This window comes from Orbicella faveolata, unplaced genomic scaffold (assembly GCF_042242905.1).
Source record: "Orbicella faveolata isolate gen_17 unplaced genomic scaffold, um_ofav_v1 contig_24, whole genome shotgun sequence".
NCBI classification, from domain to species: domain Eukaryota; kingdom Metazoa; phylum Cnidaria; class Anthozoa; order Scleractinia; family Merulinidae; genus Orbicella; species Orbicella faveolata.
Genome location: NW_028301552.1, coordinates 28,849,551 through 28,920,653, shown reverse-complemented (window position 1 = coordinate 28,920,653; position 71,103 = coordinate 28,849,551). Strand labels below are relative to the sequence as shown.

At 39.4% G+C, this 71,103-nt stretch overlaps 4 protein-coding genes and 1 long non-coding RNA gene across 5 annotated transcripts; 4 read left to right on the top strand and 1 right to left on the bottom strand.

Moving 5' to 3' along the window:
• Positions 1-10,251: 10,251 nt before the first annotated feature.
• On the bottom strand, positions 10,252-10,737 carry LOC149111216 (uncharacterized). The gene is made up of 2 exons (XR_016207955.1): positions 10,490-10,737; positions 10,252-10,449 (listed from the first exon to the last, which is right to left on the bottom strand). It is a non-coding gene; the product is annotated as an uncharacterized LOC149111216 (long non-coding RNA).
• A 1,043-nt stretch (positions 10,738-11,780) lies between these two features.
• Positions 11,781-18,742, top strand: LOC149111215 (carbonic anhydrase 2-like). Its single transcript, XM_089292409.1, has 8 exons — positions 11,781-11,838; positions 12,244-12,282; positions 13,479-13,564; positions 13,831-14,067; positions 14,414-14,470; positions 15,640-15,706; positions 17,293-17,486; positions 17,832-18,742. Exons 1-8 carry the CDS (start codon positions 11,781-11,783, stop codon positions 17,952-17,954), a joined length of 861 nt encoding a protein of 286 aa, XP_089148535.1. The 3' UTR covers positions 17,955-18,742.
• A 10,357-nt stretch (positions 18,743-29,099) lies between these two features.
• On the top strand, positions 29,100-32,401 carry LOC149111214 (carbonic anhydrase 2-like). Its single transcript, XM_089291931.1, has 5 exons — positions 29,100-29,559; positions 29,919-29,978; positions 30,384-30,422; positions 31,607-31,950; positions 32,297-32,401. The coding sequence occupies exons 1-5, from the start codon at positions 29,550-29,552 to the stop codon at positions 32,360-32,362; spliced, it is 519 nt and encodes a 172-aa protein (XP_089148057.1). The 5' UTR covers positions 29,100-29,549; the 3' UTR covers positions 32,363-32,401.
• A 1,943-nt stretch (positions 32,402-34,344) lies between these two features.
• On the top strand, positions 34,345-41,210 carry LOC149111213 (putative carbonic anhydrase). Its single transcript, XM_089291937.1, has 3 exons — positions 34,345-34,498; positions 39,972-40,165; positions 40,510-41,210. The coding sequence occupies exons 2-3, from the start codon at positions 40,013-40,015 to the stop codon at positions 40,630-40,632; spliced, it is 276 nt and encodes a 91-aa protein (XP_089148063.1). The 5' UTR covers positions 34,345-34,498; positions 39,972-40,012; the 3' UTR covers positions 40,633-41,210.
• A 3,629-nt stretch (positions 41,211-44,839) lies between these two features.
• On the top strand, positions 44,840-56,392 carry LOC110045655 (uncharacterized). Its single transcript, XM_020751248.2, has 3 exons — positions 44,840-45,167; positions 54,176-54,316; positions 55,269-56,392. The coding sequence occupies exons 1-3, from the start codon at positions 44,846-44,848 to the stop codon at positions 55,301-55,303; spliced, it is 498 nt and encodes a 165-aa protein (XP_020606907.1). The 5' UTR covers positions 44,840-44,845; the 3' UTR covers positions 55,304-56,392.
• Positions 56,393-71,103: the final 14,711 nt, after the last annotated feature.

Genomic DNA, 71,103 nt, shown 5'->3' with positions numbered 1-71,103 from the left:
TGCGAGTAGTTCCTTCTGGTTTTGCCAGTAGTTAGAGTTATTGTGTTGCTACTCTTTGGCTACCGCTGCATCATAGAACTGTTTTCTGTCGATTCCAGATAATACAAGTTAAATTTCCCATCGCGTTTTTAAGCTTTCTTATAAGCATCTTGTTATTATCTAAACCATGTCAACCATGACAGGACCACAACGTCAAGACCACTGTTGCAACCTTTTAGATTAACAAGTCAGTTTAGTAGAACAGCAAGAGTTTTTTTGTGTATATTTTTTAGCACTAATTATAATATGAATTAAAAGCAATATCATTACAGAAGTGTGAGAATTTTACAATGGCTAGTCTTACATACGTATCTTTCGTCCCTACCAAGAGACTCATCAGAGGCCTTTCAGCTAACTCCTCTAACATCGCGTCTGAAGTCCCGCTAGCATAAAAAATTAATGAAGGAGGCAATCTGACCTTATATCATATAAGTATTTCCAATTGCGTAATATGCCATTCAACAACTTAAAAAGGGTAATTGTAATAAAAACCTTCCCAGCATCCTTTACCTTCCTTAACTTCAGTTTTGAAGTCCAGGATGTTGTATTCGGAAAGTCCGGGCGTTGACATTAGTAATGTTGACAAAAATTTTAATACACTGCTTGCGATCAAGCTCTCTTGGAGAAAGGCTTTCCTCGTTGATTTGGAAACAAAAAAAATCAAATCCAAAATAAGACTGCTTCAATTTAAGTGTGGTATGTGTAGTAGCCTTATAGTTAGCCCACTAGACTCCGGATCGACTGGTCTTGGTTCAAGCCTTGGCCGTGGACATGATGTTGCGTTCTTCGGGCAAGACACTTTTGAACGCCCATTGTGCCTCATTTAACTGAAGAGTATAAATGAGTACAAGCGACTTGTTGGGGCAACCTGACAGAATGCTCGTGAGTAACCTGTGATGGAATAACATCCCATCCTGGGGAAGTAGATATACTCCTAGCCGCTTCAGATCAGTACGGAAACTTGTTTAAACTTACTTCAACTGCGTTTGAGAGGCTTTACCTTATATCAAATTATTACTTCAACATTTAAGTAACAATTCAATCCCTCATCCACACGTAAATGAAGAAAACAAGACCAGGTTTACCGTTAGTGTTTATTCTTCTGTCCAGTGTAGACGTGTTCACTTCTTTGGCAGCAGTTGCTGAAAACACTGTTCCCAGGCCTCTACTGCTGGTTCTCTTAGTATGCGCTTTCCGTCATCAACAGCAGCTACTGTGTTCTCACCAGGTCCGTTGAATGTAAACGTTTTGTTATCGAGAGTTATGAAATGTGGATCTCCCCGTATTAAAGCTGAAAACAAGTCAAAAATACGAGGGTTTTTTTAGCTCCTGTGTTTCGATAGATTTGTCGAAGAGCAAGACACCTTAATTATTTGTTCATCGTTTGTTAGAAATTTCGTTTCGAAAATCTCATGCAGTTGTCTGCATACTTTAATTTCGAAAACGCTGTGAAATATTTATCAGAGTTGGCATGTCCATGGCGAAAAAAACTGTTTCTCCGAAATTATACCGCACCGTTTGGATCAAGAGAGGCCTCTTTGGAAAGCACTTTCAAATTAAAGCGCTGGGAAGGACAATACTTCGAATATAAGTCATTTCTCTGCATAACTGATTAATTCACATGGGATGCCATGGCTGCTAACAAGAACTGCATTCTAACACGCTCGAAAGTCGTTTCTAGAAAATAACTGAACAGATTAAAGCGAGGAATATCTTTTTGGAAAGCTCTTTCAAAGCGCCAAATAGTTAATTCTCCTTTTCGTACGAATTGCTCTAAGAAAATCCAGGTGCAGTTTTCTTTTCTTTTTTTTTTTTAGGCATATTTAATTAACAAAACCAAGCAGTGCCTTTTACTACGTCAATTAAACTGACCCATTGGGTGACTTGCATGCCTAAAATAACCTCTCATTTATGGGGGATGTGTTCTCACCCTCTCTTGCTTGTTCCTAAAGGTTAAATATCTTATAGCAATCTGTCAAGTTAAGATCTCGAAATTGTGCATTTATCACTGTTTGCATTGTGCATTAATGAAAAAACCCATTTGTGGAACGGAAACTCTTGCTCGATCTGCAGTATTTTGTCAGCTGTACATTACTTTTAAGAGTTCCTTTTTTGAATGAATAATTGTGCATTTGCCACTGTTTGCATTGTGCATTAGTAAAAAATGCCATGCCTTGGACTAAAACGTCATCTATGTTGCCTTCCACGCCATCTAAACCCTGGAGGATCTGACTCAGAACCAGAATTTCTCAGAACCGAACTGATTCCGAAGGGCAACACATTGAAACAGAAACGGCCCCAGGGAGTGATGAATGTTGTCAGTGGTCTTGATTCCCACGCTAGCTTTATCTGCCAGAATCCTGAGTTCGCGTCAAGTTTAGAGAACACTCTGGAACCTGCCAATCTTCCGAGAGTTGTGTCTACTGCTGGAAGTGGATGGTTCTCCTTCTTGACGTACTCATTCAGCTTGCTCAGGTCGACACAGACCCTGACCTTGCCATAGTTCTTCGGGGTCACCACCATAGGAGCGCACCAATCGGTGGGTTGGTCAATTCTGGATATGACTCCTGTCTCCAACATCCTATCTAACTCTTCTTTAGTTTTCTGATACAAGGGGAGGAGTACTTTCCTTGGAACTGACACTTGGAAAGGTTTAGCATCTTCTTTGAGTGTGATACGGTAACTGTCCTCCATGACACCTAGTCCTACGAACAACTTGGGGTACTTGTCTGCTACTTTACTCTTGTAGTCATCACTGCTCAGGCTGTCAAAACTGCTTATCAGCTTTAGAAGTTCAGCTGGCTTTCTTCCTAGCAAAGGTCGCTGCAAATCTTCTATTACATACACTTGCTCCTTAGCAGTCTTATCTTGAACTCGCAACTCTGCTATGAAAGTTCCTAGACAGCTCAGTTTCTGTTTACATGGACCCATGAGTAGCCTGGTGGTCCTGCTAAGTGATGGAACTGGTTGCAAACTGTGATACAGACTAGGTGGAATTACTGTTACATCCGCACCGGTATCCAATTTAAATTCTGCTTGCAGTCCATTCAATGAAACTTTAGCTTTCCATGAATCTTCGCTACTTCTTTGGGCAGCAGATACTTCAGTGAGTTCGCCTAGGAAGAACTCTCCTTCTTCTTGTCTCCCAGGAAAATTCACTTCACCCACTCTCTTGTCTGATTGAGATCTGCAGGTCTTCGCACAATGTCCTACTTTGGAGTCCTTGTTACATTTCGATTCTCTGGCTGGACATAGTCTCTTTGGGTGTAGTTGACCCATGCACCTTGAAGATTGTGCTTCAGGAGTCTTTCCATTTTTAGACTTGGATGGTTTCTTTTTCTTCTTCATATCTTCTTTAGAATCGTTTCCCTTTCCTTTGGACAAACGGTCAACATGAGCCGGTGGTGGGTCAGATTTGGTTTCCTGTAGGAACGTTTGCTGCTTTTAACTGTTTCCGACTACCTGGTTTTTCTAATTGCTTTCTTTCAAGTCAGCTTGGAATCCAGTTGCAGTTGTTCAGAGAGCTTCTTATCTTTTATCCCTACCACGATTCTATCTCGGATGAGATCGTCTCTTAGTGTTCCAAATTCGCAGTATTCAGCAAGACAATACAAATCTGTCATGAAATTATCCACTGACCCACCATCTTGTTGACTTCTCAGGTTGAACTTGGCTCTTTCAAATATTACGTTTCTCTTTATCACAAAATGAGCTTCAAACGTGCCTTTCACCACGTTGTACTGCTTTGCTTCTTCAGTTGTCAGTCCGAATGACACTACGATGTCGTCAGCTTCTTCGCCCATCGAATAAATCAAAGTATTCACTTGGCTCTCGCCGTCCTTTTGGTCGAGTCCAGTCGCTTTTCGAAATCGTTCGAAACGCTTGATCCAACGGGACCATTCTTCGGGTTTGAAGTTGAACTTTTCAGGTGGTGGAACTTGGTAACTCGCCATGGGTATCTGTTGAACCATGGGCTGCTGTACAGCTGCGGCGACTTGTGGTTGTGCGGCTGGTTGTGCGGCGTGAGCGCCAGCTTCGTTCGGCTCTTCAACTACTTGAGGTTATCAGCTTGAATTCTGGCCTCGTGTGCACCTTGGTCTCCCATATTTCCGTTTTGTCTGTTTTTTCTTCAGTTTAAAGGCTATTGGGAACTTCCCGCTGCCACCAGTCTCTTCGGAGGCGAGTTATTTGGGCTTACGATAGTCTTCAGTGAACAACACTTCTTTACTTCAAGACGCCATCAAGAACTCTGCTGTGCCCTCAAGAACTCTGTGTGCTTGGAACATATTGAATCCCTGTCGACTAAATATGAGTGCCTTTATCATGAAACGTACACCAAATTGCTCCTTAACATTGATGCAATACATCCACTGTTGTATTTCTCACTTAACTTTCTCCCTATTTTTCTGCTCTCACAAAGGGTAAACTGAGTGGCTCAAATATAAACGTTTCTAAAAGCAGATAATTTAAGGAGTTATCGGGTTTATTGAAGGTCTTCCTGTTCCTAAACGAGTACCAGAACCCCCCTTTTTTATTTCAAAATTTGTTTTCTCTTGATATAAGCAGCCAACAGGCAAAATCTACTTGAATGAAAATCTACTGTGCCTTCTTTTTCGGGGGAATTGTTGTGAAGACTAGAGAAGTTCGAAATACCGCTCGATCGACCAAGATGGCCGACAAAATATATGGTAACTTAAGCATCATAACATAACGCTTGCGCTAGTCCTATCTAATCCCTAGTGGGCCATGATGAACAAAATCTCTTTATATAATAACCCAAGTTATTCTCCCATTTTGATTGGTTCTCGCCTATGATCTATTAGAGGACAGACGCACGATTGACGTCATCATTACAAAGTTTTTCTATCTGTGTTTTCAAATGGCGGAAAGTTTTGAGAATTAAGATAATATTTTACGTGACTGGGTATAAGATAAGGTACAAAAAAATCTTGCCGAGGCATTGAACAGGTAGAGAAGCAGGAGGGAGAAAGATAAAGCCTTTTTTTTTAAGAAATGACTCAGAAAAAATACTTGAGCAGTCCTAATGGCAGTCGAGCGCGACTAAACCAAGCACAAAATTGGTCTTGGTAAGCCGAAAACCATTGCCGCTTATCTCGAATTTAACAAACCCAATAAACAAAATGTTTTTGAGATTAATTTATTTAAAAAATTAACTTTTCTCAGTCTCCCAATAATTGTTCAAACATTGATTGATGTCAGGAATGACACATCAAAACATCACTTCTTAAAATCAGTTAAAATAAACACATAACCTTACTTTCCGAAGCGAATGTTCTAGTCCGCTTCATGGCACAGCAGTGTGCAAAGTAAAGCTCACTACAGCTCACGGCCAACTGTATCGCAGTTAAAAGGTATTTCCGACACTATTTCAAACTGATTTGAGAATCACCAACCACAGAGGACACAAATTTCCACCGTCACTGACGCTCCTTTCATTCAAAACTCGAATCGAATGGCCTCCAGGTTGACCGCAACCGCAAGTTTTCCGAGCGTATAGTTCAAATCCTGCAATATTCAAGGCAACGTCCAAGCTTTTCGGCTCTCAGAGCTGCTCTGATGACAAAACCTGACTCGACTTTTCCAGCATTTTCTTTAAGATTTGTAGATTTCGCAGTTCATTTCTGCTTTCACTGTAAGCTTTCATTCTACGAGAAGCGACCCTCGAATCAAGTTTGACAGTGGCGTGATTTTCCTGGACCAATCATAATTCTTTGCTAAGCATAGCAACCAATGAGATTGCTTCATTTTGTATCGACAATAGATTACGTCAAATGGCTTTTTTCGTGTTCGCCAAAGTGGGCAAAGGCCCGCTTTCGAGTTGAAAGATTTTGAAATGAAAAAGCTTTATCCGTAGTAGTTTGTTTCGTTATTATATAAAACAAATAGATTCAATATTGCCGTGCGTCTGTTCAGTAATAGATCACAGAAGACGTCAAAAGTGTGGTAAGAAACATCGGTGACACACTCGGCTATCGCCTCGTGTGCCACTTATTTGTTCTTACCACATTTTGACGTCATCTGTGATCTATTACTGAGCAGACGCACGGCAACAAGGAAACTATTTGTTAAATATATGCACGGCCGTGCGTATATAAGATGACGTGTGCAGTTTCAATTTAGCTGCAAAATTTCCGTCGAGTTTAGTTCAAGCTCCTTTTGTTTAAGTTTCGGCAATGTGAAGATTATTCTGAACAATCCAAACTCTACTTCGAGCCTTTGACTTTTGCCAAGCTAAGACATTTACTTAAACGTGAGTATTTTTGACTTTGTCTGCCTACATTTTAATTATAATTAAATCGATCGAAGAAGCGAATTTTTCATCGACAATTTTGGAAACCAGGTTAAGCGTTTTCGCTCAACCGTTGCTCAACTAATTGTGGTGTGTTAGGATCCTAGTGACCTCTGTTTTTCTTCACCGTGCATTGTGAGAACTTTGCAGTCAATCACAAATAAAACATGTTTTAGCGCCCAAGTTGTTGTCGCCATGTTATAAAAGAATTGGTTCATGCTTTTAGCTGTGCGTATATCGAGTTACGGACGCACTTGGAAAGTTTGGAGAGCACTCAAGAAGCTAGAGTTGCTCGAGGCGACAACTCTTACGCTTCTTTCGTGCTCTCCAAACTTCACGCGTGCATCCATAGCTCGATATACGCACGCTAAGCATGAACCAGTTCTTAATTTTCAAACAGGCCAGTACAGAAAGATTTTATATCTACGCAGCTTGTAATTTACGCTTTGACCATTTCCCTATCACGATTTCATTTACATACCAAATTTCAACTGATTTATTGGGGTAATAGTATGCGAATATCTCGACAAATAAAGGTTCCTGAAAAGTGCTATGCTACGGTTATACCATATCGGAATAGTTAGTTTGGCCCGTGAAAATTAAGTGCACTAGACGAAAAACTATGAAGCTGGGCGTTTCGACCCGACGAAAACAACAATTCGAGGAGCGTTTAATTTGAGTCAATATCTCTTAGAATTGTCTGATTTGTCCATAAATTATATTGTTCCGAGTGCCCAAGATTTTCTACCTATCAAGGCTTTTTTTCAAGTACATATGTTTCGCGGAAGATTCATGTGTAAAAGATTCATTTTTCTTTATCGTTTTAGAACGTAAAGGAGTGATCTTAATATTGCTCTAAATTATCATTACTTTTATTATCATATTTTTCTTTCTTTTCTTTTTAATATAGACTCTTGCCCCGCTTAAATTAGTTCTGGAACTAGCTATAGTTGCGGGGGCAAGTAATTCTTGTAACTATATATAAAAAAAAATAGAATAAAATTTAAGTTAAAAGTAAAATGGAATGACTCAAAGTACGTGATCGAATTGATTATTTATAGGAAAAAGAGCATGAATATATTCATAGAGTTAAAGTACAAGAATTCAATCGTCAAAATTGTCAATTGTTATTGTTTGTTTACTTGACAATTCTGACAACTGAATATTTGGCCCGGCCCCATGAATAGTAAAGGAAATATCAGACCAGTTTTGAATACCCACTGAAACTTCCTTTGTTAAAAATATATGTATTCCTTATTTTGGCATAAACTCCTTAGTATTTATACTTTCCTTCGGTGAAATTTTTTCATACTTTGCCACATCATGGATATGATATTGCCTGACATTTTGAATTGGCAAAAAGTCAAGGTTGTTCGGACGGTTTTTCCAATATTCTGTAATTTTTCATTCTTCGAAATATATTAGATTAGTTCTGACAGATGTTAACAAAAATAGGGTATTTCATAGGAATTATATGTGGTTACAACTGAGCCAAATTTAAAAAAAAAATTCACCGAAGAAAACGCAAGGGAATTCACTGTCAGTTTTGCGTTTTGTGCTCATGTTGACGTCATAAAAATCGAAAAACACTGAGGTTTTCCTTTGAGCGCACGCAGATTACTTGAGCTTTCGTCCTCAGCGCGCGTGCGATCGTAAAAACATGGGGAGCCACCTTAACTCCACTTCGAAGGGGCACAAATTACATTAGCCATGGCCTATATGTGTAGGCGGCTTACCGTTCAGAGCAACAGTAGGTAAAGAGACCCTTGAACTAGTACTTGCTTTAATCTTTAGTCGTCTTCCACTACTTCGTTTTTCTCTTCTTAATACAACTTTAAAATATATCTGCTTTTATGCCGACTCTAGCTACACCTGGGACTCAAACCAAGGGTAAATCAGGTGGTCCAAAACAAAGTACCCAAGTGTAGATCCTAAACGAACGCTGCTGACTTGATAAGGCAATTCAAGCAGATATTAACCAATTGAAAGTTAGAAATATAGAATAATCTTTAGCAACAATTAACTTGAGATCTATCCGAGAAGGGAGGTAGAAGCCAAGGCTGCACGAACGACACAATCATGTGCGAATACAAAGTTCTAGATTGAACGAATGTTTCTAAGTGAAACGGAAGAGGCGTTCAAGGATTGAGTGTTCCACATATATGAAATAATCTTGGCTTGCCAAAACTAAATTTTCCCAAAAACATATTTTCTCAATAGTTGGCTCCAAAACACATAAGTCCTAAAAAGCTCAGTTACCACAGATATATAATAGTTTTAATTACTTTAAGTTGTTTCATAGGTAACAAATATTGCTTTTCTCATGAAGTAACTTTGAGACCGTGATCACGTGCATTAGGAGTTTTCTTGTCCAATCAGAAATCTCTATATTTTAAGGAACTTTTATAGTAACATTCCATACATGGGAGAGTCTTTGGCAGTATACTCTAAGGACTGTTTTGGAGTTCAAATGTTTCTAAACTTGACTTAGTTCTCGTCGCGTTTTAGTTTTAACTCGGCTGAAAATCAAACTTAAAAAAATATCGATGATTGCTAATCACTGATGAAATATCGAAAGTCATTTTCCTCTCAAGACCGGAATCCTTTCCCCACATAAAATGTATATTTAGATTTGTCTGTAGAAACCGATAATAGGGAAAGTAAGGAAATCGAATATCTAAGCCGGGGCCATTCAAGCAATATTCGTTTGACATCAATGAAAATTAATGACAGTTTGACGTATTTTCCAATTTTGACAACTAAAATTCCTTAAATGTCGCTGACTGCAAAATTAAAATCACTTTCATTGAAATTAGTCAAGGAAAACAGATCCGACATTGGAGATTAGTCTTAAGAAACTTCAAGTAAGTAACCATATTTATACTATTTGTTGAGTTGAAACCCAGTGCAAGATAGTGTAGATAACTTCGTTGCCTTTTTTCATTCTCTAAAAAAAGTACCACTTTCTTTAATTTTTTTTTAACGCTAGCACTGTTTCTTATATTTATTTACCAAAAATTTGTCAGTTTGTGACCTGTTTCTCGTTTTTTTAAGTGAAGAGGAGCAGTAAAATGAAAAAAAAGATTTGTTTTGTTCGACACAATTTGACAAACGTAATAAACAAAATGAAAAACCCCAATCACTTTTCGTGAATACCAGTTTTTTTTTTTTTTTTTTTTTTAGTTTGGACGGTTAAATATTCTTTAATTACTTACGAGTAGTGGGGACATGAAACTAACTCTGTCTGAGTAATACAATCAGGGTTGGTATTCAACTCACGTCGAAATTAGTAGCTGATTACAAACACATGCAGTTATCCTTCCTGACTGTATTTTAAATGAAACTGAATTGCAAATCTGACAGGAAGTATGCAATTTTTGAAGTTTTTGTTTTCTGCCTGTTTCTCTGCCAGCGGGGAGACCTTTAATTAGATCGCACCTGCATAGTCAATAGAGGGAAATGGTTAGGAAGGCCGGATAAGGACGTTCGCGCGAAAATTTCCCAACGTTGATTTTTTTCTGAAACTTTTACCACTGTGAGATGATGAGTTAGTTATGTCAGAAATGTAAAAAAAATGGGAGGTCACCGACTTCGTTTTTGAGAGAACAAGCCCGGAAGAACACCCTAAATCTGAAAAATTGAGCTTCGTTAGCGAATAAGGCCACAGTGTCTGTAAGCCCAAAACATTGCAATTACATCTTTGAAGAGAAATGTTCTCTGCCAAATATTAAGTAGACCTATTATGTGAATTTAGTCAATTGGTGAGGTTCTTTAAAAGAACAAGTTAGCATTTAGCGACCATAGTTTCAGGCGCCTTGCAGTCGCAAGATGGCAGGACTCGATGTCCCTTGGACAGAAATATTGGATTTTTTTTTTAACTTTGCACAATTATTTTTTGTTCATTTTTGGACAATGTGGAGATAATTGTAAATAAATTCTGTTTCTGGAAAGAAAAGTAGGGGTCACCGAACGTCCAAGATCGTTAAATCCAAGAAAAGCTATAGCAATGGCCATCTGCCCTGTCATTGTTCATTTTAGTTCTTAGCGCGCGCCCTCGATGCATGACGTGGCGTGTGAATTTGCGTGCGTAGTAAGGATGCCTAGAAATGGCGTGTGAATTTGCGTGCGTAGTAAGGATGCCTAGAAACAATCTACCGTAGGAATAAAGATGGCGGCTGTACATTTTACCACAATGCCTCGCGAACCTAACACAGCCCAAAAGGCACGAAGAAAGCCTTATAATTGCAATATTTTGTCCCTGTACTAAGGATATTAACTAGCCTAGGTGTGAAGATTTTATAACGTTTCTCTACGTTTTTATGAACGTTTAGGTTTTCGTGCGCTAAGAACTATAGGTAAATGTACCAGTCGCCATCTTTTTTCCTACGGAGGATTAGCGCGAGGATTTGTATTGCGCATCCTTACTGCGCATAATTTATGGCGTCACTAGCGCGCGTTCGTGCACGCGCGCGTTGAAAACATGACGGATTTGCCTTGATTTTGAGTGCTGTCAGTTGAAAAATGGCTATAGCTCACTAACGAGCTCGGGCACTTCAATTTTTTTTCCAGTCCTTTTAATCAACTAATCATTAGCTTTGGGTGAGAGAAGACTGATCTGATTTCTATTGCCGAAAATTGAAGAAATAAGCAAAATAGCAGCTGCACTGTAGTCTTTTTTATTTTGTAGTTTGATAGCCGTGGCGAGCAATTTGGTTCCAATATTTTAACAAAGATTCAGCTGTCTGTCAAAATCAAATTGAAAAGTTTATTTGTGTCCGACACAAGAATTGACTGTAGTTTGAGGCGTGTTTTCATGACTCTGGACTCACAGAGATTTTACAATAACTTGTAATGCGTTCTTGTTAAATAATGCCATAATGGGATATTTTCAATGCCTGACTGCTCCTTTACGAGCATGGGCACCCCCATTTTTATTTTATAATTAAAGTTCTCATATGATAAATGTTCAGTGAACAAAGTTTGAACAAAAATCTATTGACAGTTTTATTTCAGGGGATTTACATTAAAATCAAAGAAGCAATCAAGCAGACTAAGATTTATGCTGGAAGGCAGGCACTGCGCATCTTTTGTTTTTGTTTTTGTTTTTTGTATTTTTTTTTCTGTCATTGCCAGGTTTTGTGAAGGGTCAAACCCCAAAATAACAAACAAATACATACAACAAAGAGCTTTGCCAAGTTTTCTAACCATTTTCCTCAATTAACTATGGTATGTGCGAGGAAAAATTGTGTCAAACGAACATTTAAAGAAAATTTACACTTTCTGTTTTTTCTTGTTTGAACAATATCATTCTTTGGAAGTTCCGAGACTGATTTGATCGGTCGACAGTCGACTCTACAATTTTCTTACACTAGTATTATATAATTACACTTTTATCACTGTTGTAATATTGTGACTTTATTTGTACACAGGGATGTCATGGTCACTGTTCCTGTATTATCTAATGCTTGGTATAATCAAGCGTCGACACAGTAAGACATCAACTTTCGGACTTAAAGTTCTGTTTCATTTAAATCTCTGTAGGTTACAAACGTGATCAGTTTCATGATATTTAGCATCGCTAAGCTAATTCGGGACACTATAAATAAAACAGCAAATATTGTAAATATGACCGAACACTTTTTTTAAAATCCCAACTGGTTGAAGGTTCACAAGTTGGCTATTTTGTTTTCAGTGTGGACCATCAAACACAAATCTATCCAGCGTCGGAGAGAAGGATTTAAACCAGGGACCCCCGGTTTACAAATCCAGCACCCTAACCACTGGGTCGAGCCTTCTCCAACAGTCATCTAATTAGGATAACCAGTTTGAAGTAATTTGTGTTAATGCCTGTTTCATGCCCTGAATATTGTTTCATTATCATTGTTTTGCTGTAGCTTATCCTCAGTTTGGTTACGGGGAGACAACACAAGAAGGTAATCAACAAGTACGCTCATATTTTATCATGCGTAGCGAATTATTGTCACGGAAATCTGTCAATGTTATACGATGCAACGGTCCTTTAGATTTTTAGCACCACGTTGGCACAGTTTAATGAGTTTGTTTTGATCTACGAAAATAAACTTAGCTTGATAGTAAGGCTTAGAGAACACAAATCAACGAAATCAGTTTCCTTTGTTTTTGTCATCTAGCCCCCAGTACCAAGCCGAATTTTTTTCAAGATTTCGAAGTTAGCCTACATTGAATTTTCAACCTGTTTCTCGGTCTCTGGTCAGTTTTCTTTCAGTGTGGAAAAAGGTGTTAGTATGTTAGTATTCTCATTCTCAAACGCCTGAATAATTCATCAAGTTCAAACAAGGAAAATCATGACCGTGACGGTGTTTGGATATCTGATCTTTATTAGCACAGATTTTGATGATTTTATTTATCTGTTTTCTCCTAAGTTTTAGTTTCGATTTAGAATATATATTAAACACCCAAGACAGTGTTTGACCACATTTCCAAACTCCTCGCAGTTCGTCGTATTTTTAACTACCTTCTCTGTGTGGTCAAACACAGTCTTTCGTTTTCTGATATATTACTTCATCTCATCAGTTGGCAGCTGGTATTCTTATTCTGTAATTACCAATTAAGGTAGGCTTTTAGCCTGACAGTCAAAGACGTGCGAGAACAAAATATTAAATGTTCTTTTTTTACGATTAGGTAGGGATACGTGCAATTTCCGAAAAAAAATTCTTCGCAAGGGAAGTTCAGTTAACAATTAACCTTCCTGGCATTGCCAACATTCTTTTCTTTCTCATTCGTTGTCTTTCTCTTGCAAAAACATGACTGTAAGTCATTTTCTTTTATAATATCAATTTATGACTGACATTTCGTTGAATTTTTATATCGTCAACTTTCGGAAAAAAGAGCTTCAGCAGGGCAAGATTTTCTTCAACACTGTTTTCCTGAATCCAGACCTTTTTTCTATAGTATATATAAACAATAACCTCCTTTTTGCGCGAAAATATTCTCGGATATTTCTCCGCGGACATTATCTGTTCCGAGAAGCGAACAGTTTTCCGAGAGCGAAGCGAAGACTGTTTTCGAGGAACTGGTTAGACCAATCGCGTGCGAGCGAAAATATTTGATGGATTATAATTTCATATATTCTCTATAGTGAATGGCATAGTGTATGGCCCACCGGACTGGCACAAGGGATGGGAGGACTGCGGCCTTAACAACCAATCCCCAATTAACATCGATACAAGTAAAGTGGTAAACAAGGGGCACTTACCATTTACATGGGAAAACCGGAAATTCCAGTTGGAAAATCAAATGGTTCGCGCCATTCCGTTTGGGAAGCTTCAGAAAATATGGGCTGTGATTTGAGGTGATGCTATTTTTCTGCTCTTTTAAGTCTCTCTAGCTGATGTGGCTATACTTTATAGCGATTCCTTCTCCCGCAACGTGGCATTCAATTGTTTAATGTTTATGCCTGAAATTTCCAACCGGATGGTTTTTGTAAATGGTAAGCACCCAAGAACTATCGTGATCTGAAAATAACGTTCGACAACCCGGGGGGCCTGGTCTCTGGGAAGCTGGAAAATACTGGTCACTCTCCTACTTTAACCATTGACAAGTCACAGGGAACAGCTGAAATCACAGGGGGTCCCCTGGGGGATACCACTTACACACTAAACCAATTCCATTTTCACTTTGGCTGTGAAAACGACCGCGGATCTGAACACACTCTAAACAAGAAGCCGTTTGCTGGCGAGGTAACGACACTAGGCCAATTTTAGTTTTAGGCCATAAATGATTTTCAATTTGTTTCTATTATATCATATATATAGTACATCAGTTCAGTTCCTCATCAGTTCACTTCACTACTGTAGTAAGGCATCTACAGTCAATAATTCTAAAGTAACGCTACCTCTTAGTTTTCCTTTTATTTTTTGTTAAACGACAGCGTCTTCTCTGTGGTTTTCTTCAGTTATTATAACCGTAGCAAGATAAACGTTATTCGCTAATTTTAAAAACTTGTTCTTCTTGAAAACCCCGGTGAATTTTATATCGACCTTATACAATAACAGCTTTGTCTTTTTACTTCTCTTTTCCTCCAAGCTCCATATGGTGTTTGAAAATTCAGGCAGATATGCAGTCATAGCCCTCTGGCTTAAGGTAACATAAACATAACCTTTCTATTCTCTTCATCTACTGTAATCCGTATTTACCGTACTCAAATTTGCAATTCGCCAATCAGAAGCTGTGTTTAACTGTCCTGTTGTCCTGCGATATTAACTCACTGACCTAATATGGTCGCTTCCAAGTATAGTAATTTTCGCTCGAGTAAAATCGCAAAGAGATTTTAAAAGTAGAATATTGAGCGTCTGGGACGCGCGGTGGCCTCATGTTTAGTACGCTCGTCTCCCGTTCGAGCAGTCTGGGTCCGAACCCTCGCCTGGGACATTGTGTTGTGTTCTTGGGCAAGACACCTTACTCTCACAGTGCCACTCTCCATCCAAGTTTATAAATGAGTACCGGCGAACTTAATGCTGGGTGGTAACCCTGCGATGAACTAGCATCCATTTTAGGGGGAAATAGAAATACACCTAGTCGCTTCATGCAACAGAAACTGAGATAAGCTCCGGCCTGATGGGCCACTTAGCTCGTACGCAGACTTTTTACCTTTACCTCACTATCCTAATATCTTGCGATGTCAAGTCAATGAACTGATACTGGCGGAAATTGGGAACATTAAGAGCCTAATCGCACATTTTTGGTACGGTTCCGGAGGAATATTAGGCACTTTTGATTCATGGCTATTTTGGCTGGGCTGCTTGTCACCAAAGTAGGAACCATGGCTCGATCACACTCGCCTGATAAGTCACTGTAAGGTACAAAAAGGTACGATTAGTTATACCAAAAAGATTCATTTATATGATGAATTACTTATCATAAACATTGATAATCTTTGGCAGATCCGGGACTCCTTTTAAAGCGGGAGCCCCAAAATTTTTCCAACCATTGCGCAGTAGTGTTGTAGTGCCATTTTTTAAATTGTTTCCCTTTTTTTTTCCGATTGCGGGTGGCGAAGTTTTGTCTGTGCCATTTTTGAAATTGTTTCTCTTTTTTTTCGATTGCGGGTGGTGAAGGTTTCTCTGTTTAGTCACCCTTTTAAATAAATAGCATTTTACTTTTATTTGAAAATCCACAAACGGTTGTCTTTTTCTAAACGAAAATGCAAATTGTAATGAATTCAAAGAAATTAACCGTTCACCATCAGAAAGCTAGAACGAGTTTAGTCTTAAAGTAATGCTTTATTCAGTTTGTATTGTTTGTTATTTTAGGTTTCTTCTAAAGGAAACCCGACTTTGGGAAGGTTTGCACAACTGCTTCCTAACATGATTTATGTTGGTAAGTTGTGAGTAAATTTTACGTTTTCCTATATAACGAGTCGTACTTCGAGTCTTAGAATATAACTGCTATATGCCCTAAATTTGAGCTGACCGTGCAATACTTTTACTCCACATTCCGTATAGCACGAAATGTTTGCGGGAGTTTAATTTTGCAGATCGGCGAGTTTTGGTATTATGCAGAAATGATTTAGTTTTGCGATTATAAAGAAAAGATTCTCTCGCTGGGCATCAACTTTTGCGATTTTCAGGAAGACATTTTCGTTTTTTTATTTGACTACATACAATCGTCAAGCAAAAGAACATGCAGAGATCTAAAATAAGGTACAGTTACATCTTTCCCTAGTGTGACTGATTGCTCATGCAGTGGATTGGATCATTTTATTTCTCAACGTTTTGTTTCTAATTTCATATTTTTGTTTCTGATCGAAAGAGGCGTTTTCAATAATAGGCACCAGCAAGATTCTGCATTGAATTTCTGCATATATGATTTCGGTTCGCGGGAACTTTCCTTTGAGGATCGGGAAAAAACCGCGAAAATTGCAAAAATTAGAACCGTCGTAATCTGTAATAATTGTTAATCATTGATCCATTTTGATTGGTTCTTATTCGATCAGGTGGAGAATACATAGACTTTGTCATAGACGTTGTTTTTGTTTTTGTTTCTTAATTATATAAATCACATAGATTCCATGTTGCCATGAGTCTGTTCAGTAACAGATCACAAAAGACATCACTGTGGTAAGAACATGAATGATACATTTTTGTTCCTACCACATTTTCACGTCATCTGTGATCAGTTACTAAACAGACGCACAGTAGCGTTGAATCTATTTGCTTTGTCCCGGATGTTTTGTTGCCAGCGCAATTAACCCCCCCCCCCCCCCCCTTCTCAGATGCAAATATTTTTGCTTTTTCATACTCTAATCTTAACCAAATAGAAGATGGTATTTCCAAGTTTTTGAGAAAATATGCACACTCCATCCTCTATTGTTAAATATACCTTTTTACCTGTTTTTGCGTTGCTTTGACCTGCGAGATGCTGCTTGTAAAAAGATCTGGCTTTGCCTCTCCGTGTCTGGGAGAATATTGACTGCTAACTACAAGTTACCAAGCTTTTGACTACCAACATTTACTGACAAATAGCAAACATTTTCGTTCAAAATCTAAACACGGAAAAAAAGACGAATTATTAATGCCCATAGATTTTGTTGTATAATTTGTTAGGTCTGATATATCTATCTGTAAAACCTCGGTTGTCGACGAAAAATGTTCATTTTAGCAATAGACAAAGGTTGAAAGTCAGCTAGTGAAATCATAAGGTAAATATATTAAACTGACAGCGTCGAACGTACTCATAATCTTTGATTACTATTAGTATAATTTGTTAGGTTTGTTAGCAAGCCAACAAATATCATAATTCTTGATGTTCAAAATCTCTCTGACTATTATCACAAAAAATAAGTCGAAAAAATACTCTCCCTCCTTTAATCGTTGCTCAATGCTTAGCTCATTATGTATTAATTATGTGAGGAGAAATTAGCTAACGGTCACAACTTGCCGCTAAACAGAAGATTATATACACAGGGACGAGCACGGAAGTGTATAAGTCTGACGGTATCCGTTTGATGGGGTTCCTTTCCAACAAATGGAACAACAACAAGAAGGTGGTGATACTACCAGACTACTACCACTACAAGGGGTCCTTTACAACCCCTCCCTGTACTGAAGGAGTGAAGTGGTTGGTTCTGAAACCCAAACTTGACACCTCGAAGTATCAGGTGAGTACATGTTATCTTGCTCATTTCAGTTGTTGATAATCTTAGTTACAGACCTGAAACACTACTGAACAATATTTGATAGGCGCCTGAGTAAAGGAAAACCAAGCATTATTACGAACATAAATCCATATCCACTATAAAGGATTATTGATACAGTGTCGTGTCTGACAAAACTGGCACCAGCGTTCTTGATTAGCGTTAAGTTTGTCTGTTCTGTAAGCTAAGATGTTGTCAAGCATTTCTAAACAAGATCGTTATGCTCAATAGAAGAATTTGTGCTTCACATGTACAACTGCTAAAGATTTGAAAACAGGTTGTAATATATTAAATGTGATCTTTTTTTAGTTGAGACGGTTTAGGAAGTTGCGATCATGCCATGGTCGTTTTCCTGGTCTTATGTGCGACAATTACAGACCTCTTCAGCCGCTGAACAGTCGTAAAGTTTACTCGGTTGGAGACAACAAGTAGAAGAAACAAGACGTCGTATCCAATAACTTCACAATACAACACTTGAAACTAGCTAAGCTTTTAATTAACCGCGCGACCAAAGTGATGCAAATTAGCTGTAGTTATGGTCTATTTATTGCTCGGCTGACACTTTTTTCAGTAGATAGACAGTTACTGGGTTGCAGTTTTCTGGTTAGGCTGGAATTGTTTTCTATCGATCTCAGACATTTTGATTAATTAAATGGAAAAGCTAATAAAATTAAACAGTTAATTCCCACGCTTAACATTTCACAAAGGAAAAACGCGAGTAGTTGCTTCTTCTGGTTTTGCCAGTAGATAGAGTTATGATGTTGCTACTATTTTGCTACCGCTGCATCATAGAACTGTTTTCTGTCGATTCCAGATAATACAAGTTAAATTTCCCATCGCGTTTTTAAGCTTTCTTATAAGCATCTTGTTATTATCTAAACCATGTCAACCATGACAGGGCCACAACGTCAAGACCACTGTTGCAACCTTTTAGATTAACAAGTTTAGTAGAACAGCAAGAGTTTTTTTGTGTATATTTTTTAGCACTAATTATAATAATAATTAAAAGCAATATCATAATTGAAAAAAGTGTGAGAATTTTACAATGGCTAGTCTTACATACGTATCTTTCGTCCCTACCAAGAGACTCATCAGAGGCCTTTCAGCTAACTCGTCAAACATTGCGTCTGAAGTCCCGCTAGCATCAAAAATTAATGAAGGAGGCAATCTGGCCTTATATCACATAAGTATTTCCAATTGCGTAATATGCCACTCAACAACTTAAAAAAGGTAATTGTAATAAAAACCTTCCCAGCATCCTTTGCCTTCCTTAACTTCAGTTTTGAAGTTCAGGATGTTGTATTCGGAAAGTCCGGCCGCTGACATTAGTAATGTTGACAAAAATTTTAATACACTGCTTGCGATCAAGCTCTCTTGGAGAAAGGCTTTCCTCGTTGATTTGGAAACGAAAAAATCGAATCCAAAATAAGACTGCTTCAATTCAAGTGTGGTATGTGTGGTAGCCTTATAGTTAGCCCACTAGACTCCGGATCGATTGGTCTTGGTTCAAGCCTTGGCCGTGGACATGATGTTGCGTTCTTCGGGCAAGACACTTTTGAACGCCCATTGTGCCTCATTTAACTGAAGAGTATAAATGAGTACAAGCGACTTGTTGGGGCAACCTGACAGAATGCTCGCGAGTAACCTGTGATGGAATAACATCCCATTCTGGGGAAGTAGCAATACTCCTAGCCGCTTCAGATCAGTACGGAAACTTGTTTAAACTTGCTTCAACTGCGTTTGAGAGGCTTTACCTTCTATCAAAATATTACTTCAATTTTTACCAAACATTTAAGTAGCAATTCAATCCCTCATCCATGTGTAAATGAAGAAAACAAGACCAGGTTTACCGTTAGTGTTTATTCTTCTGTCCAGTGCAGACATGTTCACTTCTTTGGCAGCAGCTGCTGAAAACACTGTTCCCAGGCCTCTACCACTGGCTCTCTTAGTATGCGCTTTCCGTCATCAACAGCAACTACTGTGTTCTCACCAGGTCCGTTGAATGAAAACGTTTTGTTATCGAGAGTTATGAAATGTGGATCTCCCCTTATTAAAGCTGAAAACAAGTCAAAAAGACCAGGGTTTTTTTAGCTCCTGTGTTTCGATAGATTTGTCGAAGAGCAAGACACCTTAATTATTTGTTCATCGTTTGTTAGAAATTTCCTTTCGAAAATCTCATGCAGTTGTCTGCATACTTTAATTTCGAAAACGCTGTGAAATATTTATAAGAGTTGGCATGTCCATGGCGAAAAAAACTGCTTCTCCGAAATTATACCGCACCGTTTGGATCAAGAGAGGCCTCTTTGGAAAGCACTTTCAAATTAAAGCGCTGGGCAGGACAATACTTCGAAAATAAGTCATTTCTCTGCATAACTGATTAATTCACATGGGATGCCATGCCTGCTAACAAGAACTGCATTCTAACACGCTCGAAAGTCGTTTCTAGAAAATAACTGAACAGATTAAAGCGGGGAATATCTTTTTGGAAAGCTCTTTCAAAGCGCCAAATAGTTAGTTCTCCTTTTCGTACGAATTGCTCTAAGAAAATCCAGGTGCAGTTTTCTTTTCTTTTTTTTTTTTTGAGGCATATTTAATTAACAAAACCAAGCAGTACCTTTTACTACGTCAATTAAACTGACCCATTGGGTGACTTGCATGCCTAAAATAACCTCTCATTTATGGGGGATGTGTTCTCACCCTCTCTTGCCTGTTCCTAGAGGTTAAATATCTTATAGCAATCTGTCAAGTTAAGATCTCGAAATTGTGCATTTATCACTGTTTGCATTGTACATTAATGAAAAAATCCATTTGTGGAGCGGAAACTCTTGCTCGATCTGCAGTATTTTGTCAGCTGTACATTACTTTTAAGAGTTCCTTTTTTGAATGAATAATTGTGAATTTGCCACTGTTTGCATTGTGCATTAGTAAAAAATGCCATGCCTTGGACTAAAACGTCATCTATGCTGCATTCCACGCCATCTAATCCCTGGAGGATCTGACTCAGAACCAGAATTTCTCAGAACCAGAACTGATTCCGAAGGGCAACACATCGAAACAGAAACGGCCCCATGGAGTGATGAATGCTGTCAGTGGACTTGATTCCCACGCTAGCTTTATCTGCCAGAATCCTGAGTTCGCGTCAAGTTCAGAGAACACTCTGGAACCTGCCAATCTTCCGAGAGTTGTGTCTACTGCTGGAAATGGATGGTTCTCCTTCTTGACGTACTCATTCAGCTTGCTCAGGTCGACGCAGACCCTGACCTTGCCATAGTTCTTCGGGGTCACCACCATAGGAGCGCACCAATCGGTGGGTTGGTCAACTCTGGATATGACTCCTGTCTCCAACATCCTGTCTAACTCTTCTTTAGTTTTCTGATACAAGGGGAGGGGTACTTTCCTTGGAACTGACACTTGGAAAGGTTTAGCATCTTCTTTGAGTGTGATACGGTAACTGTCTTTCATGACACCTAGTCCTACGAACAACTTGGGGTACTTGTCTGCTACTTTACTCTTGTAGTCATCACTGCTCAGGCTGTCAAAACTGCTTATCAGCTTTAGAAGTTCAGCTGGCTTTCTTCCTAGCAAAGGTCGCTGCAAATATTCTATTACATACACTTGCTCCTTAGCAGTCTTATCTTGAACTCGCAACTCTGCTATGAAAGTTCCTAGACAGCTCAGTTTCTGTTTACATGGACCCATGAGTAGCCTGGTGGTCCTGCTAAGTGATGGAACTGGTTGCAAACTGTGATACAGACTAGGTGGAATTACTGTTACATCCGCACCAGTATCCAGTTTTAATTCTGCTTGCAGTCCATTCAATGAAACTTTAGCTTTCCATGAATCTTCGCTACTTCTTTGGGCAGCAGATACTTCAGTGAGTTCGCCTAGGAAGAACTCTCCTTCTTCTTGTCTCCCAGGAAAATTCACTTCACCCACTCTCTTGTCTGATTGAGATCTGCAGGTCTTCGCACAATGTCCTACTTTGGAGTCCTTGTTACATTTCGATTCTCTGGCTGGACATAGTCTCTTTGGGTGTAGTTGACCCATGCACCTTGAAGATTGTGCTTCAGGAGTCTTTCCATTTTTAGACTTGGATGGTTTCTTTTTCTTCTTCATATCTTCTTTAGAATCTTTTCCCTTTCCTTTGGACAAACGCTCAACATGAGCTGGTGGTGGGTCAGATTTGGTTTCCTGTAGGAACGTTTGCTGCTTTTAACTGTTTCCGACTGCCTGGTTTTTCTAATTGCTTTCTTTCAAGTCAGCTTGGAATCCAGTTGCAGTTGTTCAGAGAGCTTCTTATCTTTTATCCCTACCACGATTCTATCTCGGATGAGATCGTCTCTTAGTGTTCCAAATTCGCAGTATTCAGCAAGACAATACAAATCTGTTATGAAATTATCCACTGACCCACCATCTTGTTGACTTCTCAGGTTGAACTTGGCTCTTTCAAATATTACGTTTCTCTTTACCACAAAATGAGCTTCAAACGTGCCTTTCACCACGTTGTACTGCTTTGCTTCTTCAGTTGTCAGTCCGAATGACACTACGATGTCGTCAGCTTCTTCGCCCATCGAATACATCAAAGTATTCACTTGGCTCTCGCCGTCCTTTTGGTCGAGTCCAGTCGCTTTTCGAAATCGTTCGAAACGCTTGATCCAACGGGACCATTCTTCGGGCTTGAAGTTGAACTTTTCAGGTGGTGGAACTTGGTAACTCGCCATGGGTATCTGTTGAACCATGGGCTGCTGTACAGCTGCGGCGACTTGTGGTTGTGCGGCTGGTTGTGCGGCGTGAGCGCCAGCTTCGTTCGGCTCTTCAACTACTTGAGGTTATCAGCTTGAATTCTGGCCTCGTGTGCACCTTGGTCTCCCATATTTCCGTTTTGTCTGTTTCTTCTTCAGTTTAAAGGCTATTGGAAACTTCCCGCTGCCACCAGTCTCTTCGGAGGCGAGTTATTTGGGCTTACGATAGTCTTCAGTGAACAACACTTCTTTACTTCAAGACCCCATCAAGAACTCTGCTATGCCCTCAAGAACTCTGTGTGCTTGGAACATATTGAGACCCTGTCGACTAAATATGAGTGCCTTTATCATGAAACATACACCAAATTGCTCCTTAACATTGATGCAATACATCCACTGTTGTATTTCTCACTTAACTTTCTCCCTATTTTTCTGCTCTCACAAAGGGTAAACTGAGTGGCTCAAATATAAACGTTTCTAAAAGCAGATAATTTAAGGAGTTATCGGGTTTATTTAAGGTCTTCCTGTTTCTAAACGAGTACCAGAACCCCCCTTTTTTATTTCAAAATTTGTTTTCTCTTGATATAAGCAGCCAACAGGCAAAATCTACTTGAATGAAAATCTACTGTGCCTTCTTTTTCGGGGGAATTGTTGTGAAGACTAGAGAAGTTCGAAATACCGCTCGATCGACCAAGATGGCCGACAAAATATATGGTAACTTAAGCATCATAACATAACGCTTGCGCTAGTCCTATCTAATCCCTAGTGCGCCATGATGAACAAAATCTCTTTATATAATAACCCAAGTTATTCTCCCATTTTGATTGGTTCTCGCCTATGATCTATTAGAGGACAGACGCACGATTGACGTCATCATTACAAAGTTTTTCTATCTGTGTTTTCAAATGGCGGAAAGTTTTGAGAATTAAGATAATATTTTACGTGACTGGGCATAAGATAAGGTACAAAAAAATCTTGCCGAGGCATTGAACAGGTAGAGAAGCAGGAGGGAGAAAGATAAAGCCTTTTTTTTTAAGAAATGACTCAGAAAAAATACTTGAGCAGTCCTAATGGCAGTCGAGCGCGACTAAACCAAGCACAAAATTGGTCTTGGTAAGCCGAAAACCATTGCCGCTTATCTCGAATTTAACAAACCCAATAAACAAAATGTTTTTGAGATTAATTTATTTAAAAAATTAACTTTTCTCAGTCTCACAATAATTGTTCAAACATTGATTGATGTCAGGAATGACACATCAAAACATCACTTCTTAAAATCAGTTAAAATAAACACATAACCTTACTTTCCGAAGCGAATGTTCTAGTCCGCTTCAGGGCACAGCAGTGTGCAAAGTAAAGCTCACTACAGCTCACGGCCAACTGTATCGCAGTTAAAAGGTATTTCCGACACTATTTCAAACTGATTTGAGAATCACCAACCACAGGGGACACAAATTTCCACCGTCACTGACGCTCCTTTCATTCAAAACTCGAATCGAATGGCCTCCAGGTTGACCGCAACCGCAAGTTTTCCGAGCGTATAGTTCAAATCCTGCAATATTCAAGGCAACGTCCAAGCTTTTCGGCTCTCAGAGCTGCTCTGATGACAAAACCTGACTCGACTTTTCCAGCATTTTCTTTAAGATTTGTAGATTTCGCAGTTCATTTCTGCTTTCACTGTAAGCTTTCATTCTACGAGAAGCGACCCTCGAATCAAGTTTGACAGTGGCGTGATTTTCCTGGACCAATCATAATTCTTTGCTAAGCATAGCAACCAATGAGATTGCTTCATTTTGTATAGACAATAGATTACGTCAAATGGCTTTTTTCGTGTTCGCCAAAGTGGGCAAAGGCCCGCTTTCGAGTTGAAAGATTTTGAAATGAAAAAGCTTTATCCGTAGTAGTTTGTTTCGTTATTATATAAAACAAATAGATTCAATATTGCCGTGCGTCTGTTCAGTAATAGATCACAGAAGACGTCAAAAGTGTGGTAAGAAACATCGGTGACACACTCGGCTATCGCCTCGTGTGCCACTTATTTGTTCTTACCACATTTTGACGTCATCTGTGATCCATTACTGAGCAGACGCACGGCAACAAGGAATCTATTTGTTAAATATATGCACGGCCGTGCGTATATAAGATGACGTGTGCAGTTTCAATTTAGCTGCAAAATTTCCGTCGAGTTTAGTTCAAGCTCCTTTTGTTTAAGTTTCGGCAATGTGAAGATTATTCTGAACAATCCAAACTCTACTTCGAGCCTTTGACTTTTGCCAAGCGAAGACATTTACTTAAACGTGAGTATTTTTGACTTTGTCTGCCTACATTTTAATTATAATTAAATCGATCGAAGAAGCGAATTTTTCATCGACAATTTTGGAAACCAGGTTAAGCGTTTTCGCTCAACCGTTGCTCAATTAATTGTGGTGTGTTAGGATCCTAGTGACCTCTCTTTTTCTTCACCGTGCATTGTGAGAACTTTGCAGTCAATCACAAATAAGACATGTTTTAGCGCCCAAGTTGTTGTCGCCATGTTATAAAAGAATTGGTTCATGCTTTTAGCTGTGCGTATATCGAGTTACGGATGCACTTGGAAAGTTTGGAGAGCACTCAAGAAGCTAGAGTTGCTCGAGGCGACAACTCTTACGCTTCTTTCGCGCTCTCCAAACTTCACGCGTGCATCCATAGCTCGATATACGCACGCTAAGCATGAACCAGTTCTTAATTTTCAAACAGGCCAGTACAAAAAGATTTTATATCTACGCAGCTTGTAATTTACGCTTTGACCATTTCCCTATCACGATTTCATTTACATACCAAATTTCAACGGATTTATTGGGGTAATAGTATGCGAATATCCCGAGAAATAAAGGTTCCTGAAAAGTGCTATGCTACGGTTATACCATATCGGAATAGTTAGTTTGGCCCGTGAAAATTAAGTGCACTAGACGAAAAACTATGAAGCTGGGCGTTTCGACCCGACGAAAACAACAATTCGAGGAGCGTTTAATTTGAGTCAATATCTCTTAGAATTGTCTGATTTGTCCATGAATTATATTGTTCCGAGTGCCCAAGATTTTCTACCTATCAAGGCTTTTTTTCAAGTACATATGTTTCGCGGAAGATTCATGTGTAAAAGATTCATTTTTCTTTATCGTTTTAGAACGTAAAGGAGTGATCTTAATATTGCTCTAAATTATCATTACTTTTATTATCATATTTTTCTTTCTTTTCTTTTTAATATAGACTCTTGCCCCGCTTAAATTAGTTCTGGAACTAGCTATAGTTGCGGGGGCAAGTAATTCTTGTAACTATATATAAAAAAATAGAATAAAATTTAAGTTAAAAGTAAAATGGAATGACTCAAAGTACGTGATCGAATTGATTATTTATAGGAAAAAGAGCATGAATATATTCATAGAGTTAAAGTACAAGAATTCAGTCGTCAAAATTGTCAATTGTTATTGTTTGTTTACTTGACAATTCTGACAACTGAATATTTGGCCCGGCCCCATGAATAGCAAAGGAAATATCAGACCAGTTTTGAATACCCAGTGAAACTTCCTTTGTTAAAAATATATGTATTCCTTATTTTGGCATAAACTCCTTAGTATTTATACTTTCCTTCAGTGAAATTTTTTCATACTTTGCCACATCATGGAAATGATATTGCCTGACATTTTGAATTGCAAAAAGTCAAGGTTGTTCGGACGGTTTTTCCAATATTCTGTAATTTTTCATTCTTCGAAATATATTAGATTAGTTCTGACAGATGTTAACAAAAATAGGGTATTTCATAGGAATTATATGTGGTTACAACTGAGCTAAATTTTAAAAAAAAATTCACCGAAGAAAACTCAAGGGAATTCACTGTCCGTTTTGCGTTTTGTGCTCATGTTGACGTCATAAAAATCGAAAAACACTGAGGTTTTCCTTTGAGCGTACGCAGATTACTTGAGCTTTCGTCCTCAGCGCGCGTGCGATCGTAAAAACATGGGGAGCCACCTTAACTCCACTTCGAAGGGGCACAAATTACATTAGCCATGGCCTATATGTGTAGGCGGCTTACCGTTCAGAGCAACAGTAGGTAAAGAGACCCTTGAACTAGTACTTGCTTTAATCTTTAGTCGTCTTCCACTACTTCGTTTTTCTCTTCTTAATACAACTTTAAAATATATCTGCTTTTATGCCGACTCTAGCTACGCCTGGGACTCAAACCAAGGGTAAATCAGGTGGTCCAAAACAAAGTACGCAAGTGTAGATCCTAAACGAACGCTGCTGACTTGATAAGGCAATTCAAGCAGATATTAACCAATTGAAAGTTAGAAATATAGAATAATCTTTAGCAACAATTAACTTGAGATCTATCCGAGAAGGGAGGTAGAAGCCAAGGCTGCACGAACGACACAATCATGTGCGAATACAAAGTTCTAGATTGAGCGAATGTTTCTAAGTGAAACGGAAGACGCGTTCAAGGATTGAGTGTTCCACATATATGAGATAATCTTGGCTTGCCAAAACTAAATTTTCCCAAAACATATTTTCTCAATAGTTGGCTCCAAAACATATAAGTACTAACAAGCTCAGTTACCACAGATATATAATAGTTTTAATTACTTTAAGTTGTTTCATAGGTAACAAATATTGCTTTTCTCATGAAGTAACTTTGAGACCGTGATCACGTGCATTAGGAGTTTTCTTGTCCAATCAGAAATCTCTATATTTTAAGGAACTTTTATAGTAACATTCCATACATGGGAGAGTCTTTGGCAGTATACTCTAAGGACTGTTTTGGAGTTCAAATGTTTCTAAACTTGACTTAGTTCTCGTCGCGTTTTAGTTTTAACTCGGCTGAAAATCAAACTTAAAAAAATATCGATGATTGCTAATCACTGATGAAATATCGAAAGTCATTTTCCTCTCAAGACCGGAATCCTTTCCCCACATAAAATGTATATTTAGATTTGTCTGTAGAAACCGATAATAGGGAAAGTAAGGAAATCGAATATCTAAGCCGGGGCCATTCAAGCAATATTCGTTTGACATCAATGAAAATTAATGACAGTTTGACGTATTTTCCAATTTTGACAACTAAAATTCCTTAAATGTCGCCGACTACAAAATTAAAATCACTTTCATTGAAATTAGTCAAGGAAAACAGATCCGACATTGGAGATAAATCTTAAGAAACTTCAAGTAAGTAAGCATATCATATACTATTTGTTGAGTTGAAAGCCAGTGCAAGATAGTGTAGATAACTTCATTGCCTTTTTTCATTCTCTAAAAAAAGTATCACTTTCTTTAATCTTTTTTTAACGCTAGCACTGTTTCTTATATTTATTTACCAAAAATTTGTCAGTGTGTGACCTGTTTCTCGTTTATTTAAGTGAAGAAGCGCAGTAAAATGAAAAAAAAGATTTGTTTTGTTCGACACAATTTGATAAACGTAATAAACAAAATGAAAAACCCCAATCACTTTTCGTGAGTACCAGTTTTTTTTGTTTTTTTTTAGTTTGGACGGTTAAATATTCTTTAATTACTTACGAGTAGTGGGGACATGAAACTAACTCTGTCTGAGTAATACAATCAGGGTTGGTATTTAACTCACGTCGAAATTAGTAGCTGATTACAAACACATGCAGTTATCCTTCCTGACTGTATTTTAAATGAAACTGAATTGCAAATCTGACAGGAACTATGCAATTTTTGAAGTTTTTGTTTTCTGCCTGTTTCTCCGCCAGCGGGGAGACCTTTAATTAGATCGCACCTACATAGTTAATAGAGGGAAATGGTTAGGAAGGCCGGATAAGGACGTTCGCGCGAAAATTTCCCAACGTTGATTTTTTTCTGAAACTTTTACCACTGTGAGATGATGAGTTAGTTATGTCAGAAATGTAAAAAAAATGGCGAAAAATTAGCGAATAAGGCCACAGTGTCTGTAAGCGCAAAACATTGCAATTACATCTTTGAAGAGAAATGTTCTCTGCCAAATATTAAGTAGACCTATTATGTGAATTTAGTCAATTGGTGAGGTTCTTTAAAAGAACAAGTTAGCATTTAGCGACCATAGTTTCAGGCGCCTTGCAGTCGCAAGATGGCAGGACTCGATGTCCCTTGGACAGAAATATTGGATTTTTTTTTTTAACTTTGCACAATTATTTTTTGTTCATTTTTGGACAATGTGGAGATAATTGTAAATAAATTCTGTTTCTGGAAAGAAAAGTAGGGGTCACCGAACGTCCAAGATCGTTAAATCCAAGAAAAGCTATAGCAATGGCCATCTGCCCTGTCATTGTTTATTTTAGTACTTAGCGCGCGCCCTCGATGCATGACGTGGCGTGTGAATTCGCGTGCGCAGTAAGGATGCGTAGAAACAATCCACGGTAGGAAAAAAGATGGCGGCTGTACACTTTACCACAATGCCTCGCAAACCTAACACAGCCCAAAAGGCACAAAGAAAGCCTTATAATTGCAATATTTTGTCCCTGTACTAAGGATATTAACTAGCCTAGGTGTGAAGATTTTATAACGTTTCTCTACGTTTTTATGAACGTTTCGGTTTTCGTGCGCTAAGAACTATAGGTAAATGTACCAGTCGCCATCTTTTTCCTACGGAGGATTAGCGCGAGGATTTGTATTGTGCATCCTTACTGCGCATAATTTATGGCGTCACTAGTGCGCGTTCGTGCACGCGCACGTTGAAAACATGACGGATTTGCCTTGATTTTGAGTGCTGTCAGTTGAAAAATGGCTATAGCTCACTAACGAGCTCGGGCACTTCAATTTTTTTTCCAGTCCTTTTAATCAACTAATCATTAGCTTTGGGTGAGAGAAGACTGATCTGATTTCTATTGCTGAAAATTGAAGAAATAAGCAAAATAGCAGCTGCACTGTAGTCTTTTTTATTTTGTAGTTTGATAGCCGTGGCGAGCAATTTGGTTCCAATATTTTAACAAAGATTCAGCTGTCTGTCAAAATCAAACTGAAAAGTTTATTTGTGTCCGACACAAGAATTGACTGTAGTTTGAGGCGTGTTTTCATGACTCTGGACTCACAGAGATTTTACAATAACTTGTAATGCGTTCTTGTTAAATAATGCCATAATGGGATATTTTCAATGCCTGACTGCTCCTTTACGAGCATGGGCACCCCCATTTTTATTTTATAATTAAAGTTCTCATATGATAAATGTTCAGTGAACAAAGTTTGAACAAAAATCTATTGACAGTTTTATTTCAGGGGATTTACATTAACATCAAAGAAGCAATCAAGCAGACTAAGATTTATGCTGGAAGGTAGGCACTGCGCATCTTTTGTTTTTGTTTTTGTTTTTTGTTTTTTTCTTCTGTCATTGCCAGGTTTTGTGAAGGGTCAAACCCCAAAATAACAAACAAATACATACAACAAAGAGCTTTGCCAAGTTTTCTAACCATTTTCCTCAATTAACTATGGTATGTGCGAGGAAATATTGTGTCAAACGAACATTTAAAGAAAATTTACACTTTCTGTTTTTTCTTGTTTGAACAATATCATTCTTTGGAAGTTCCGAGACTGATTTGATCGGTCGACAGTCGACTCTACAATTTTCTTACACTAGTATTATATAATTACACTTTTATCACTGTTGTAATATTGTGACTTTATTTGCACACAGGGATGTCATGGTCACTGTTCCTGCATTACCTAATGCTTGGTATAATCAAGCGTCGACACAGTAAGACATCAACTTTCGGACTTAAAGTTCTGTTTCATTTAAATCTCTGTAGGTTACAAACGTGATCAGTTTCATGATATTTAGCATCGCTAAGCTAATTCGGGACACTATAAATAAAACAGCAAATATTGTAAATATGACCGAACACTTTTTTTAAAATCCCAACTGGTTGAAGGTTCACAAGTTGGCTATTTTGTTTTCAGTGTGGACCATCAAACCCAAATCTATCCAGCGTCGGAGAGAAGGATTTAAACCAGGGACCCCCGGTTTACAAATCCAGCACCCTAACCACTGGGTCGAGCCTTCTCCAACAGTCATCTAATTAGGATAACCAGTTTGAAATAATTTGTGTTAATGCCTGTTTCATGCCCTGAATATTGTTTCATTATCATTGTTTTGCTGTAGCTTATCCTCAGTTTGGCTACGGAGAGACAACACAAGAAGGTAATCAACAAGTACGCTCATATTTTATCATGCGTAGCGAATTATTGTCACGGAAATCTGTCAATGTTATACGATGCATCGGTCCTTTAGATTTTTAGCACCACTTTGGCGCAGTTTAATGAGTTTGTTTTGATCTACGAAAATAAACTTAGCTTGATAGTAAGGCTTAGAGAACACAAATCAACGAAATCAGTTTCCTTTGTTTTTGTCATCTAGCCCCCAGTACCAAGCCGAATTTTTTTCAAGATTTCGAAGTTAGCCTACATTGAATTTTCAACCTGTTTCTCGGTCTCTGGTCAGTTTTCTTTCAGTGTGGAAAAAGGTGTTAGTATGTTAGTATTCTCATTCTCAAACGCCTGAATAATTCATCAAGTTCAAACAAGGAAAATCATGACCGTGACGGTGTTTGGATATCTGATCTTTATTAGCACAGATTTTGATGATTTTATTTATCTGTTTTCTCCTAAGTTTTAGTTTCGATTTAGAATATATATTAAACACCCAAGACAGTGTTTGACCACATTTCCAAACTCCTCGCAGTTCGTCGTATTTTTAACTACCTTCTCTGTGTGGTCAAACACAGTCTTTCGTTTTCTGATATATTACTTCATCTCATCAGTTGGCAGCTGGTATTCTTATTCTGTAATTACCAATTAAGGTAGGCTTTTAGCCTGACAGTCAAAGACGTGCGAGAACAAAATATTAAATGTTCTTTTTTTACGATTAGGTAGGGATACGTGCAATTTCCGAAAAAAAATTCTTCGCAAGGGAAGTTCAGTTAACAATTAACCTTCCTGGCATTGCCAACATTCTTTTCTTTCTCATTCGTTGTCTTTCTCTTGCAAAAACATGACTGTAAGTCATTTTCTTTTATAATATCAATTTATGACTGACATTTCGTTGAATTTTTATATCGTCAACTTTCGGAAAAAAGAGCTTCAGCAGGGCAAGATTTTCTTCAACACTGTTTTCCTGAATCCAGACCTTTTTTCTATAGTATATATAAACAATAACCTCCTTTTTGCGCGAAAATATTCTCGGATATTTCTCCGCGGACATTATCTGTTCCGAGAAGCGAACAGTTTTCCGAGAGCGAAGCGAAGACTGTTTTCGAGGAACTGTTTAGACCAATCGCGTGCGAGCGAAAATATTTGATGGATTATAATTTCATATATTCTCTATAGTGAATGGCATAGTGTATGGCCCACCGGACTGGCACAAGGGATGGGAGGACTGCGGCCTTAACAACCAATCCCCAATTAACATCGATACAAGTAAAGTGGTAAACAAGAACTATCGTGATCTGAAAATAACGTTCGACAACCCGGGGGGCCTGGTCTCTGGGAAGCTGGAAAATACTGGTCACTCTCCTACTTTAACCATTGACAAGTCACAGGGAACAGCTGAAATCACAGGGGGTCCCCTGGGAGATACCACTTACACACTAAACCAATTCCATTTTCACTTTGGCTGTGAAAACGACCGCGGATCTGAGCACACTCTAAACAAGAAGCCGTTTGCTGGCGAGGTAACGACACTAGGCCAATTTTAGTTTTAGGCCATATGTGATTTTGAACTTGTTTCTATTATATCATACATATAGTACATCAGTTCAGTTCCTCATCAGTTCACTTCACTACTGTAGTAAGGCATCTACAGTCAATAATTCTAAAGTAACGCTACCTCTTAGTTTTCCATTTATTTTTTGTTAAACGACAGCGTCTTCTCTGTGGTTTTCTTCAGTTATTATAACCGTAGCAAGATAAACGTTATTCGCTAATTTTAAAAACTTGTTCTTCTTGAAAACCCCGATGAATTTTATATCGACCTTATACAATAACAGCTTTGTCTTTTTACTTCTCTTTTCCTCCAAGCTCCATATGGTGTTTGAAAATTCAGGCAGATATGCAGTCATAGCCCTCTGGCTTAAGGTAACATAAACATAACCTTTCTATTCTCTTCATCTACTGTAATCCGTATTTACCGTACTCAAATTTGCAATTCGCCAATCAGAAGCTGTGTTTAACTGTCCTGTTGTCCTGCGATATTAACTCACTGACCTAATATGGTCGCTTCCAAGTATAGTAATTTTCGCTCGAGTAAAATTGTAAAGAGATTTTAAAAGTAGAATATTGAGCGTCTGGGACGCGCGGTGGCCTCATGTTTAGTACGCTCGTCTCCCGTTCGAGCAGTCTGGGTCCGAACCCTCGCCTGGGACATTGTGTTGTGTTCTTGGGCAAGACACTTTACTCTCACAGTGCCACTCTCCACCCAGGTTTATAAATGGGTACCGGCGAACTTAATGCTGGGTGGTAACCCTGCGATGAACTACACTGTAGCATCCATTTTAGGGGGAAATAGAAATAGTCCTAGTCGCTTCATGCTACAGAAACTGAGATAAGCTCCGGCCTGATGGGCCACTTAGCTCGTACGCAGACTTTTTACCTTTACCTTGCTATCCCAATATCTTGCGATGTCAAGTCAATGAACTGATACTGGCGGAAACTGGGAACATTAAGAGCCTAATCGCACATTTTTGGTACGGTTCCGGAGGCATATTAGGCACTTTTGATTAATGGGTATTTTGGCTGGGCTGCTTGTCACCAAAGTAGGAACCATGGCTCGATCACACTCGCCTGATAAGTCACTGTAAGGTACAAAAAGGTACGATTAGTTATACCAAAAAGATTCATTTATATGATGAATTGCTTATCATAAACATTGATAATCTTTGGCAGATCCGGGACTCTTTTTAAAGCGGGGGCCCCAAAACTTTTCCAACCATTGTGCAGTAGTGTTGTAGTGCCCTTTTTTAAATTGTTTCCCTCTTTCTTTTTCGATTGCGGGTGGCGAAGGTTTCTCTGTGCCATTTTTGAAATTGTTTCTTTTTGTTTTTCGATTGCGGGTGGTGAAGGTTTCTCTGTTTAGTCACCCTTTTAAATAAATAGCATTTTACTTTTATTTGAAAATACACAAACGGTTGTCTTTTTCTAAAAGAAAATGCAAATTGTAATGAATTCAAAGAAATTAACCGTTCACCATCAGAAAGTTAGAACGAGTTTAGTCTTAAGGACGGTGCCTACTAGATACAAAGGTTTTTGCGCCAGCTTAGGACCACGCGGAAAAAGTAGATCTTTGCAAGGGCTATTGGAATCCGCAAAGAAAAATGGGGGTAGCCACGCATTTTTTCAAGATAATTAGCCTTGAATCTCAACAAAAATGGTGACATCAGCATTTTCTGAAAAAAAGATGGAAAGGATATTTCTTCACAGATTTCCTTTGAATTCGCCTTCACAAACAGAAAAGCAAACACGTTTATCAAGTTCTCAAACCTGCATGGTAAATGGTAACATAAAAACAATTTTTGGTTTGTTTTTAATAACAAAATCGTTGCAACAGCGCTTTTATCGTCTCTGACAGCCTTCCTCTGGTTCAGCCAAAATAAAGTCTAAATACCTTTTGCTCACAACCAGAAACTAATCACGTGTTCAATAGGCTTGCCACTTCCATTTCATAACATAAAATGTGGGGTAACCACGCGTTTTTTAAAGTTATTTATCTTTTTTGAAACCTTTTACGGTGCCCGCTACATTTTTTCCTGTCACCTCCCCTGTAAGTAAAACATTTGCGTATTTCGCACTTGTTTTGCGCGCGCACTACTCCATCTGCAGGTGCATGTTTACAGTTGGATTTCAGTGTACTTTTGGACAGATAACAGATAGGTTTTCAGCTGGAAGACGTTAACATTTAATGGTTCGCGAAAAGCTGCTATTTTGGTGTTCCTGGTTTAAGTACGGGTTCATTAAACTTGATTTGGTCACACGGAAAAATCTTGCTTTCTTTTAGTCGTGTACTTGGTAGCGTAGTTTATTGAGTCAATGTCAACCCCAGCGCGCGCATGGCGCTTAAATCATGCCTTGCGTAATGCGCAGAAAGTATGCGCACTAACAAATGTAGGCACCGTCCTTAAAGTAATGCTTTATTCAGTGCGTATTGTTTGTTATTTTAGGTTTCTTCTAAAGGAAACCCGACTTTGGGAAGGTTTGCAAAACTGCTACCGAACATCATTTATAGTGGTAAGTTGTGAGTACATTTTACGTTTTCCTATATAACGAGTCGTACTTCGATTCTTAGAATATAGCTGCTATATGCCCTAAATTTGAGCTGACCGTGCAATACTTTTACTCCATATTCCGTATGGCACGAAATGTTTGCGGGAGTTTAATTTTGCAGATCGGCGAGTTTTGGTATTATGCAGAAATGATTTAGTTTTGCGATTGTAAAGAAAAGATTCCATCGGGTAGAATGCCTGGACATTATTAATTATTCATGACCGGCGAAGCGGCAAATTTGAATGTTTGCGTGTCGTGAAATGCCCTGATTAAGAGAAGAAAGGGTCCAAATTGGCCCAATAGCGTTGATAAAACTTACTGTTCTGGTTTCCAGGAGTTAAAACTTCAACTTTCACGCGCGGCTGTTTGAAGAAGAAGGTTGAATCTTCAATTTAAGCCGTTAAGTAAGTTGATCTATGAGGTATAAGGAGTAGCTTTTTGCTCTTGAAAATGGGCAAAAATTGGCCATTTTTTGTATGGGGACCGTTTTCAGAAGCAATTTTCAGACCATCTAAACCGGCCTTCCTAATTTTCACGCACGGCAAATGAAAGATGGCTTTTTACTGAAACAAAACCCGTTTCAAATTTGAAAATCGGTCCACAGGAACCTGTAGCTTTTTGAGTTTGAAAACTTCTTGTTGGAGTTGCATTTGAAAATGGCGCGTCTTCGATGGAAGAGCTATTGTCTTAAGCACACGTCTGTATAACAATGGCTGTCAAAACTAAACAATACCCATTCAAGAAAACCACTTGACTGTAACTGAAATATTCATTACCGCGAATTTCAAAAGTATGCTGTCGGCGCAGCTGATTCATTCGAAAACCTGTTGCTCAATGAACATGGAAAGCGAAATCGTAAGTGATCGGGAGCTCTTTTCAGAGCTCTTCGAAACCCCGATCCATCCCCTGCTGATCAACATAGTAACTCCGTTCGTCAATGAAAGCAATGGCATATTTCAATTTCAACTGAATGGCGAAGCTCTTTGGAGATGGAGAGAAGTTTGTGGACAGCCGAACACAGTGTTTGCGCTTCTGCAATTAAGTATTCTGCCTCTTGGCTATCGATTGACAGAATCTGCTGGAGAGCGCGTAGGAAAAGCGTTGGCCGAAAGCATCAGACGGTTTTGGAGAAAGACGCAACACGTCCAAAGCACGACGAAACGGAAGAAAGGCGAACGAAAAGCTTGTGATACGCAGACAAAGAGAACAGCACGGGAACCGACCAGCGCGCAGTTGTTTTGCTTAAACGAAAGAACCAATTATTTTTATTCCTATCAAAGTTTTAGGGGATTTCAAGGCGAATAAAGTAAGGTAAACATCGCCAATTACTGAAAAACTTCAAAGAGGCCAGCGAGTTATTGTCTGACAACAACAGCGCGAAGACTCGTGTCAATCGGTCAGATTTTTTTGAGAAACTCGGCTTTCAAGCCCAGATCTTTAGCAAAGAAACAATTATTTTTATTCCTAGCAAAGTTTTAGGGGATTTCAAGGCGAATAAAGTAAGGTAAGCATCGCCAATTACTGAAAAACTTCAAAGAGGCCAGCGAGTTATTGTCTGACAACAACAGCGCGAAGACTCGTGTCAATCGGTCAGATTTTTTTGAGAAACTCGGCTTTCAAGCCCAGATCTTTAGCAAAGAAACAATTATTTTTATTCCTAGCAAAGTTTTAGGGGATTTCAAGGCGAATAAAGTAAGGTAAACATCGCCAATTACTGAAAAACTTCAAAGAGGCGAGCAAGTTATTGTCAACAACAGCGTGAAGACTCGTGTCAATCGGTCAGATTTTTTTGAGAAACTCGGCTTTCAAGCCCAGATCTTTAGCAAAGAAAGAATTATTTTTATTCCTAGCAAAGTTTTAGGGGATTTCAAGGCGAATAAAGTAAGGTAAACATCGCCAATTACTGAAAAACTTCAAAGAGGCCAGCGAGTTATTGTGTGACAACAACAGCGTGAAGACTCGTGTCAATCGGTCAGATTTTTTTGAGAAACTCGGCTTTCAAGCCCAGATCTTTAGCAAAGAAAGAATTATTTTTATTCCTAGCAAAGTTTTAGGGGATTTCAAGGCGAATAAAGTAAGGTAAACATCGCCAATTACTGAAAAACTTCAAAGAGGCCAGCGAGTTATTGTGTGACAACAACAGCGTGAAGACTCGTGTCAATCGGTCAGATTTTTTTGAGAAACTCGGCTTTCAAGCCCAGATCTTTAGCAAAGAAAGAATTATTTTTATTCCTAGCAAAGTTTTAGGGGATTTCAAGGCGAATAAAGTAAGGTAAACATCGCCAATTACTGAAAAACTTCAAAGAGGCCAGCGAGTTATTGTGTGACAACAACAGCGTGAAGACTCGTGTCAATCGGTCAGATTTTTTTGAGAAACTCGGCTTTCAAGCCCAGATCTTTAGCAAAGAAAGAATTATTTTTATTCCTAGCAAAGTTTTAGGGGATTTCAAGGCGAATAAAGTAAGGTAAACATCGCCAATTACTGAAAAACTTCAAAGAGGCCAGCGAGTTATTGTGTGACAACAACAGCGTGAAGACTCGTGTCAATCGGTCAGATTTTTTTGAGAAACTCGGCTTTCAAGCCCAGATCTTTAGCAAAGAAAGAATTATTTTTATTCCTAGCAAAGTTTTAGGGGATTTCAAGGCGAATAAAGTAAGGTAAACATCGCCAATTACTGAAAAACTTCAAAGAGGCCAGCGAGTTATTGTGTGACAACAACAGCGTGAAGACTCGTGTCAATCGGTCAGATTTTTTTGAGAAACTCGGCTTTCAAGCCCAGATCTTTAGCAAAGAAAGAATTATTTTTATTCCTAGCAAAGTTTTAGGGGATTTCAAGGCGAATAAAGTAAGGTAAACATCGCCAATTACTGAAAAACTTCAAAGAGGCCAGCGAGTTATTGTGTGACAACAACAGCGTGAAGACTCGTGTCAATCGGTCAGATTTTTTTGAGAAACTCGGCTTTCAAGCCCAGATCTTTAGCAAAGAAAGAATTATTTTTATTCCTAGCAAAGTTTTAGGGGATTTCAAGGCGAATAAAGTAAGGTAAACATCGCCAATTACTGAAAAACTTCAAAGAGGCGAGCAAGTTATTGTCAACAACAGCGTGAAGACTCGTGTCAATCGGTCAGATTTTTTTGAGAAACTCGGCTTTCAAGCCCAGATCTTTAGCAAAGAAACAATTTTTTTTATTCCTTGCAAAGTTTTAGGGGATTTCAAGGCGAATAAAGTAAGGTAAACATCGCCAATTACTGAAAAACTTCAAAGAGGCCAGCGAGTTATTATGTGACAACAACAGCGTGAAGACTGGTGGCATCAGTCAGATATTTTTGAGAAGCTCGGCTTTCAAGACCAGATCTTTAGCAAAGAAACAATTATTTTTATTCCTAGCAAAGTTTTAGGGGATTTCAAGGCGAATAAAGTAAGGGAAACATCGCCAATTACTGAAAAATTTCGAAGAGGCGAACGAGTTATTGTGTGACAACAATCTTCGAAGTTTTTGTCACAGAATAATTCGCTCGCGTGAAGATAAGAGTGTTATTCCGTGGATAATTATTCTCCGGAACTTCTTCTGTGATATCCTTTACGTAAAGAAATCACACCAAAACCATGCTATACATCTAAAATCTCATTTAGACTATCAGATAGTCTAAATCTGTGCTATTTGGAATGTATGTTTATGTGGTACGAACATGTACGAACGTGTATGTAGGTGGTACGAAAATGGGTGGTACGAAAAGACGTTGGTACGAAAAACCCGGATACATGTAATGGCCTATGGTAAAAATCGGATGCAAATATCCATTACAAGTCCAACGCTTGAAATAGCCAGCTTGAAATACGCGATATCGGAAACAATAGAATAAAGAATAACTTTCGAGGCCTTTGTTTCTTAGCCCCGCCTTGACAAGTTAATGAGCTAAGGCAGTATTCCCTTCGGAGGAAAGCGTACGTGATCTTTGACCAATCAGAGCGTCCCTGTTTACGCTTCGCTGCTAATATTACAGACCTATAATTTTTATTCGACTGCAAGTAAATGTCCCGAGAACAATAGGCATTCTACGCGATGCTCTCGCTAGGCATCAACTTTTGCGATTTTCAGGAAGACATTTTCGTTTTTTTATTTGACTACATGCAATCGTCAAGCAAAAGAACATGCAGAGATCTAAAATAAGGTACAGTTACATCTTGCCCTAGTGTGACTGATTCCTCATGCAGTGGATGGGATCGTCTTATTTCTCAACGTTTTGTTTCTAATTTCATAGTTTTGTTTCCAAACGAAAGAGGCGTTTTCAATAAATGGCACCGGCAAGATTCTACATGGAATTTCTGCATATATAATTTCGGTTCGCGGGAACTTTCTTTTGAGGATCGAGGAAAAAACCGCGAAAATTGCAAACATTAGAACCGACCTAATCTGTAATAATTGTTAATCATTGATCCATTTTGATTGGTTCTTATTCGATCAGGTGGAGAATACATAGACTTTGTTATAGACGTTGTTTTGTTTTTGTTTCTTAATGATATAAATCAGATACATTCCATGTTGCCATGAGTCTGTTCAGTAACAGATCACAACAGACGTCACCGTGGTAAGAACATGAGTGACACATGTTTGTTTTCACCACATTTTCATGTCATCTGTGATCAATTACTGAACAGACGCACGGCAGCGTGCAATCTATTTGCTTTGTCCCGGATGTTGTGTTGCCAGCGCAATCACCGCCCCTTCTCAGATGTGAATATTTTTGCTTTTTCATACTCTAATCTGAACCAAATAGAAGATGGTATTTCCAAGTTTTTGAGAAAATAATGCACACTCCATCTTCTATTGTTAAATATACCTTTATACCTGCTTTTCCGTTGCTTTCACCTGTGAGATGCTGCGTGTAAAAAGATCTGGCTTTGCCTTTCCGTGTCTGGGACAAATATTGACTGCTAACGACAAGATACCAAAGTTTTGACTACCAACATTTACTGACAAATAGCAAATATTTTCATTCACAATCTAAACACGAAAAAAAAAACGAATTATTAATGACCATAGATTTTGTTGTATAATTTGTTAGGTCTGATATATCCATCTGTAAAACCTCGGTTGTCAGCTATAGAAATCATAAGATAAATATATTAAAGTGCACTCACAATCTTGGATTACTATTAGTATAATTCGTTATGTTTGTTAGCAAGCCAACAAATATCATAATTCTTGATGTTCAAAATCTCTCTGACTATTATCACAAAAAATAAACAATTATTATTGATTATTGAACTACTTATATATAAAGGAAGAAGTTGGGAAAATTTGACTGTAAGTCGAAAAAATACTCTCCCTCCTTTAATCTTTGCTCAATGCTTAGCTCATTATGTATTGATTATGTGAGGAGAAATTAGCTAACGGTCACAACTTGCCGCTAAACAGAAGATTATATACACAGGGACGAGCACGGAAGTGTGTAAGTCTGACGGTATCCGTTTGATGGGGTTCCTTTCCAACAAATGGAACAACAACAAGAAGGTGGTGATACTACCAGACTACTACCACTACAAGGGGTCCTTTACAACCCCTCCCTGTACTGAAGGAGTGAAGTGGTTGGTTCTGAAACCCAAACTTGATACCTCGAAGTATCAGGTGAGTACATGTTATCTTGCTCATTTCAGTTGTTGATAATCTTAGTCACAGACCTGAAACACTACTGAACAATATTTGATACGCGCCTGAATAAAGGAAAACCAAGCATTATTACGAACATAAATCCATATCCATTATAAAGGATTATTGATACAGTGTCGTGTCTGACAAAAATGGCATCAGCGTTCTTGATTAGCATTAAGTTCGTCTGTTCAGTAAGCTAAGAGTTGTCGAGGATTTCTAAACAAGATCGTCATACTCAATAGAAGAATTTGTACTTCACATGTACAACTGCTAAAGATTTGAAAACAGGTTGTAATATATTCAATGTGATCTTTTTTCAGTTGAGACGGTTTAGGAAGCTGAGATCATGCCATGGTCGTTTTCCTGGTCTTATGTGCGACAATTACAGACCTCTGCAGCCGCTGAACGGTCGTAAAGTTTACTCGGTTGGAAACAGCAAGTAGAAGAAACAAGACGTCGTATCCAATAACTTCACAATACAACACTTGAAACTAGCTAAGCTTTTAATTAACCGCGCGACCAAGGTGATGCGAATTAGCTGTAGTTATGGTCTGTTCACTGCTCGGTTGAGACTTTTTTCAGTAGATAGACAGTTACTGGGTTGCAGTTTCTGGCTAGACTGCACTTGTTTTTATCGATCTCAGACATTTTGATTAATCAAATGGAAAAGCTAGTAAAATTAAACAGTTAATTCCCACGGTCAACATGTCACAAAGGAAAAATGCGAGTGGTTCCTTCTTCTGGTTTTGCCAGTAATTACAGTTATTGTGTTGCTACTCTTTGGCTACCGCTGCATCACAGAACTGTTTTCTGTCGATTCCAGATAATGCAATTTAAATTTCACATCGCGTTTTTAAGCTTTCTTATAAGCATCTTGTTATTATCTAAACCATTTCAACCATGGCAGGGCCACAACGTCAGGACCACTGTTGCAACAAGTTTAGTAGAACAGCAAGAGTTTTTTTGTGTATATTTTTTAGCACTAATTATAATATGAATTAAAAGCAATATCATTATAGAAGTGTGAGAATTTTACAATGGCTAGTCTTACATACGTATGTTTCGTCCCTGCCAAGAGACTCATCAGAGGCCTTTCAGCTAACTCGTCAAACATCGCGTCTGAAGTCCCGCCAGCATCAAAAATCGGTGAAGGTGGCACGCCGGCCTTATATCACATAAGTATTCTCAATTGCGTAATATGCCACTCAACCACTTAAAAAGGTAATTGTAATAAAAACCTTCCCAGCATCCTTTACCTTCCTTAACTTCAGTTTTGAAGTCCAGGATGTTGTATTCGGAAAGTCCGGGCGTTGACATTAGTAATGTTGACAAAAATTTTAATACACTGCTTGCCATCAAGCTCTTTTGGAGAAAGGCTTTCCTCGTTGATTTGGAAACAAAAATCAACAAAAACAAATCCAAAATAAGACTGCTTCAATTCAAGTGTGGTATGTGTGGTAGCCTTATAGTTTGTCCACTAGACTCCGGATCGATTGGTCTTGGTTCCAGCCTTGGCCGTGGACATAATGTTGCGTTCTTCGGGCAAGACACTTTTGAACGCCCAGAGTGCCTCATTTAACTGAAGAGAATAAATGAGTACAAGCGACTTGTTGAGGCAACCTGACAGAATGCTCGTGAGTAACCTGTGATGGAATAACATCCCATCCTGGGGAAGTAGCAATACTCCTAGCCACCTCAGATCAGTACGGAAACTTGTTTAAACTTGCTTCAACTGGGCTTGAGAGGCTTTACTTTATATCAAAATATTATTTCAATTTTTACCTAACATTTAAGTAGCAATTCAATCCCTCATCCACGCGTAAATTAAGAAAACAAGACCAGGTTTACCGTTAGTGTTTATTCTTCTGTCCAGTGCAGACATGTTCACTTCTTTGGCAGCAGTTGCTGAAAACACTGTTCCCAGGCCTCTACCGCTGGCTCTCTTAGTATGCGCTTTCCGTCATCAACAGCAGCTACTGTGTTCTCACCAGGTCCGTTGAATGTAAACGTTTTGTTATCGAGAGTTATGAAATGTGGATCTCCCCTTATTAAAGCTGAAAACAAGTAAAAATACGAGGTTTTTTTTTAGCTCCTGTGTTTCGATAGATTTGTCGAAGAGCAAGACACCTTAATTATTTGTTCATCGTTTGTTAGAAATTTCGTTTCGAAAATCTCATGCAGTTGTCTGCATACTTAAATTTCGAAAACGCTGTGAAATATTTATCAGAGTTGGCATGTCCATGGCGAAAAAAACTGCTTCTCCGAAATTATACCGCACTGTTTGGATCAAAAGAGGCCTCTTTGGAAAGCACTTTCAAATTAAAGCGTTGGGCAGGACAGTACTTCGAAAATACACCTTTTGCTGTTCATTTACAGAAAACAAACCTTCATTTGTGTCCAAATTTCTTTCATTATGGTCATTAAACTCTCATTAACACCAATATGACCTTCATTTGCGCGTAAGAAACGTTCAAGAGAAACATTTACATATGCATTAACATTCAAAATCATCAAAAGGAAAACAATACCTTCATTTGACATTCATTGACTGTAAATGTATTTTCATTTTGGTGGAAAAAAAATTCGTTGTCACGAAACGACAATCATTTACACTTTACGACATTCAGTTTTCAACAAAAGACTTTCAATAACACAATTTGCATGAGAACTAACATTCAATTGCATTATCATGCAACCATATCCATGAAGGTAACAATCTTAAATGCGGTGAGACATACATTACCGTGTTTTCACCTAACGTTAAGAGAAAACAATCGCTCATTAGCGTAATTCTTTTGCACAGAGATATCTCGCCCAATTTTCCTCGAAAATTTGATTATAGAACAAGGGACCATATGTACTTTTTTCAAATCATAATTTCACAATCCTCCCCTTGCAGATATAAATTCGGCCACTTACGAAACTTTTTGCGTACAACTCAGAGGGCGCACTACAGTATCCGTGTGACATACATGTACATGTACATGTAGTGACAGTTCGATTTGTCCAGAAATGCCACGAAGAAATAGAATCGCATTTGAACACCGCGAAAGGATAGTCAGGGCTTTTGAAGATGTCAACGAAGACTATTTACTATTTACTAGTGAGGCAATTGAAGGATAAATCGTTCAGCGAATTTGATCTTCTATCTTTCAAAAATAAATGTTATTATGGCTGTAATGTTTGTCTCGCCGCTTTAAAGATTGTTACCTTCATGGATATGGTTGCATAATAATGCAATTGAATGTTAGTTCTCATGCAAATTGTGTTATTGAAAGTCTTTTGTTGAAAACTGAATGTCGTAAAGTGTAAATGATTGTCGTTTCGTGACAACGAATTTTTTTTCCACCAAAATGAAAATACATTTACAGTCAATGAATGTCAAATGAAGGTATTGTTTTCCTTTTGATGATTTTGAATGTTAATGCATATGTATATGTTTTTCTTGAACGTTCCTTACGCGCAAATGAAGGCCATATTGGTGTTAATGAGAGTTTAATGACCATAATGAAAGAAATTTGGACACAAATGAATGTTTGTTTTCTGTAAATGAACAGCAAAAGGTGTAAGTCATTTCTCTGCATAACTGATTAATTCACATGGGATGCCATGGCTGCTAATAAGAACTGCATTCTAACACGCTCGAAAGTCGTTTCTAGAAAATAACTGAACAGATTAAAGCGAGGAATATCTTTTTGGAAAGCTCTTTCAAAGCGCCAAATAGTTAGTTCTCCTTTTCGTACGAATTGCTCTAAGAAAATCCAGGTGCAGTTTTCTTTTCTTTTTTTTTTTAGGCATATTTAATTAACAAAACCAAGCAGTACCTTTTACTACGTCAATTAAACTGACCAACTGGGTGACTTGCATGCCTAAAATAACCTCTCATTTATGGGGGATGTGTTCTCATCCTCTCTTGCTTGTTCCTAAAGGTTAAATATCTTATAGCAATCTGTCAAGTTAAGATCTCGAAATTGTGCATTTATCACTGTTTGCATTGTGCATTAGTGAAAAAACCCATTTGTGGAACGGAAACTCTTGTTCGATCTGCAGTATTTTGTCGGCTGTACATTGTTTTTAAGAGTTCCTTTTTTGAATGAAAAAATGTGCATTTGTCACTGTTTGCATTGAGCATTAGTAAAAAAATACCATTTGTGGAACAGAAACTGTTGTCGAATCTGAAAGTATTTTGTCAGCTGTACATTATGTTTAAAAGATCCTTTTTTTGTATCAAAAACTAATGTAGAAAACGCGAAAAAAAATACTTAGTTTTTCAGTTTTTTCAGTCCTCACTTGCCCCTGTTCTGTTATCTATCGTGAAGACGTCGCTTCTCTTCTTAGATGACTGCTGTTGGACGTGATCCACACCATGCATGCATGCACTGCTCATGCAGCTGATTTTGAACAAATGAGAGCGCTCTAAAAGTGCTGAACTCGAAAGTGACGATTACCTCAAAACCGCCTCCATGCCGGAGATCGAGACTATATTAGAGCGACTAAGCATCCGACTTAAGTTTCTAAAATTGACAGATTGTTGCTTAAGGCGTCTACTTGATTGATCTTTTAGTCAAAAGATAAATATTCGGCTTTGCATCCGGAGAAGAATTAATTTGATTAAACCGATATCATTTAATCGTTGGCCATAGCGCTGTTTTTCGGATGAGAATACTAACATTTCAGCTGAAAATGTTAAGTTTTGTTTTCTTCCTAAATGTCTGTGTCATTCAAGTACATCGGGTTGAATCGCGTACCACGCATCGAGATAAGTACTTGGTCGGTCCAGTTATCGAAAGACTTAACGCTGGGGATTGGATGCAATGCCTCATTGCTTGTACAACATCTGACGATTGCGTTTCTTACAACTTCGAGCCAAGATCTGGAACGTGCGAACACCTCAGCGAGGGACTAGATTTGGGGAGGAACTGTCATGGAAGAAAGTTTCTCGTGCGCTCCCAAGGATGGATTTTTCATCAGATCACTGGTACGTGAGCAGATTTTTAATCGTGCTATAAGAAATGAAAACGCATTATGTATACATTTTTGACATTTTCAGCGTAGATATCAGCTAAGTAAGCTCCAATCTACTCAAAAAGGCGTTTGCAACATTAAATCATGCCTTTCTTTTCACTAGTTGAAAATGGTCTTAAATTTTCACATGATGGTCGAAATACCCCTAAACATTTTTGTAATGACCGAAGTGCAGACCCTTAAAAATGGTATGATAATACTACTGTAACTTTAGATTCAATCTTTACTATCTTTTTGCCTTGTTACAACATCTAATTTTAGTACTGAGAACTACGCCGAACAATGGCATATAAAACACGCAAAACAGTCAACAGACGTGCGCGTAAACAGCTACATTTGAATCGTGTGGTGCCATGACGACCAAAGGAGGATTAAACCTATACATCGAGCAAGAGAAACATATAAGCTCGATCAGATAGCTGCAAGAAACATAAGAATGTCTCTCTAGACAAACGTATAGCTTTCTCGAAGTAAAGCTACGGCGTCTCCGAAGAAAATCGTAGGAGAACAAATATGATATCCTTGATAAGGATCTACCTACTGTACTTGCAAACAGGTCTAATCTAAGCCGGGCTTGGCGTCACAATATAGAATGCAAGTAAGCAACATGTTCACGGTAAATTTCATATTTTGTCCCTCGAAAGCAAATTCGTTAAAAGCATACCTTGCAATACAAATGTCACGAATCGTAGAAGTCGTGTAGGCTAGTCAACCCCATTTTACACTAAGTTTATTGTTGTTTTTGTTGTTGTTGTTTTTGTCATTCAAGCCTCTAAACGAATGGAAAAATACAAAACGAAATGACACTATACTCTCAACGTTTAAGTTTCAATATACATGTACCTCTAGTAGCTTGCTGGCAAAAAAAGAACTTTTTGCAGTAATATTTAGCCAATATCAAGTACAATCGCATTCGATCGATGAAAAAAAAAATGGAAATTTTACATGTTAAAGACTTTATGGCCAGAGAAGCGGCGTAATGTGGGTGTGGACGTTTCAAAACCTGGCGTTTCCTAATGTTGGTTATCACTATCATGCCACCAAAAATAAATACAAAACCTATTACTAAATGAATTTACAAATATGGGAAATGATAGATAAATGATATTTTAATAACCTCTCCAAGATTTAGTCATATTCGTCTTGTTATACGCGCGTTATTCGGATAATTTTTTTTGGCTAAATCTATAGAGCTTTGTGTGGAGAAGCCATGTTGGCGTCTATTGGAGGAGCACAAATATGGAGATCATGAAGTAACACAAATATCGGTCATTGATCAGTTTTGCTTTTGAATTGAACAGTTGTTAATCTGGTGCTCCGACACATTAAAATTGATAGTTTGTCTATTCCGTCTGTTCCGCTGGCCTACGCCACACTACAACCTTCTCGGACCTCCGTTTTATAAATATTAAAGTTAGAGTATGGGGTCAAGGTCTGGTTGGCCCCCATAGTGAGTGTAAAATCCACAGTTACATTTACCTCTAATTTGTAACGTTGCCCGAGGAAAAAAAAAACGTATGTTAATGTATTTTTTCACATTCTGCATGCTTTTTTTCTCGCGTCGTATGTAAATTTCGTTGTGTATATATTTGTGTTATCCCTTCATGTTCATTTCGTGCTAGTTTATCGTCCGGTACACTTCTAACTTCTCGGTTCTCAGAACCCCGTTGCCAGCATTTTGGTAAGCTGTTTAGTTTATCGTCTGTTTTGTATTTTCCTCTTAGTTTTCTGCCGTCTTCGGTTAGTAATTTGTATTAATTCGTCTTATGTTTATCTTTAGGAATTTACCTTCCTCCTATGGAAAGTCAAATAAATTTGCTTGTCAGGACTAATTGAATCTCGCTTTAAGTTGTGTCTGAAGTCGGCCCTCTGCCTCTCCATCGTAAATTCCAAAATGAGTTAGTTGGTATGGCGAACGCGACGACAGTCCCTGCCGCTCGCTCAAGTTCACAAAAGAAAACGTCCAGCTCTCTTCAAGAAGGAGCCATGCAAGAAGCTTTGCAGGCTCTACGAAAGTCGCGTGCGGGATATGTTTCGGCTATGTCTAAAGCCTGCTTACAAATTGACGCTCTCCTCGTCGACTACGCGAATCTAGCGAAAGTTAAGTGCGTTCAGGCAACTCTGGACAAAGCGTGGAGTAATTTCCAGGAAAATACTACACGATATAAAAGTCTCCTGGACGAAGATAGCATCGAAATTCATGAGATTGATACGCAATACGTTACTCGAGAAACGAGAAAACTCCAGTACGACCTGAAGATCGAGGAATATACAGTCGCCGCCGCTACACATTTTAACGAACAAGTATCTCAGGACTTTGCCAAATTTGGTATGGTATCGCCAACAAGATCTTTGCGCTCCGCAAGCAGTCGTGCTTCTTCAAGGCTTAGTGAGGCAAGCGCAAGACTTCGCGACAAAAGAACTGCAGCGGCCAAGGCTGCCCTAGCTGCGAAACAAACTAAACAAAAACGAAAAAGATCCATCGAGAAGTGAAACGTTTAGAAATGGAAATGAACCAGAAGCAGCTTGAATTGGAGATGGTGAAGCTGGAGGCCGAAAAGGACGTCGCAGAAGCGAAAGAAAGGACTGAAGTAGCTAATTTAGAAGCCGAATTAGCCGAGAACGAGTATTCAGAGCTCATGTTTAACGCGAATTCTTTATCACATCATACTCGCGTTCCACCAGGGTTGGCGTTTGGGATAACCTCTAACACCTCTTCATTAACGACCCCACCTACATCCGCGCAAGTCTACACGTTTCCTGTTATGAACACGCAAGCTCACACGACTCCAGCTGCTTCCGCGCGAGTGTACACGTCTCCACCCAAGAACACGCAAGTTTACACGCTTCCTGCTGTTTCCACGCAAGCTTACACGTTTCCAGCTGTGTCTACGCGAGCTTATGCATTTCCAGCCCTATCCACGCAAGCACCCACGCTTCCAGCCGTGTTTGCGCCTCCACCTGCGTCGACGCAAGTTTACACGCGCCCAGTCGTGTCAAACCAGCCAACAGCGTTTCCCGCGACATTCCCGTATGTTGGTGTGTCCCAAGCCACGTCCACGCAAGTTTCCTTGGTTTCATCCTCCTCCTTGCAAGTTCCTAGATTGCCAGAGACGTCTTCGCGCGTGTCTTCATTTCCAGTTGGTCCTCCAATGTCTTCGGCTCCGGCTAATACGGCTGACCTTACCGGTACGCGTGTTGCACATAGTCATGATTCTGTGGTTCCTCCTTATCTCCTGGCTACCGGTTTAAGTGCTGCAGTTCAAAGTGATAATCATACTGCCGTCCCTAGCGTTGCAGCCCCTTCACAGCGCCTTTTGCCTACTCTACAGCCTGTCAGCGGAAACCTTCTTGCTATGATCGCCTCTACCATGGAGAAAATGAATGCTGACCATGGTCTACCGGCTCTGCAAGTTGACAAGTTCGATGGGTCCCCTGAAAACTACCCGATGTTTCGTCAGAGGTTTCATCAAATGGTGGAGTCAAAGGCCTTAGACGAACCGACGAAAATGGCCCGACTGTTGCAATTTCTCGAAGGCCCCGCTTTATTAGCCGTGCAGAGGTACGAGTCCGTTCCAGGAGGCTTAACGAAGGCACTCCGAGTTCTTCAAGATCGCTTTGGTCAACCCTTTAAGATAGTGCGAGCATGTGTTGACACCTTGGTGAAAGGCCCCGCCGTAGCCCCTCAGGATAAACGAGGCCTGCGGCGTTACGCAGATACAGCTCAGGTTATGTACGATACCTTGGAAGCTATGAACTTTCTAGGAGAAATGTACACTGACAACCTTGAAAAAATGATTCTAAGATTACCTAAGTGGGCGCGAGCCAAATTCAGAGAACACTTGAAGAAGCTCGAACATCAAGGGCAAATCATGCCTTCCTTTAGGGACGTTGTTAACTTCTTGAACGATCGCGCTGATGTAGCAAACGATCCGTTTTTCTCAAGTTCTTCAGCCGAAACAAAGCCTCCGAGTTCCAAGAGGCATGATGCTAATGATCACAGGTTTACCACGCTGACAACCGAAGGTCAGAAGAAGGACAGCGAGAACAGTAACCTTACAGTCAAAACGGATGGCAAAAAGGGGGTCCATTGTCCAATGTGTACCAGGTCTCATCCACTTTACCGCTGTGAAACGTTCAAGTTGAAGCCTGTCAATGAAAGAATCGAGTTTGTCAAGACGAAGCGAATTTGCTTCAATTGTATCAATTCTGTTGAACATTCTGCAAGATCGTGCAAGTCTCCAACACGTTGCAAGACACCAGAATGTGGCAGACCTCATCATACTCTGTTGCATCTTTCTCGGCCCAGCCATGAAAGAAACGTTGTTCACCAAACCAATAACGTTGAAGCCGCAGAAGTTCCAGCTGTTACCCTAGATCCCCCCGATGGTCAAAACGCTACCCCGAGCGTGTGTGCTACGGCAACTATGGCGGAATCCTCCGAGATCCTATTGCAGATCATTCCCCCGTAACGCTTGGGCCGTGAAAGATCTAGCCATTCCACTCAAACATGTCTCGGTTTGCAAGAGAATGGGACAATGGCCACACCTACGTCAGGTACCTTTCCCTGAAGTCGTAAGGAGCAAAGTGTCTGTCCTCATTGGCACGAATGTCTAGGACGCCTTCGTCCCACTCGAAGTCAGGAAAGGAGACCCAAACGAGCCTTTCGCAATAAGATCTTGCCTGGGCTGGAGTATCCTCGGTGGTTCTGTTAGCGGTAGCGATAGGTACCAGTTTAACCTCAACCAAGTTTCTTGTGAGGAGATTTCTCTGAGTCGTCAACTCGAAGACTTCTGGCGAGTTGAGTCTATGGAACTGAGAAACAGTCTCTAAAATCTGTCAGTGGAGGATCACAAGGCCATGAAGATTATCGAGAATACTATCTCAAAGGTCGACGGCCACTATCAGATTGGCTCACTTTGGAAGCAGGAAGACCCTAACCTTCCTTTCAATAGGGTTGCAGCTCAAGCAGCCAGACTTCATCATCTAAAGAGGCGTTTCTCCCGTGATCCTGACTTGGAAGCCAAGTATAGAGCGGTCATTGAGGAGTACGTTAATAAGGGTTATGCAAGAAAGCTGACTCCTGAGGAGGCCACCAAGAGATCCAGAATCACGTGGTACTTACCGCATCATCCTGTCTTCAACGTCAACAAGCCCAACAAATGCCGTGTGGTTTTTGACGCAGCTGCCAAATCCGACGGCACTTCCCTGAATGATCAGTTGTTCCAAGGCCCAGACCTCGCGAATAGTTTAACTGATGTACTAATCCGCTTTCGTGAGGAAGAAATCTCATTTACAGCAGACTTAGAAGCTATGTTCCATCAGGTCAAGGTTCTCCCCAGGGATGCTGACGCTTTGAGATTCCTATGGTGGAGCGGTAGCTTGGATAACCCCCCTGATGAGTACCAAATGCTCGTTCACATTTTTGGAGCAGCCTCGTAACCTTGTTGCGCCAACAGGGCAGTACGACAGACAGCAGATGATAATGAAGAGCGGTTTGGTCCGGGAGTAATCAACACGGTGCGCAGGAACTTCTACGTCGATGATCTCTTGAAGTCCGTTCCGAACGAAGAGAATGCGATCCACCTTACTGAGCAGTTGATCCTGTTAATGAAGGAAGGCGGTTTCCACCTAACGAAGTTTACTAGTAACAGCCGTAAGCTTCTGGCCACCCTTCCTGAGAAAGAACGAGCGAATCCTGCTTTGAATCTAGATCTTGATCAGCTACCTATTGGTCGTGCACTTTTGGTTACATTGGGACGCAGACTCGGATACATTCCTGTTTAAAGTCGTACCCACTAACAAACCGCCAACCAAACGTGGCATTCTTTCAACGGCCAGTTCCCTCTTCGATCCGCTTGGTTTTATGGGTCCCTTCATCCTTCCAGTGAAGGTTCTACTTCAAGAACGTTGGAGAATGGTAATCCAGTGGGACGAACGTGTACCAGAACCACTGCTTACACAATGGCACAGATGGATGGAGTCTCTTCCCCTCGTCGCAAAAATCAAGATCCCGAGATGTTTTAGAAATCCTTCTCATGCCACAACCACCAACGTCCAGCTGCACTATTTTTCTGATGCTTCTAACCATGGCTATGCTGCTGTTAGCTACCTGAGACTCGTTGATGATCAAGGAAGAGTTCATTGCACTTTCGTTATGGGGAAAACGCGCAACACGCCCTTAAAGCAATGGTCCGTTCCACGCCTAGAATTACAGGCAGCTGTGGTCTCTACGCGTCTCCACGTGCTGATTCACGATGAGCTGGACCTGCCGGTTCATAGTGTCACCCTTTGGACGGACTCCCTGACAGTCCTTCAGTATATCACCAATGAGAAGAGACGTTTCAAGCCCTTTGTTGCTAACAGAGTTAATGAGATCCATGATGCTTCCGCTCCTGAGCAATGGCGACATGTGCCGACATCTCTGAATCCGGCCGTTGAGGGCTCTCGGGGGATGGAAATACATTCCCTCGAACCGGACTGTCGCTGGTTGTCTGGACCTAAGTTCCTGTAGCAACCCGAAGACCAGTGGCCAGTACAGGAAATTGGTAATATTCCTGACAACGACAAAGAAATTCGAGTTGCAAGTCACGTTACGCTCATTTCATTTGGATCTGCGTTAGATCTGTTCCTAAGGCGCTACTCATCTTGGCCGTGTCTGCAAACACTCATGGCATGTCTATTACGCTTTGTTGAGTACATCAAGAACAAGAACGCTCTCCCCAAACCAAGAGGGATAGGCATCGTAAAGACGCGAAACTCAACGCAGAAAATTGTCCAGTTAGTTCAACGCCAGCACTTCCCTGAAGAATTTGGCTCTTTAAGCAGTGGACTTCAAGTCAAAGGTCATAGCAAACTTGCTAACCTCTCCCCTGTACTGATCGAAGGAACTATTCGCGTTGGAGGAAGAATTCGTCACGCCTCGATTCCATTCAATGCCGTCCATCCAATGCTCCTTCCGAAGGATCATCCTATCTCCACCTTAATAGTGCGCTACTATCAAGAGACCTTGGGCCATGCTGGTCGTGAGCACGTACTCTCTGCCATACGCCAGAAATTTTGGATATTACAAGCTATATCACTTGTCCGACGAGTTCTGCGCAAGTGTGTTGATTGCCGCAAGCGAAACGAGGCCCTTATGCAGCAGCTGATGGCCGACCTGCCTAAAGAACGTCTCATCCCTTACGAGCCTCGATTCACTTATACTAGAGTAGATTTCTTCGGCCCATTCTATGTAAAGCGCGGACGGGGTTCAGAGAAGATATATGGATGTCTTTTCACCTGCTTTACCAGTCGTGCCGTCCATATCGAAGACGTGAGTTCGCTGGAGACTGACGCCTTTATTCAAGTTCTCCGAAGGTTTATTTCAAACCGTGGCTGTCCGAAAGAAATCTGGAGCGATAATGGAACCAACTTCGTAGGAGCAGACAAAGAAATCCAGCGATCCATTCGGGAATGGAATCAAGACGAGCTAAATAAACGCCTGATCAAAGACGAGATCAGCTGCCACTTGTGCCCAAGATCCGAGTGGAAATTTCAACCACCCATAGCCAGTCACATGAATGGGGTTTGGGAGAGGCTCATTCGAAGTGTCCGAAAGTCAATGAAAGCGATCCTCAGAAACCAAAACGCGCCGGTCGGATTGGAGACTCTACGCACTGTGTTCGCTGAAGTTGTAACTATCCTAAACAGTCGTCCTCTTACGCCAAGCAGCGACGATCCGAGCGACTTCGAACCTCTCACTCCGAGTCATTTCTTGCTTCAGCGGAGAAACCTTGCTCTACCACCTGGGTTGTTTGTGATTGAAGACCTCTACCGAAGGAAGCAATGGGGACAAGCTCAATTTCTAGCTGACTGCTTTTGGAAAAGGCGGATGCGAGAGTACATCCCAACGCTGCAACAACGTCACAAATGGGTTCGAGAGAAGGGCAGCTTGGCAATCGGAGACCTAGTCTTGGTCGTCGACGACAATTCCCCGCGGGGACGATGGCTCCTTGGTCGTGTTTTCAAGACTTTTCCTGGCCATGATCACCGGGTCCGCGTAGCCGAAATCAAGACAAAAAATGGTACCCTGGTCAGACCAATCTCCAAGCTGTGCTTGCTTGAGGAAGCAGTTTAAGTATCGTAACATCGAAAATGACTTTGAATTATGTTTCAAGAACTCTGCTTTTTAGAACTGTCTACGGATTATTTATTGGAGTTATCGAGCCCACAAACACTTAAATTAGGCTAACTGTCGCATTTATTTCCTGAATGTTTAGTTAAATTCAGCCAAGCCCCCCAGGATGTTGCGGCTATTTCGTGTTTTCTATATTTCGTGTTTTCTTTGTGTCCTTTTTTGTTTCGTATGTTAATGTATTTTTTCACATTCTGCATGCTTTTTTTCTCGCGTCGTATGTAAATTTCGTTGCGTATATATTTGTGTTATCCCTTCATGTTCATTTCGTGCTAGTTTATCGTCCGGTACACTTCTAACTTCTCGGTTCTCAGAACCCCGTTGCCAGCATTTTGGTAAGCCGTTTAGTTTATCGTCTGTTTTGTATTTTCCTCTTAGTTTTCTGTCGTCTTCGGTTAGTAATTTGTATTAATTCGTCTTATGTTTATCTTTAGGAATTTACCTTCCTCCTATGGAAAGTCAAATAAATTTGCTTGTCAGGACTAATTGAATCTCGCTTTAAGTTGTGTCTGAAGTCGGCCCTCTGCCTCTTCACACAGTGAATGCTTATTTGTGCTCATTACATATATTTTACCTTGCCAGCTAGTGTTTACTTTATTTTGTCGTTTCTTATTTGTAACTGTCGCTAATCCATAGAATTGTGTGTAGTTACCTAATAAAGCTGAAAAACGAAATCTAACAGGTTTGTGTTAATTAAAACGCCACCCAAATGGAAACGTTTTCTTTCTACCTGTGATTTGTTCAAGAAGTTTTGTGACCAGCCACAGCCATTTTCTGTTATACAGACACGTTCTGGTCACCATGGAACCAGTGGAGTAACTGCGGGTGCATTGAAGGTGATCGAAAGCAAAAGCGCAACCGAACGTGTATTTCCTCCAGCAATGGCGAATGTAGTGGGGAAAGGAGTGAGACCAAGCCATGTTATGGTAAGAAGAAAGGAAAAGACGATACTTCACATTTTGCTTGTTTTTCTGACACAGTAACTAGTGTAACTATTATAATGACTATTAGTAGAATTCTACTAGTATGCTAATGCAAATGCTGTAATCTGATTGGCTGCGCCATTGCACTACCACCTCATAGAAATTGAGAGTGAATAATATAATTGTTAATATTATTAGTTAATTAGCGCCGACTAGACTGTCCATAGACCCTCTTTGTTGTCGTTGAGATCGCAAGCGAATGAAAAATCAGGCGACTTGAAAAGCTTAAGGTGGCTCTGAACCGTACCTACAGAATTTTTTTATACTTTACCAAAAGTTGCGTCTTATCGTGCTTATCAAAAGTTGGTAATATGTAAAAATGTCACTGTACCGTTTTTGAATTATAAGCCTCTAAAGCTGCAATTAAGGGTGTTTTAGGAGGTCATATTGTTGCTATGGTAACCTATTGAGTCACGAAAACGATAACAATGTGTTCACCAATGATTGAGCAGTTTTTTGATATCATGATTGTAGCATCAAGTGATAAAGAGTTGTTATAACGACCTATCGAAATCTAAGTACTGGAAACTGTTTCGAGTCACCTTAAACGCGATGAGGTGGACCTGGACTACTTGTCCTCAAATTCAAAATTAGGTGTACAATTACTGTCTACTTAGATTTAAAAGACATTTTATTCAGGGTGTTTTTTTTTTTTAATCGCCTGTTACCGCGATGAACACATACGAAAGTTTCAAGCTAAATCCTAATATAACAGACATCTTTTGCTGTAGAATCATCGTAAGGCTTATTGTTACCCAATAACATTACTGTTGTTCGTTGGGCTATTGTACGTTAGGCAAGGTAGTCTTGAAGGTAATCTGCGGCTGTTTTCAGGGAATTAAGCCAATTGCTCTTCAATTGTTTGAGTTTTCTCGTTCGTTATCTTTATTCTTAGATCCTACTCTTCCCTGTGGATCAGCATCAGGCTGAGGATGACAAAATAAATGAGGGCGATACGAACTGCCACTGACTATCACTTGCACTGGACATCAGCCTTCCCTGTATTACCCTAGGTTGTAGTTTGATTTACCCTCTCTTGTGCTGTATACAAAATCAATAAGAAAAATTCAAGCAAAATTAGTTGAATTTTTGTTGGCATAGTTACAGGACGGATTCTTGTAGTAACAGACTCTTGCTACAGATATTAATGCACTGATTATGATAACTACGTTGTGTATTTCAGTCATATCAATTGTCACAAATCATGCACAATATGCCTTTCATTAGGGTGGTAAAGATAACCAACTTGGAACTGCAAAAGACTGCAGTTCCATATACATTAATGTCCATGAGCGTTTTAAAAAAATTCTTGTAGAATAAAGGCAACGAAAAGACATTGGCTGTTTTGACGTTAGAGACGGACAATCCGTTTTGGATAAATTACCCGTTTTGATGTGAACAATTAACGGATAGAAACTGCGAATTTCTTTGATGCTCATAAGACAGCTAAAGCAGCTCAGGCGTGGTGATCAATCCTTTTCAATGACGGTCGACGCGTACTTTCTCATGTAAAACCGTTTTCTTGTAAGGCCTTTTACCGTCTTCTCAGCCTGCTCTAAACTTCGAAGTTTTTATTTCTCCTCCTTTTTCAGTCCCTTCTCGGCGGCCCCCTTTTCGTTTAAAATGGTTAAATACACGCATGTCAATTATGCTATTTCTTGAAAATACGTAACAAGACTTTAAGTAACATGCATTTTAGGGTCTATTTGTGATTGAGCAACCTCTCGGCAAAAGAGATTGGAAACGAAACATTACATGCACTGAGTTTGCGCAAAACAGCTCTTCAACAAACGTGTCGCCGCACTGTTGTAACACGGCAATAAAAAAAATATTGTTTGGCTGTACAGGTGCCGGCTTAGCCGTTGGAGGTGCTTACTTTTTATATGAGAGATGGCAGAAGTGCCAAGAGAAAAACAATGAGGTATGTAAAACCTAAGTTAATAAGGGAGAAGTAGAACGGAACTTTTGGCTACAACATTTATTTAGGAAGAGGGAAGTCCAATTACGAATTGAAAAGTACAGAGAGACCGAGGAAAAGGGAGAATATTATATGTAATTAATGGCGAAATCTTGTGATATTCAGTGGACTTGGGCAATCTTTTCCTCTCTTAGCTCTTTTAGCTCAATTCTAAGGCCGCGCGCGCTACGAACAAATTGAAACTCGTAAACTACAGCTTTAAAATTATTACAGTTTTATTGGCTTAAAATGAGTAAAAATGTAATACAATTCATTCGGTACATTAAGATAACCGTCAATAATTTCATTTAACGTGTAAATTTATTCCAGTACATGAAGTTAATAAAATTTCATGGTAGTGAAATACACACAGTGTTTAGAGTGATTAAATAAGGTTAACTTGCACGAGCGCTTATAAAATGTAAAGAGAAAAAGACAATAGACGCTCGGTGCTCGAACCGCACTCGGGCGAGTAAACTCCAGCGATTTTTGATGCAATGTTAATCTCACTCAGTTTTTGATTTTTATTGAGCTCGCACTGTAAAGCGTAACTGCCTGGCATTTCGCTGGTCTACTCTTTAACAAAAAATTGATAGGCTTTTAAACTTATCATTGGACAGAAAAAAATACTTTGCTGTGACTAAATTCTAAGGAGATCTACAACTATGCAATGCACACCTACTTCTCGTTCTTGTTTACAGAAAAGTTTAACATACGTTTGTAGGATTCCAAGATCGTTTTTATGTAATTGGCCTTAAATTATCATTCTGTGACGTAATGATTTACTAATATTAATTACGAAATCAACTTCACGTTTTTCTAATTTAAGAACATTAGAATCGAGTCATTACAGCAATTTGTTTGCCCACAGTTTTCAGTGCGTTTTTACTTTTTTCGTGAGGAGGCCGCGTGAGTTCCAAATCACGCATCTGTTGCCATGATGTTACAGTGCAATTTTGCAATAATAACAATAAGAAGAAAATAAAAAACAAATAAAAAAAAAATAAAAAAAAACAGAAAAATGGCAACAAGAATTCAAGAAGAACAGTAGCAACAAAAAAAAGAAGGGTCTCCACAAATTCTTTCGTCGTGCGCTACTTTTTGTTGGATACTTCTTCAGTACACGCGACCATGCATTTTGAAATCGTAGCTCAAGTTCTAAAACTATTGCGTCGCAATGGAAATTCTCATAAAACTAAACTCTTATCCGTGAACTGCCTAACACAATGTATTTTACGTCCATAGTCCACCACTAGAGCACACTCACAAGAATTTAAGGAAGAGATCAATGGTAAACGAAGTTACTTTTTAAATCAACAGCCAACATTAGAGAAATCAGAGCGTTTCAATCCGAACTTTGACGAGGCGATCGTGGAGAGAGATGATGGTCTATCAGTTTGTGCTGTGGAAAAAGGTGAGAACGCTTCAGACGAAGTCGAAACAGAAACAACAAACGTGCACAAGACAGAAGATTTAGAATGTCAAATTTGTCATGAAGAATCTTTGAAGCCTGAAAACGCTTCAGCAAAGGAGAATAAAACTGGACATGACGTACAACGCCGCCAAGATTTGCCTTTAAGGGCCGACGCAGCTTCAAACAAGTCCGATGCCAATTTTAGCATTTTTGGACCCAATTTTGTTAAAATTCCCCTCGAAGGAACGAATATCGATGAGGACGTCTTGAACGGAGAAGTGAACGATAAAACTCTAGAAGGTCTGTCTTTACTGAATCAGTCTTTTACCTGTAAAAGCCCAACAATCTCTGCAGGAAAATTGATGGCAAACTAGTTTAGAAAAAATCATCAACATAGCTTCTGTTTAGACTATTTGCCATCAAATGAGCTCATTGGGATCTACAATTTCCAACATATAGGCTACTTTAGGAATGTAAATTAAGTGCTTGAATACGTCCACTTATATGACTGTTGGAATATTCGTGATTTTGCCTTTTAAATCTTCCTTTAGAACGACTTTCGCACTACATTTAACAGCCGATCCGTTTAAGCATGTAACGGAAGCAAGGTATCAAGAAATCTTTGGCAACAATTTATAGCTCTGCATGGATGGAGTACAGCGTTCATGCCCACGGTGTTACTACACTGCCCCATCTCCCCAACCCTAGTCACACCCCCCCCCCCTCCCCAGACATCCCCACCTCTAACATATATTGCGTAGTTTGATCGTATTGTTTCACCAATATCCCATGGCTCTACACTTTTTGCCACAATCGGGATGATCAACCTAGCCGAGCTGGAACGAAGAAAGCTTCCAAACAATTGGCAAATAGACGTCGCAGAGCCAGAAAACACAAAAAGAACTGACACTTCTTCCTTTGACTCCACTAAACAACACCTAAAAAAATTTTAAAACTAATTCCTTCACTTTTTATCCTGTCAACAAAACATTTCAAAAACGAGATCATTACCTTATTTGAGGGCCTCCCAGTGGGAATACATATCATCTAAGAATTCTTCGGAGTTTCTCCCTTTTCTGCATTGATAAATTCCACTGTTTCTGACTTACCTTTTTCCGAAAGTCCCCTTTAAGAGTACCTACTATTAATCAATCCGACAACTATCTTTTTTTACCACAATTGCTACTAATCTCGCAATCTGATTGGCTAATTTACCGTTGTCGATAAGAGTCCAGACAACGCTGCTCGCGTCAATGTGTCGTGCATTGCTTTTTTCAGCTCGTGCACTGAAAAACATTTTCTTTGACGTTGATATTGTGGTAAAAAAAAAAATCGAAATGTGGTTTAGCGTGGTCTGGACTCTTATCGACAACGATACGCGTATCGTTGTCAATAAGAGTACAGACCACGCTAAACCAATGTGTCACGCAATGCCTTTTTCAGCTCGCGCTCTGAAAAGCACTTTCTTTGACGTTGATATTGTGGTAAAAAAAAAAATCGAAATGTGGTTTAGCCTGGTCTGTACTCTTATCGACAACGATACGCGTATCGTTGTCGATAGGAGTACAGACCACGCTATACCACATTCGTTTTGTTAAGTTTCCTCAAGCTAATTAAAATGGAAAGTATTACTTTCTCCCCCAAACTAACCCCAGAAATATCTCATGTCCCCCAATCCGCTGGGAGGTTCTCTTATCTTACCGGATAATGTTAAAACGAATAAAACTCAGTGAAAGCAAATTTTGCTTGACATGGTGAAATTGTTTAATACACTTCCTACCCTCTAAGCAATGAGAATCCTATTAAGGGTGGAAAACGAGACCGAGAATGTCTATCTAGAAAATATCCGTTGTTTGAGCAAAGGCTAGCGTGATTATCCTCTGGGGACTGGCGACCCCCATAGAAAAAGACACTTGCGCTCGTCGTAATTTTTACGATTAAAAAAGGGTTTTAGTACTTCTAAGGTTGCACAGCCTCAATATTCCCTCAGCGGGAGCTTTTACGATATTGAGCCGGAAAAAAGTAAGACAGGAGATAATGTGTTGTGAAGTGTACATGAAATAATTCATATTTGAACTGCGGTAGTAGATGAAAGTGAAGTATGATCATCGCAGTAAATTTTCCAATTTAAGCAACTGGAAAGAAGAAGCCTGAAAAAAAAAATTAGGGCTTCAACGGGATTCGAACCCGTGACCTCCGCGATACCGGTGCGATGCTCTACCAACTGAGCTATGAAGCCACACATTGGGAGCGAGGTCAATTAATTGAGTTCATATCTTCCCGTGAGTGAATTTCAATTAATTCCTATTAAATTATTTTTTATTTCAAATCATTATTTAAATAAAGCTTTAAGACTTGAAATACAAAAAAAACGCCCTTTCAAGAATTGGTGCTAAACTATGGAATGAGATACCAAGCTCTCTGAGAGAACTACCAAAGAAATCATTCAAACTCAGAATTAAAAACAAACTACTAAGTGTACGCGAAGATGAAGATTCCTTCATTGAGGTTCGTAGGATCATCTCTAAATTAAACTGTCAGTAGCATTTGTAAAAAGAAAAAAACAACCAACAATCAAACAAACAAACAAAAAATATGTTATCTATTAAATCATATTCTTTTCCCACTTTTTCTTTTTTTATTTTATTCACTTTTTTATTAACTTTTTATTTTTCCATAATAGTAATAAAAGTAATAATAATAATAAATAATTTGTATCTATTGATAGAATGACGCGCCTAGACTAGCATAGCTGTTCGCGGGCCAGTCCAACTGTAAAATGTAGATTTTATCAAGAAATAAAATGATGATGATGATGATGATGATGATGATGATGATGATGTTGAAATAAAGAAACTTGAAACTTGAACAAAAAATTCCTGGGCTCTTGAACTACACACTACACAATGTTCCCGACGCCGGTGTACCAGACGAGCTGAAACAGCATTTTGAATGCGTACTTTCACTGTTTGTAGCTTTTACTTTCCAACAGACAAGATTCTTTTTGTAATATTCTCAGTTTAAATTTGCGACTTCTTTGACAGTCGCTTCGAATTTTTCGATCTGTCGGTAGCACGTCTTACAAAGAATTTTGCTTCTTCATTGACAGCAGGCAACACAAAGCCGGCGAACTTGACATGATTCCCCTTAGAAATCATGCACCACGGTCATACATGGCATGATTACCCGTGACCTTGAGTGTCCTTGACATGATTATTGTCAAGAGATTGTGCATGAATGCAAAATTACTTCTGTTAGCGAAGGATATCTGTGATGTGCCAGAAATTTGCGAAGATCGAATACGTTCTCTCAGTCAATATCAAATTAAATGATGACTAGTGACGCGAACAGAGCTGTTTAGATATCAGTGGAAATTGGGCTTGCTCAATAAATACATAATCAACTAAGATAAGCAAGATGTTACACTGGATAGATAAAGAAATAAAATCAACAACTATTTAACAATCGGATCTTATGTTTAGTGATGTAAAAAGGGAAAGCCAGTTAAAGCAGTCTCTGTTGTACACTGCATGCTGTCATTCGATTACTTATTGACTAGAAGTTTATGTAATTAAGCAAAACAAAGCAATGGAGTTCGGTTCAATATCTGGGTGAACAGTTTCAATACTTTTTACACTGACTTTCTCAAGTTCATTAATAATTCATCAAGTTTAAACAAAGGAAATCATGACCGTGACGGTGTTTTGATATCTGATCTTAATTAGCATAGATTTTTTCGATTTTATTTCTCCGTTTTCTCCTCAGTTTTAGTTTCGATTGAGAAGATATATCAAACACTCAAGACAGTGTTTGACCACATTTCCAAACACCTCGAATTTCGTCAAAAATACTCCGCTGCGCGTCGTATTTGCAACCCCTTTCCCACACCGTCCCCCCCCCCCCCACCAACCCCTCTCTGATACAATGATGTTCTTCTCTTCATATATATTACTACCAACTTATTAACCGAAAGTGAGGTCTTTACGGGAAACTGATTTCAAACCTAGACCTTGCCGTATTGACCGAGCGATAGCTCGGTCAAGGCCGAGGTTTGAGATTTTCCCGTAAAGACCGAACGTTCGAAGTTAATAAATTCTTTAGTCTACTGATGCTTTTTGCTTTGCTTTTGCAGGCGCGTAATCGGACCGTGGGCATTACGGGAGAATAATGCCCTAGAATTAGCCAATTAGAGCGCGCATAATATCGGCTACAAACACAAGCCATATTGTAACCGACGCACCAGCAATAATGTAGGCCGTAAAGAAGTTTAAGGTAATTCCTCTGAAATAAAAGTGACAATAGATTTTTGTTCAAACTTTGTCCACTGAATATTTGTCATATGATAACTCCAATTTTGAAATAAAAAAGGGGGGTGCCCATGCTCATTAAGGAGTAGTGAGGCATTGAAAATGCCCCATTTTGGCATTATTTAATGCTTATTATACAAACGCATTCCCAGTAATTGTAAAATCTTTGTGAGCCCAGACTCATAAGAAAACGCATTAAACTGCAGTCAATACATTGTGTCGGACACAAATAAACATTTTAAGTTTGATTCAGACAGAAAGCTAAATCCTTGATTAAAAAATTGAACCAAATTTCTTGACGTGGCTACCGACTGCAAGATAGAAAAGACCACAGTGTATCTGCTATTTTTCTTATTTATTCAATTTTCAGCAATAGAAATTAGATCAGTCTTTCCTCACGCGAAGCTTATGATTAGTTGATTACAATGACTGGAAAAAAAATTGGGGTGCCCGTGCTCGTTGGTGAGCTAGAGCCATTTTTCAACTGAAAGAGCTCAATATCAAGGCAAATCCGTCATGTTTTCAATATGCGCGTGCACGAGCGCGCGCTAATGACGCCATAAATTATGCGTAGTAAGGATGCGCAATGCAAATGTGAGGAATTACCTTAATACAATTGTGAACAACTCGAAGTCTTAACTTAACTACACAAGTCGTTTCCAGTGGTTTCTAGGATAAAGGTTACAAACATAATACACTAAGAGCGGAACAACTGATTACAACAAAAGAAAAAAGATAGGAAATACGAGACAAACGAAAAAAGAGGACATTACCTGACGATTTGGGAATACGGCGATCGAAACAGAATAAAAAAACGTAACGTTGTCATAACTTGTGAACTCGAGCGAAATTCTTCGCGATTTACATAACCCGCGCGAAGGTCGAATTATTTATGCATAGCCGCGCGGACTGGGGCTAGGCGGAGGATTGGTTTCTACACATATGTGTGTAGTGATTGCCAAATTAAGGGCGTCACATCGTTCTTGCTTGAAACTGTTCGTAATGTTTTAAGAGTCTTGGATTATCATAGGCTGGAAAGCACAATAAGGTCAAGTAACGACGAACGAGTCTTCCAGATTCTGATCCGTAAACTTCACTAGCTACATGCAGAGAATTCTAGTAAACATTGGATATTGATAACTGTGTAACGGAAATGATCGGAAGGGCTTATAGTTTCGTGGTAGCGATTGAGAGAGTAAATTAGTCAAAATCTGCAGGTTACAGAGCTTCTGTCCATAGAGGTGGAATACGTGGGAGACCTTATTTGACATAAGTAAAGAGCAACTCTCATTTTTTATCGCGCAAGGTTCAAAGCCGAAGGACGTGAGTGATCCAATAAGAGTTTCCCTTTTTTGTCTTCCATCAGAATTGATCTTTTCTTGAATCCTGCAAGACGTTTTGACCACATTTATTCGTTTATTTATGAAAGCAGATATGTCCTCCATGAGTCAAGATTAAGTACAGAGAGAACACTCCAAAAGTAGGCCTTTTAACTTCTCTGCAAGCCCATCAGTAATTTATGGACCGAAACGAAGAGTTCTTTGAATATCACTGACACCTAAATCTTCTGCAGACCACAGTATTACCCACAGGGTGTTGTACTGGATATGCAGATATAATAATTGATCTGTTCTTGAGGCATGTAAGAAGTTTAGTCCGATTTTATTTGTTTATTATTTTGTGAGAGCAAATATGTCACCGATGTGTAAAATACCCTCGACGTATATAATAATCATGAATTGGCCCTTTAGAGTCCACAGAATATAAAAGAGAGAATATTCAAGAAATCAGCTTTCTTTCGCAACTCTACAACACTGTCAGCGAGGTTTGAACCGAAACGGAGATTTTTTTGAAAATCACTGAACTCGACCAATCAACCACTGCCAACCATCCTGTAAAAGCTACTAATTACCTTGCAAATTGTTCCTAAGTTTTTTTTCCTTGTTAGTGTATACCTCAGCCAAAGAAAAGAGAGAACACTCCAGATGTCGGTTTTCTTTCGCAACTCTACAACCCTTTCAGCGAGTTTTGAACTGAAACGGAGAGTTCTTTGAAAATCACTGAGCCCTATGCAGACAGAGTTACTTTTATTGGATATGCATACATTCCGATATATCAGTGCACAAACTGTCTGCTCCCAAACTCTGAGAGTCCGATATAGCAAAGGTAAGTTCCATTTTGCTTCTACTCGAGTGTGGTTATGTAGCTCATATGGTCTTTTCCCTGAAATAATACTTCGAAGTTGAGCATATAGTCAAATTCTGTGCGTTTTGGAAGCTGCGCTTATTCCCAGGAGGTCGTCTGCAGTCTCCTGAGCTTCCAGTGTTGCGACCACTTAAGTATTCCCTTACAAAGAATTCGCTCTCTCGGCGTGTTACGAGCACTGGAACAGTTTGCTTAGCTAATATTCTGGCATAGTTATTCTGGATGTTCAGCTACAGTATGTATTATTTATTTGTACGATATATTTAGTTCTGTACAAAATTAAGTGCAATTAAATCAACGTTGTCTTATCTTGACCGTGTCCAGTCACGCCTCACGGCGAACCTAATTATGGTAGCGTAGGGTCTGAAGTTCAAGAACCGAGTACAGCGATATTTGACATATTTTGGGAGTTGAAAAAATCGTCTAATTTTTCTTCGGTTATCAAGGCTGGGCTATTTATAATGGTAATTGAACTGAGTGGAGTGCAATTTGGTCTGAAATCATACGCGTGATTTCAAAATCGAACGAGTGCGCAGCGCGAGTTCGATTTGAAATCACAAGTATGATTTCAGACCAAAATTGCACGACATGAAGTTCAATTGCCACTTTATTAGATCCATTTTGAAATCGCACAATTTTATCACCTTAATTTTGAGACTTTTGGTGTATTGTTCCAGTAGCCGGTTTGTTAAAAAAAAAAAGCGGAACCGGAAACGCCTTTACGTCTCATTTAGTATGCAAAACGATGTCATGTGACGAAAACTCATCCGAGCATGACAAAGAAACAAGCGGTTTTGAAGTCAGAACGAAAATAGTCTGCTTCAGGTATAAAAGTTCAATTCTCGTCGCCTGAATCAATGATGGAAGGTCTTTCTTTCTTCTGTGGTTGAGGCTGAGACTTTTCATTGTCTTTGGAGAAGGAATTTGAAGGTGCATCCTGCGTAATTCTGCGATGGATTTCTTTTGAGTTGTGAAACTCCCTCGAGTGCACGATGCCCAGTGGATGGTACGTTTTTTTTCTTTCATACCGTTTAATGGCATGATTTTAAGGGAGTCCAGTTCGTTATCATCTCCGTTTCTTTTTGTGACCTCGGCGAAGGACTCAGTACTCAGGACCTTGTCAAGTTCTTGCGGCGCCATTTGTTTCAAGATATTTCCAAGATGGCGGGACTAACACCAGCTTCGTAAGACGTTCATTCATTCACTGTTTTGTGGAGCGGGGCGTATTTTGACTATGTTTATTCACAGCGACAGAGTTGAGCTCTTTTGTTGCTTCGTTTGAAACTACCAGAAACCTGGAAACATCTACCTACTTGAGATGGCCCTGAATTTGTTGTTGTGTGGTTTTCGTTTGTTTATGTACTGGACTCGGTATCATACGGATTTTGAGCAGATGTTGAAGAAAAATCGCCAAAATATTCGTCAAAATGGACACTGAAAGTTGGAAACTTCCATTAAAGTAGGTGTTCACCCTGAAGGAGCTGATAATCGTCATTTAGAAACTGTAATTAATTACATTCGTCAAGTTTTTTGGAAAAAAAAATAACAACAAACTTTTGGCAATACTAGTTGCTAAATTCTCCACACAATGGCTTTTTGCCTCTCATTTTCCTGAAATTTTATTGTTTACTTTAAACTAATATTGAAATCTGATTTGTTGTTTTGTTTCACTGTCCCATTCTCAATGGCTGAGAAAAAGATGCGATTTAGAGCAAAAAATAGTGCGATTCGTGAATAAATCGCACCATTGAGAGCCAATCAGATTGCAAGGATAACCAGTGATTTCAAAATGGATTTAATAAGGATATTAATGACTTTGTAACTGAAATGATCTTTTAATGCTGAGAGACTGAAAGAGTATATCAGTCAGAATCTGGAAGTTACAGCGTTTTTTGCTATGTGGTGGAATGCTTAGGAATCTTTCATTTGACATAAGTAAAGAAAAACTTTCTTTGTTTTTGATATAGAGCAAGGTTTCAAAGTCAAGGATATAAGTGATTCTGAAAGAGTTTTTTCATCACAATTGATATTTTCTTGAATCTTCTAAGAAGTTTTGACCGGTTTTCTTCGTTTATTCCGTGAGAGCAAATATGTCTTCAATGTGTACAATACCCTCGGGGGGAAAATCATGAATTGGCGCTTTAGAGTCTACAGAACATAAAAGAAAGAACACCCTGGAAATCGGCTTTCTTTCGCGAATCTACAAACCTGTCAGCGAGTTTTGACCCGAAACGGAGATTTCTATGAAAATCACTGAACTCAACCAAATAATCACGCTAACCACTCCATAAGAACAACTAATTACCTTGCAAATTGTCGCTAAGTTTAATTCTTTCCATTATTGATAATGTTTACCACATTCGAAGCAAAGAGAGAACACTTACGTAAGGGACCGTTCATTTTTTATAAGGTAGGGGGGGCTGGTGGGATTTGGGGGGGGCCATGCGAAAAAAAATGGCTTTCGAGGGGGGGCCATCCCAAAAAAATAAGGGAAAAAGGGGGGGTCACGTGAAATATTTTAGTAAAACTTTAAAATGGCATAATGTTTGAATATCAAAAAAATTGCTATAGAATAAACATAGAAGGCAGGATACAAAGTTATTACAAACTTTCCTTCTGCTTTAAAAAAACGTTTGGCGACAAAAAGCATTTGTAGCTACTGAAAAGAAGAATTTAACACTGTTATTTTCGAATGCAACTTTCACCGGCACTCATCTTCATCTCCGCTGTCGTCGAGTTCTTCGTCGCCGCTTGTGCTGCTATGGGAGTCTCTTTCACCAATGCTGCAAGAAGCAGCAATGCTTTCCGTCAGAGTGTACTCTTCAGGGTACATGAAGGTGTAAACATAATCTCTGACTTCCCGCTCAAGGTTGGTGGTGATTCTGCTTCTTGCAGCATTGGTGAAATAATTCCCTTCCAAGAGCTGGGCGATGTATGGCCCATCTCTTCTAAATATCGACGTGGCAACATCCTCAACTTTAAGACACTCTTCCGGGACGGCCGTTCTAGGAGGGTACACAAGGCATTGTGGAAGATCATTTCCTAGCGGGTTTCCAACACAGATTCCATAAACTCGTTGGACGTTGTTTTCAGTTCGCTTCCTCTTTCTTTCATTTGACTTTCTGCGGTTTTCTTTTTTCCTTCTCCTTTTGTTGATGTGCTGTTTGAGTGTGCCCTTGAATATGCTGTTATAATTGCTCTTCTTATATTCTAGTGCTTCCATGTCCTGCGTGACCTTCATCAACTTAGCTTCTGTACATTTGATCTGTTTTACATTAAAACTGTGGGCAAATTCTTCGCCCTGCTTTAAAGCAAGCCCATTGGACTGAAAGAGTGTGGAATCGTGTTCCTTTACATCTTTCAATATGACATTCAACTTTTCCACCATTGCTCTGTGCTCTTTGATGGAGAAGTTCAGTTTTCTTCCATCACTGGGCTTCAACTGGTACCCTTGCATGGAAAACTCACTCGCCCTTTCTGAACAGCCATCCGCACCTAGAAAAATTGCTTCTTTTGCTTGTAAGATGTCAAACTGCCTGGATCGTTCAGTTGTAAACCTTTTCTTAAACGACTCGTCGCTTTCGCCATTATTGCGCATTTTGGAATGAGCGTCTTTCATGATGCTCATGTAGTAATGCGCTCTTTCCCCGATTGGATTAACAATATAAAGAAGAAAGAGCATGGAAGTGGCAGGCTGGTTTTATCTGACCCAGAGAGCGTTGCTCTATTTGCAGATAAGTTTATTCTCAAATCGAAGTTTGTGGTGGATTATCTTCAGCATCTTGAAGTGCTGGAATTTAAAAGGAAAAAGAGAGCAGAAGAAAAGGCAAAGTTAAGTAGGGAGGAGGATTATCCTTGGACTGAGTTGTGCGAAGGTCTAACCAAGCTTAAAAAGCTACGTGTTCCAGAACTAAACAAGTACTCAAACCACCACGGGCTGAAGCAGCATTTGAAAAGCAGCAAGAGTGAGAAAGTAAAGGCAATTGTAAGACATTCATGCTTGCAGCAGAAGAGTCCTCTCAGAGCTGGCCAACCAACACTGAGAAATGCCAGGACATTGACACAAAATTACAACAGGGCAAGTGCTGACAGCAGTGAAACGGATGAAAGTGACAATGATGAGTATGACAGTGATGCCATTGACTCTGGGGGAGGAGATGACTCAAGTGACGTCATTCTTGCATTCATCAATTCAGATGAGGAAGATGCCAATGAGAGGCCAAATGCCACACGCTCAGGGCGAGCCATAACTAGGAGATCCGAAATTGACTTCTCTTTCTTTTGATTTGTCTTTTAAACAACAGCTCTCTGTCGTATAGAGATTGTAAATATTGTCTTCATAGTGAGCACAATAACGGGAAGTAGGGGGATAATAGAGAAATATTAAAAAAGTTGAAATCTAAATATTGTTTGTTCAATTTTTTTTTTGGGGGGGGGTCATCCCAAAAAATGACCGCTATAAGGGGGGGCCATGTGAAAAAATTGGTAAGCTGAGGGGGGGTCATGCGATTTTTAAATGGTGCTTCCCAAATCCCACCAGCCCCCCCTCCCTCATAAAAAATGAACGGTCCCTAAGAAGCTGGTTTTCTTTCGCAAATCTGCAACCCCTTCGACGAGTTTTGAACCGAAACGGAGATGTCTTTGAAAATCGCTGAACCCTAAATCTTCGCCCAATAGTTGCAGACCACATTATCATCAAAAGAAAGTTGTAGTGGATACGCATACACTTAAGATACATTATCGCGCAAACAGCCTGCTCCCCGCAAACTCTGACAGTCCGATAAAGAGGTAAGTTTCGTCTTCATTTTCATTCTACTCGAGTGTGTCGAGTGTGGTCGTGTACTTATTTTCGCTGAAATAACATAGTGATTACGTGCAATATGAAGTTTAGCATATATTCTATTCTGTGCGGTTTGTTATGCGCTTATTTCCAGGAGGTGGCCTGTAGTCTCCTGAGCTTTCGATGTTAGGACTGTAATAATATTCTTTTAGTGAGAATTCACTCTCTCGGCGTATAACCAACACTGGTACAGTTTATTAAATATGTAGCTGCTTGTAAACTAAACGTTTCGGGCTTGGCCCTTCTTTAGTAGGTGGTACAGTTTGCTTTGCTAATGTCTCGGGGATGCGTTGGTCCTGAGATACAAGAAGCGGGTAAAGCGACATTTTGGAAGTTATCGTCTAATTCTACCTCAGTTATCAACCCTAGGCTATTTGGATATTGATGACTTTGTAACAGAAATAATTCCCTTACAAAGAATTCGCTCTCTCGGCGTGTTACGAGCACTGGAACAGTTTGGTTAGCTAATATTCTGGCATAGTTATTCTGGATGTTCAGCTACAGTATGCAGTAATTATTTATACGATAGATTTAGTCCTGTGGTCTTATCTTGATCGTGTCCAGTCAAACCTCACGACGAACCTAATTATGGTAGCGTGGGGTCTGAAGTTCAAGAACCGAGTACAGCGATATTTGACATACTTTGGGAATTGAAAAAATCGTCTAATTTTTCTTCGGTTATCAAGGCTAGGCTATTTGGAAATTGATGACTTTGTAAATGAAATGATCGAAAAGGCTTATACTGTAGTTTAATGCTGGGAGACTGAAAGAGTATATCAGTCACGGAATCTGGATCAAGCTACAGCATTTTTTGCTATGTGGTGGAATGGTTGGGAATCTTTCATTTGACATAAGTAAAGAAAAACTTTCTTTGTTTTGATATAGAACAAGGTTTCAAAGTCAAGGATATAAGTGATTCTGAAAGAGTTTTTTCATCACAATTGATATTTTCTTGAATCCTGTAAGACGTTTTGACCGGTTTTCTTCGTTTATTTGTGAGAGTAAATATGTCTTTAATGTGTAGAATACCCTCGGGGGAAAAATCATGAATTGGCGCTTTAGAGTCTACAGAACATAAAAGAAAGAACACCCTGGAAATCGGCTTTCTTTCGCGAATCTGCAAACCTGTCAGCGAGTTTTGACCCGAAACGGAGATTTCTATGAAAATCACTGAACTCAACCAAATAATCACGCTAACCACTCCATAAGAACAACTAACTACCTTGCAAATTGCCGCTAAGTTTAATTCTTTCCATTATTGATAATGTTTACCACATTCGAAGCAAAGAGAGAACACTTACGTAAGAAGCTGGGTTTCTTTCGCAAACCTACAGCCCCTTCGACGAGTTTTGAACCGAAACGGAGATGTCTTTGAAAATCGCTGAACCCTAAATCTTCGCCCAATAGTTGTAGATCACATTGTCATCAACAGAGAGCTGTAGTGGATATGCATACATTTTAGATACATTATCGCGCAAACTGCCTGCTCCCCGCAAACTCTGACAGTCCGATAAAGAGGTAAGTTTCGTCTTCATTTTCATTCTACTCGAGTGTGTCGAGTGTGGTCGTGTACTTATTTTCGCTGAAATAACATAGTGATTACGTGCAATATGAAGTTTAGCATATATTCTATTCTGTGCGGTTTGTTATGCGCTTATTTCCAGGAGGTGGCCTGTAGTCTCCTGAGCTTTCGATGTTAGGACTGTAATAATATTCTTTTAGTGAGAATTCACTCTCTCGGCGTATAACCAACACTGGTACAGTTTATTAAATATGTAGCTGCTTGTAAACTAAACGTTTCGGGCTTGGCCCTTCTTTAGTAGGTGGTACAGTTTGCTTTGCTAATGTCTCGGGGATGCGTTGGTCCTGAGATACAAGAAGCGGGTAAAGCGACATTTTGGAAGTTATCGTCTAATTCTACCTCAGTTATCAACCCTAGGCTATTTGGATATTGATGACTTTGTAACAGAAATAATTCCCTTACAAAGAATTCGCTCTCTCGGCGTG

Excerpts from the sequence above, each read along its gene's own strand:
- LOC149111215 (XM_089292409.1), top strand. The coding sequence starts at position 11,781 with ATGTCATGGTCACTGTTCCTGTATTATCTAATGCTTGGTATAATCAAG. Across the intron at positions 11,839-12,243 it reads TATAATCAAGCGTCGACACA|CTTATCCTCAGTTTGGTTAC; the intron begins GTAAGACATCAA and ends GTTTTGCTGTAG. Across the intron at positions 13,565-13,830 it reads ACATCGATACAAGTAAAGTG|AACTATCGTGATCTGAAAAT; the intron begins GTAAACAAGGGG and ends TAAGCACCCAAG.
- LOC149111214 (XM_089291931.1), top strand. Across the intron at positions 29,979-30,383 it reads TATAATCAAGCGTCGACACA|CTTATCCTCAGTTTGGCTAC; the intron begins GTAAGACATCAA and ends GTTTTGCTGTAG. Across the intron at positions 30,423-31,606 it reads CGGAGAGACAACACAAGAAG|TGAATGGCATAGTGTATGGC; the intron begins GTAATCAACAAG and ends TATTCTCTATAG.
- LOC149111213 (XM_089291937.1), top strand. The coding sequence starts at position 40,013 with ATGGGGTTCCTTTCCAACAAATGGAACAACAACAAGAAGGTGGTGATA. Across the intron at positions 40,166-40,509 it reads TTGATACCTCGAAGTATCAG|TTGAGACGGTTTAGGAAGCT; the intron begins GTGAGTACATGT and ends ATCTTTTTTCAG.
- LOC110045655 (XM_020751248.2), top strand. The coding sequence starts at position 44,846 with ATGAGAATACTAACATTTCAGCTGAAAATGTTAAGTTTTGTTTTCTTC. Across the intron at positions 45,168-54,175 it reads GATTTTTCATCAGATCACTG|ACACGTTCTGGTCACCATGG; the intron begins GTACGTGAGCAG and ends TCTGTTATACAG. Across the intron at positions 54,317-55,268 it reads TGAGACCAAGCCATGTTATG|ATCCTACTCTTCCCTGTGGA; the intron begins GTAAGAAGAAAG and ends CTTTATTCTTAG.